We start from the raw sequence: 72,089 nt of genomic DNA, 5'->3' as shown, positions 1-72,089 counted from the left end.
TCAAAACGTCCATAATATTCACCCCCTTTGTCCGACCTCACAATCTTAATCTTTTTCTCAAGCTGCCTTTCTACTTCAATTTGGAAAACCTTAAACATTTCAAAAGCTTGAGACTTTTCTGCTATGAGATACAGATAACCAAAACGAGAGTGATCATCTATAAAGGTGATGAAATAACGATTTCCATCAATTGTTTGATGAGGGAACGGTCCACAAAAAATCTGTGTGAATGATTTCTAAGAGATCATTACTACGAGTTGCACATTTCTTCTTAGTCTTAGTGAGCTTTCCTTTAACACATTCAATACAAATTTCATCATCACCAAAAGTCAATGATGGCAAGATTTGTTCCTTAACCAGAATTTTCATTCTCTCTTTTGAAATGTGCCCTAAACGTCTATGCCATAACCTAGTGGATATTCCTTCACTTCTATTCTTTTCTCACTCGATTTAGCTATTAAAACTTCAACCTCTTTATTGTAATTACGACAATATAATCCTCCTTTATTGTCCTTGAATTCTGAGATGAAACCATTTTTAATTGAATCCAAAATAAAACCAAGTCTTAATAATCTTGAAATAGAAAATAAATTTCTCTTTATTTAGGGTATATAAACTGCATCATTCAACTCTAAAATAAATCTACTACACCTAATCAACTATTCAATTAAAACAACAGGCAGCTATCTAATCCTCCTTGTCACAACGTGCCGCCGCCGCCATGAAAGTGTTGTTCTCCTTAGCAGGGAATGGGTCAAGTATCGCTATCTCCCTATTAGTGGTGGCATCAAAAAACTCAACATATGATTCAGGTTGGGCGCAGGTTTCACTGAATGCACTAGAAGATTCTTGTATCGAAGTAGCTTATTGATATTTCTTCCTCTCCCATAAGCGCATACACCAAGCTTCATAGCGATCCTAAGAATTCTGAGACTGTCCTTTGTAGCTGTGTATATATCCTTATGGGTCCTCCATATGGTCGACGATTTCGCTGCGCCTTAACCCTTTTCCTCTCCAGCTCATCTTCGTGCCGCTTCTTAATTAGCTATACTATATTCTTTACTAGAATACCATTCGTGACAAGTTGACACGAGTGACACCTATCAAAAGCCAAATGTTTCTCCTTTTCCCCAAACTTTTGGAGTTGTTCTACAAGATATATAAACGAACAAAACATGAGTGAAATCATAATTGATCTCCTTCATTCTGAGAATATCCTTAAAATCAAACTTCCATCTTTTGAAGGTTTGACTAGTGAGTGTTTCAATTTCGCGAGAAATTGATCGAGGGAGTGTTCATAACTGTAAGGATTTGCAAACGAAAGCATATTACATATTACTTTCCTAGAAACCGATTCTCAATTTGTTAAGAGAAACAGTTTAACTTCATTCACAAAACTAACAAATAATACATGCAAGCGTCCTTAATTAAGTATCACACCTTTGTGGCAAGAGATTACTTATAGCTTACACAAATTACATGTTATCTTGTGCCATTACAAATAAATTACTAGATAGATTCTATTTGTTGAAGAATCTTACCAAGCAATTCATGTATAATGCAATTTCCGGTTATTTTCTTTAGGGTTTGAGTATTTAGGTTTGGTTTTGTTATGAAAAATTTGTTGATTCTCATAACAAAAAACAAACATATATCTGGCTCAGAAAAATAACCAAACAAAACATAGTTCAACAAAGAAAAACCCTAAAATGGCAGTGAATAGTGTTTCTGCGTGAACAGTATTTTCTGCCGTGAACAGTACTTTAGGGGTTCTTAGTGTCCGTTTTTGACGCAAAATACCTTTCTGAATAGGGAAAGACCTAATTAACACAACTCACAGTATTTCTGTGACATATAGGCATTTTTAGGGTTTTAAGGTGATCTGCTAGGTCAAAAACGTGTTTAAAGTTTTGAAAATATGAAACCCGAATCAAAACATGCTTTTTCCAGATTCTTTAATATTCTCAATATTTCAGAAAACATGTTCAATCAATTTCCAAAAATTAAACATAACCAAAATTCATATAGCATAACCAAATATGTAAACAGATATGTAAACAGATTAGGCATGCTTGAACAACGATTACAGATATGTGTGAACAACCTAAAGCTCTGATACCAACTGTTAGATTTCTTTAATACATAATCTAGATCTTTCACACAAACATGTAATACGTATAAAGACATGGAAGACATACCTGGAGCCATCTTCCTTGAGTACACAGCTTTTGAACTCATCCTATCCGTTGCGCAGCAATCCTAGCAATTTATCAGGGACGGCTCAAGAACTTCTGCTCTCTCTCAGAATTTGTTTCAGCTCTCTCTTTATGATGAGAATAGGTTTTGAGAACGTGTCTGATGAGAGCAGGGCCTTAAGCTTATATAGGGCTAGGTCAAGTCGTCTCTACTCATCACCGAGGGCCGACTTGACTAATCTTCCAAGCCCACTTAATCGGTTCACGCAAAAAGGAAACAAAAATAGGACTCCTTAATAGGCCCTAAAACCTTTCCTTATTTCACAAGGTTTTGGGCCTCAAGGTACAACTTAATTTAAACCCTTATCAAACCTGATGTGACTTAGTATCTAGTGCACCGATCTAATTAGGAAAACATAACAGTTTTAGCATCTGAAAATCCACACGGTCCTTCCCCACAAATCTTTCTCACGCCCAGGCTTGTCTCTACAGCTGGCACATCTCCAGGTACAATTATATGCCCATGCCCAGTGTTTTGCACTTCCATCTGAAAAGCAACAAGAAATTATAAGAGATGAGGTGTTATTCAGATTTTTGAGGCGAATGCTGGCAAATTTTTCTGTCAGATATAACCAAAAAAATCACATCAAAATCAGAAGTTTAAGAAAAACCAAGCTTGAGAGCAATAATAGTGGGAAAAAGACAGCATGAAACAGACTGAATGAATACAAGATGGCAAACAACAAAGATTGAAAGATCACAAGCACATCTACAAGCATTTGATTGGCTGTCATGGAACTCAAAGAGAGCACATGAATAAACGTGTTTTCATGTCACCTCCCTAACTAGATCATTTGTATAACAGCCCAACAGAGTATTCCAATTACAGAAAGAAAAATTATAATGTACTTCTGCTCAATCCTATATTTGTCCAACCATCCTTCAGATACCCAATTTCAACCAAACTCTTGTATATTTGTATCTTCCCAACAATCATAATTACACGTTAGATAAGATTAAGAAGAGCTCCTAGAAACAGAGCACTTCAATCCTAAAACTTTGCCCTGACACCAAAATGCAAAGAGGGCATATCAAAACATATGTAACCCCAAAAGCCAGAGACACAAACAACCAAAGGAATAAAACTACTGGAAATCGTATCTTGCATTTCTTTAACTACTCTTCAGCGTCCTCCTTAGAAGCATTTCGGGCAGTGCCCTCATATCAATCACCATGATCCAATTGATGACAAACATTTATTCTTATAAAATAACTCAAATCTAATTGGCTGAAGGCGGAAAAAAGCCTTGTATAGAGCCGCACCAGTAAAATTCAGAGGAGATACATAATAATAAAAGAAAAATACTGGAGGCATACATGGAAATTGAGAGGATAGGAATGAACAAATCATTATGCATACCTTAATCAAAGAACAAAAGCATACGTTTATAAATCATACAAACAAGGATAACAAATCATAATTTCGGAGTTTCAGTATTTTTGGTTTATTTTCAGTAGTACTGATTGTAAATTAATATAAATTGAACTACAGTTTATGCAACAATAAGATGCAAAACATGAATGTTTGATGAATATCTATTCTAGATTTTTTTTGTATAAAAAATAATATTACTATTACACATTTAAACAAAAAAAATCTCATATGAGAACATTACACACACACTTATACATATCCAAAGGCGGATTCACGCTTGAGCTAGAGTGGGTTTTAGCCCAATGCTTACTTTGGAGAGAGACAAATTAGGCTTAGTTGTGTAAGCTCAATTCAGGAAAATTACATAATAGCCTACTCCTTTTTCTAGAAAGCAGTCCACCTCATATACCATATATACAGCCGAATACTATACTTTCATTACTAAAGTATTTATTTTTTTCACTCTCCCTTCTCTGGTTTATTTAGCCTCTAATTTGGCTCAAATAATGTTTATATCTCTTTGAAAATAATTTACATATTTTTAATGAATTTTGAAAATAGTTTTTAAATATGGCTTATAATTGATCTCAAACAGAAAAAACAGTCCACCTCTATAAATATTCCTAGGTCCGCCATTGTATATATCATGGATTCTCTAGTAAGACAATATTTTCCTATATATATATATGTATATGAAATTTCATAAAACATAGAATTATTATATATGCATTGATTTTTCATTTGGATTGGCTTGACAAAAAAGAAACCTGGCACGAAAAAACAAAAAACTTGACAAGAGGAAAATAATTTTTATTCAAACTTTTTTTTTTGGGGGGCCAAAAATGGGTAGAAACTTTATTAGAAGCTAACAGAAACAACTTTTTTGGGGTATATACAAAAGAAGGCAACTGTGATTTGGGGTTTCCAAAATTCGCTGTAATCTTTTCTCTTTCAAGCGATCGAGTCGAGACCCTACTTTTCTCTTTCAGACAAGATGACGGCTTTGAAGGAAGAGCGATGCGAGCGAGAGCCTCCTGTTGACGATGACGACTTTGGTGGACTCGCTTGCCCTCCGCTGGACGACCTTGAAGCTGTCTTCATCCTTGAAACCATGACTTGCGATCCCTCCAGCTTATTCGACGACATCGAACTAGAAGATGACGACTTTGGTGGACTCCCTTGTGAAGAGCATCCTACCCATCAGCCAATGAATATGCAAGGCACTCCCCACAAGTCACGGCAGTCTGTAGCCATTCAAGTGTGATTGCTTCATTATCTCAATCAATCCCTATAATCTTGGAACTGCCTATTTTATGTTTTACCGTTTGTATAATTTACTCTGTTTATACTCATGTACAAAGTCAACTGTATAGCATATAAAAGAAATCCAATACAACCAGAATACTCATCGTGGGGTGTTCTTTCTATTCTACTTCTTATTCTTCTCTAAACCCTAGTTATTTCTCTACATGGTATCAGAGCCTCGCAGAGGCTAGCAACCCTTTTTCGATCCTAATGACAAACTCTTCCTCTCCTATAAACTCTTCTTCTGTCTCTCAGACTACTTTTCAAAATACCATGACCACCACACCATCTTCTATTCCAACTTCTTTCAATATCGCTCACTTGTTTACAACACCAATGGATCGTAATAATTTTCTCTGTTGGAAATCTCAGTTTGAAGATGTACTAGAATTACATGATCTGGAAGATGTGATTAAGACAGAAACCCATCCTCAGAAGAAACTTCCCGATGGTTCTCTCAATCCAGCCTATTCAAAAGACAAACTAGTCTTAAGTTGGATCAAGGCCACGGCTTCATCTTCTATTAAGACCCTTCTGATTCCATGTTCTACAGCATATGAGGCATGGACGCTGCTTGAGAAACGACTGTCACCCCTGTCCAAAACTTATATTCGTACCCTGCGAGATCAGATACGCACCCTAAAAAAGGATCCAGAAAAGTCAGTTGCTGATTATTTGATCCACGCCAAGTCTCTCTTTGATTCTGTCACTGCGGCTGGCACCTCAATTTCTGATGGCGAACTTATTGATTATATACTCGATGGCCTAGGCCATGAATACAAAGAATTTACTACCTCCCTTCATCTTCGACCCTCTCTAACCTTTGATGAATTTTATGATTTGTTAATACAGGAAGAACAGTTGCTGAAGAGGATGTCTTCCCTCTCCTTATCACAAAGTGTAGCACTCACCTCTGATCGCAGTACCAATGATCAGGCCACTCAGAACCGAGCCCAAGGCACCACTCACCACACCCATTCTCAAACCCGGTCTCAAAACTTTGGAAGAGGACGAGGTCGAGGTCGCGGTTGGCATAATGGAAGAAATTCAGGTCGTTCTCCTAACTGGAATTCCAACTACCATAATGGCGGGACCTTCACTCGCGACAACGGCTGGCAAAATAGTCGTGATCACCGTCGTCCTCAATTTCTAACAGATACTAGATCATCAATGCCTTCACATGATGGACGTCCACCACTGCTCCCAACACCACCATATCAACCTCCTTTTCAGTTTCAAGAAACCTGTCAGATGTGCAACCGGCAAGGCCACACTTCACGTGTATGTCCTGATCGTGGTAATTACGCCTACATGGCAGAGTCCAACACCTCCAATATCCCTTCACCATCTGTTCCTACTAACACAAGTTGGTGTGTTGACTCCGGGGCAACCCATCATATGGTGTCCAGTCCTTCTCAACTCCCCTTTGTGAAGCCATATACAGGTAATGATTCCATTATTGTAGGTAATGGCACTCGTCTCTCAATAAGTCATATTGGTCAAACTAATATTGGTCCTTTGAAACTTACTAATGTTCTATGTGTTCCCGCTATCCGAAAGAATCTATTGTCTATACACCGTTTTTCTAAGGATAATAATTGCTATTTTGAGATGCATGCTAATGGTTTTCATGTAAAGGACAATATGACGGGGAGGACATTACTCACTGGCAGTAGCTCTGGCGACTTGTACCATATTCAAGCAGATCCTACAATCTCAGGGAAGCTAGTCTTTTATGGTGAAAGGACTACCCAAGATATTTGGCATACAAGACTTGGCCATCCGTCTCATGATGTTTTTCGTATTTTACTTAATAAATTTCACTTGCCTGTTAGTGGTAAGGTTGATTCTCATAAGGCTTGTCATATTTGCCCTTTGGGAAAATCATGTAGACTTCCCTTTTCCAATCGTACTTTTTATGCTCATGAACCCCTTGCAGTACTTCATCTAGATTTATGGGGACCAGCCCCAGTCTCCTCAAATTTTGGTTATCGTTATTATTTATCTATTGTTGATGAATACACTCGATTTGTGTGGTTTTATCCTTTAGCAAAGAAATCCGATATGCTTACAACGTTTGTCTTCTTTAAAAGATTGGTGGAAAAACAACACAACCATTCTATTAAAACCATACAAATTGATGGTGGTGGGGAATTCACTAATCGTTTATTCCTTAATTTTCTTCATGAACACGGCATCACACATCACATTTCATGCCCTTACACACCAGAACAAAATGGAATTGTTGAGCGTAAGCATAGACATATTGTTGAAATGGGACTTTGCCTATTGTCCCAATCACACTTACCTTCGAGTTTTTGGCTCGAAGCTTTTTCCACTGCTGTCTTTCTTATCAACAGGTTACCAACTACACAACTTGGTCAAGTTTCACCCTATGAGAAGTTGTTCCAACGCCCACCTGACTACCGGTTTCTCAAGTCTTTTGGTTGTACATGTTTTCCACACTTAGTGCCATACAACAAGCATAAACTTTCCTCCAAGTCTATTAAGTGTATTTTTCTCGGGTATGACAATCACTACAAGGGGTACAAGTGCTTTGAACCAATCTCTAGGCGAGTGTATATTTCAAGGAATGTTACTTTTGATGAATCTGATTTTTCTTACACTAATATTCTATCCAAGTCCTCTCATGATTCCAGGTCAATACCTCTTGCACCCACATTATTGGAGCCTCCTCATGTTCCTTTATCTCCAGCTCCCCCAACTACTCCACCTCCTTCTAACCTTGCTATGGACAACCAGCTCTCACCACCAGCAACACCTCTTCCGCTCTCTACTCTGTCTTCATCTCCATCCGACCATCCTCTTCATCAATCTGCAAGCACTTCCCCTCCTTCAATAGAAATCGAGTCATCTCCGACAACTCCAGCCACTACACCACCACCACGTGGGTTCCGCAGCCTTCATAATCTTGTCTACAACTCCACACGCCATCCTCTTCACCATGCCTTAACTGCAACTCTTACGGATCCTCTCTCAATTGAGCCTACAAGTTATACTCAAGCCTCTAAATTCCCTCACTGGCAGGCAGCGATGCACGAAGAATATACAGCCCTTATGAAGAACCAAACTTGGTCCCTCGTTCCTCCTACACCAACCATGAACGTCGTGGGCTGTAAATGGGTTTTCAAAGTCAAGCGAAAAGCCGATGGCACTATTGAAAGACACAAGGCACGCTTAGTTGCCAAGGGCTTTAATCAAATGGAGGGCCTTGACTATGATGAAACATTTAGTCCTGTTGTCAAGCCAGCTACTATTCGCACTATCTTAACTATTGCTCTTTCCAGGAATTGGCCCTTGCAACAACTTGATGTTCGTAATGCCTTTCTGAATGGCATCTTACAGGAGGAGGTTTATATGAAGCAGCCCCCAGGTTTTGCTGACCCTCTTCGCTCCAAATATGTCTGCAAACTCCACAAGGCACTCTATGGCCTTAAACAGGCCCCCCGTGCATGGTTTCATCGACTTCATTCTTTTTTAATTCATCAAGGATTCTTCCATAGTCAATCTGATGCTTCACTTTTTATTCGTCATACAACCTCTCATACTCTTTATGTCCTTGTGTATGTTGATGACTTAATTGTAACAGGTAGTACTCTTCCTGCAGTTAACAAATTCATTGATGATTTATGTTCAACCTTTGATAGTCGCAGGCTGGGCGAGCTCAATTTTTTTCTTGGCATGGAAGTTTGTCGCACCAATGGCTCTCTATCAATCTCTCAAGCTCGCTATGCATCTGACCTTCTCACCAAATTTAATATGGCAGCATGTAAACCAAGTCCCACACCACTGCTCTCCTCCACCAGACTCTCTGCAAATGATGGTGATCCGATCTCTGACCCCACACTGTATCGTAGCATGGTTGGGGGCCTCCAGTACCTCACTCTATCTCGTCCCGATATCGCTTTTGCCGTGAATCAAGTGTGCCAATTCATGCATCATCCATGTTCCACTCACCTCCAAGCTGTTAAAAGGATCTATCGCTACATTAAGGGCACTCTTGAGCATGGCCTTCTCTTTCGTGCTTCTGCTGACCTCACTTTGCGAGCCTTCTCCGACTCTGATTGGGCCGGCTCCATTGATGACCGCCGCTCTACTACAGGGGCATGTGTTTTCCTTGGTCCTAATCTCCTCACTTGGACCGCTAAGAAACAATCTACCGTATCCCGCTCAAGCTCTGAAGCCGAGTATCGCGCACTTGCTACCACTGCAGCTGAGCTTCGTTGGTTTGGCTACTTGTTTCGTGAGTTGGGTATTCCTCTACGTTCGCCTCCATGTATCTTCGTCGACAACATATCTGCTCTCCACATGGCAGCGAATCCTGTCTTCCATGCTCGTACCCGCCATATTGAAATCGACTATCATTTTGTTCGCGAGTTAATTTCCCAAGGTGTTCTTCAGACGCACTATGTTCCCTCTGCTTCTCAACTTGCCGATCTCTTCACCAAAAGCTTGTCTCGCGAACGGTTTACTCAACTTGCTACCAAGCTCAACCTCCACTTTGTTCCCTTTCGCTTGAGGGAGCGTGAAGAGCATCCTACCCATCAGCCAATGAATATGCAAGGCACTCCCCACAAGTCACGGCAGTCTGTAGCCATTCAAGTGTGATTGCTTCATTATCTCAATCAATCCCTATAATCTTGGAACTGCCTATTTTATGTTTTACCGTTTGTATAATTTACTCTGTTTATACTCATGTACAAAGTCAACTGTATAGCATATAAAAGAAATCCAATACAACCAGAATACTCATCGTGGGGTGTTCTTTCTATTCTACTTCTTATTCTTCTCTAAACCCTAGTTATTTCTCTACACCTTGCCCTCCGCTGGACGACCTTGAAGCCGTCTTCATCCTTGAAACCCTGACTTGTGATCCCTCCAACTTATTCGACGACATCAAACTTGATGAGCGCGACTTGGCAATTCTGGAGAAGCCCAAGAAACCATCTCACGGCAGAGGCAAGGATTTGGAGACCCTCCGCTTGATGCTAAGCGCACCGCCTCCATCTTCTTGTCAACAAAACCCTAAGGGGCCCGAGCAATCTGATCCTCATCATAATCCGCAAGATTGGGATGATGAAGAGAAGTTGGAGACTAGTGTTCGAAAGCTCCACCAAGGCTATCAAGAGTTTCAAAACAAGGGAAATAAAATTGAAGTTATCGACATCAAGAACTTGCCTTTGCCGTCTAACCAGGGCACGTTTCTGACCAGCTCGGGGAAGTGCCGAGCCTTCTGATTTATCGGAGAACACGTTTGTTACCGTCCAGTTTATTCAATTCATTCTTTAATTGATATCAGATGTAAGTACATGGTTTTTGAACCACAAAACGATTATAAGTACATGGTTTTTTAGGAGAGCTAGCACGTTTTTTATTGTCTTGTTTATTCTGTAATTGTGATCAGTTTAAGTAATTGTAATTCGAGTTATAGATGTTCCTAGTGCTAAAGGTACCTATTTTCCATGTTGGGTAGTGTTTAATTTTTGGTTTATGTGGATCTTTGGACTTGGAATTTGTTTTGATGAAATGGGTTCTTTTTGTTTCTGTGTAGGAGGGGGAACTTGTGTCCAAGAGGAACACCCACTTCTCTTTTGGGTGTTCCTCTTGGACATAACTCTTTGGTTCTCAACAAACATTGAATTTTTTAATCTGTAAATACAGTTTCCACTTAGTTACGAAATGAATATTAGTCCAAATTCATGAAAGGAAATGATATCTGTTTTAGTTTCACATAACCTGGCTGTCTATATGTATCATTGCTGATTTTCTCTAAAGTATCTCACAGGATTTTGGCATCACTTTGTCAGAAAATTTGTAAATATTCTTAGCTGATAATATCTGCATATGTGTGTGGTCAGGTTGTTTAGTGGCCACCTTTTACATTCATGATAGATCTGGAATCTACTGAATTGGAGAAATATCATGCTTCTTGTTGTTGATGATGAATTTTTCAGAATTTCATGTGAAGCATGAATTGAAGTCATTGAGACATGGTTCTGGCAATGCAGGGAAAAAAATTCCCATGTGTTCATTTCCACTCAAGAACAAGAATTGGAACACTGTTTCATTGAAGGTAATGGTTTAGCAACTAAAAGATATCGGTCTGTCTAAAAGTTACATCTTATTACTCTTTTAACCAGTTATATGGTTGACGCACAGATTTTGCTGAATCTAGTAGTATATTTGTCATTACCTTCCGAGATTGGCAAATATTTTAATGATGTTTAAGGTTAATCAGAGACCTTTTTATACACACATTTTCCAACATTTTATGACTCTTACATGTTGTTCCGATTCTTTTGGTTGCCAAGCTTTTGGTTATTAGCTTTTCTCAAACAGGGTCATAAAGAATGGCTTGCAGAAGTTCAATTTATTGGCGTCTTAAATCACCCAAACCTAGTAAAACTTTTAGGATATTGTTCTGTAGATGGACAAAGAGGGATACAGCGGCCACTGGTATATGAATATATGCCTAATAAAAGCTTAGAAGATCATCTTTTCAACAGGGCTTTGCCCACAATGCCTTGGATGACAAGACTGCAGGTTATGCTTGGTTCTGCTCAAGGATTGGCTTATCTACACCAGGGACTGGAAGTCCAGGTGCATATAGTTTGATTTGACCATACTATTGTTAGTTAGTTTGTTTTTAACTTGAAACTTCCACATCGTTTGAACATATGGCACCTCTGCGCCGGCTTGCTAGTTTTGGCATAATCGATTAAGGTATTTCTATGATTTCAGAAGATATTGGTATTTATTTACGAATGTGTGAGAATTTTAATAAGCCAATAAGCTAAGGAGGCCAATCAGCCTACACCAAGCCATGTACTATTCTCCTCCAAATCTAATAAAATCACTTTGTTTCAACTATTGTCTATTGTCCTAAACCCTTCACCTCCTATAAATTCCGACATATACATCCATCGTAGTGATAGAATCAATTCAGCCAAAACATTCTCTGTGATTTCCTAGTTTTACATGCTACCAAGAGCCCTCTGTCTAACGACCTAATTCTCAGTTTTTCTTTTCTCATCACGGATGCCCAACAACAATGAAACAACCTCTAACAACGCCTAACCCACCTATTCTCCCATGACTGCTGCTGTCACCATTAAACTTGATCAATCCAACCACTCTCTTTGGTTGGCTCAGTTTGTCCCAATTCAATACTTTAAATCTCTAAATTTGACATTAAGAAAAATATCATTAAAACGTACCATGTATAGTCACATGTGCAACGGGTGTATACAATGTCCTTTTGACAAGAACCTTCATGTGTTGGTTTTAAAACCTATAAAGGATGTTCTATACACTAGTTGTATACTATAATTCTCAATTCGTAGAGAAGACTCACTCATTAATGGATCATGAACAAATAATTGTAATAGCTAATTAATCCATACCAAAATCTTTGATTTGCCAGCTTAATCCATCCATATTCCCCCAAAGAAAACCAAAAGACTGGAAGTAGTGTATTCCGAACTCTTGAAGGCCTAGTGGGAAAGAATCTTCCACTTGAAAATGATCTCTTCATTGCAACAGGACTCATAACACAATGCAGGAGCACCCCTTTTCTATGGCTAGATTTGCCAAGAGGTAGGAAATTTATTCAAATTCGCAAAGAAACATTAACATCTGCATCAAGAATATCCAACAAGGAGCAAGTTTTTTGAGTGGGAAGTTAAACATATCCATAAAGTGCAGTGGAAATTTTACTTTGCGGGAAGCACGATTTGAGTTTCAATAAACAATTATATCAGATGCTCTTAGTAATTATATCAATAAACAATTTGATTTAAATAACACCAATGAGAGGAGAGATGATGTATGGAGACATGGGAGAAGACGGAAATGGTGAAGCTAGAAGAAAGCTATTGTTCTTGGAAGAACTTTCCTTTCTTCTTCCTGTGAAGAAAGTGTTGGCAAGTACACATAATTGATGCCAATATCAAAAGCTCCCTTTTGTTTCGGCTAACTCGATTCCCGCATATTTAATAATATTTATTGTAGTAATATTAATTGTGGGTGTTTCGTGTGTCTAATTTTCCACGCGGTCATAATAGATTTCATTAATTAATTGTGGGTGTTTTGTGTGTCTAATTTTCCACGCGGTTTTATTATCTTACAACCTGACAAAACTTTCCATAATTAATAAGTTTTGTTCACACTCTGAAAGTGGTGGAGGTTAAATTCAAATGTGACAATTTTAGTCATTGCCGACCCTCATTTCTGGGTGGTTCGGGGCCAGAAATTAAATTAGGTCTTTTCTTTTAGGAATTCCACTTTCTCCTCGTATATCGTTTGTATATATAAAAAAATTAATATAAAGACTAAAAAATATAAAATATTAGAATTTCGATAAAACCCTAATACATGCATATAAATATAACTGAGTCAATTCTGAGCAGCTCATAGATAAATATATGCATATAACAGAGTCATCAAAATGTATAAAATTCGATCCCTGCATGAAGTCTGCCAATGCATAGAAGCTGAATACATGGTATTGAAAACAGGATACCTTTTCTGTTAAAGTTGTGATTTGCTCGATCAATGGATTCTTCATAATTTAGTATTGATTTTCAGCTTCCATTAAGACTCGTCACGCCCTAATTTCTTTATTTGTTTTTCGCTTCGAAATCCCAGTATTCATTCATAGAAAGAGAGAAAGACAAGGAAATGAATATACAGCAAATTAGCAACTCAGCAAAACAACCCAGTTTACTCTTTCGTCAAAGATTCTTCAAAACCGTGTGGTGGTGCTTTATTTTATTATTAATGTTTTATAAAAAATAATTTGTAATGCAAAAGTCGGATGTGCAGGTAAGATTTAGGGTATTAATAGCTGCTGCAAAAAGACACAACGTGGAAGAACCAACAAAAATCAACGAATGCTTTCTCTCTCTCTCACACACCTATAAACACCGCCGCCTCTCTTTCCTCTCTCCGCTTCGTGTTTTAAAGTTTTGTTACCGGAAAAAATGGTTGTGGATAGGGTCGGATCGGCGCAGATCGAACAAAATAAAATAGAATCGTACATGAACAGGAACGAATCACGGGCATTTTGGATTAAACGGGAGTTGGAGGAGATGCAATCCAATCCCTCCGACGATTTCAAGTGCCTGGCGCTCAAGGTTACGTTTACTTTTCCAATACCCGTTTCGTCTGTTTTTTAATAAATATTATTGTTCTTTGACTTTGGTTTAATTTCACTTTGAAGGATAAGTTAAGAATTTGGATTGGTGATTCTGAATTCTATTTGAATTTTGGGTATTGGGTTCGACCTCAATTGTTGTTTTTTTGGCCTTTCGGCTATTGAAATTGGGCTTGTTGTTCGGCCGAAATGCTAGTTGGTCACATCATTGATATTTATTTTCAGTCGAACCCGTATGATTGGCAATTTGCAATCAGAGGCCCTAATGGAACTGAATTCGAGGGCGGGATTTATCATGGCCGGATCCAGTTTTCGGAGGAATACCCAGACAAGCTTCCTATATTCACGTTGTTGACGGTAATATCATATGTTGTTGCTTTTTGAGGTTTATGTGGGCTCTTTTGCTACTTGGGTTAGTTTCTTTTTCTTTTTTAAATTATCACAGCACAGTCATGATTGTATACTCTACTTGCAGGAAAATGGTCGCTTCAAAGCCCAAACTGAAATCAGTTCGCTCGATATTTTTTCTAGGGCTAGGGGGAATTTCGGCGGTACATTCCATTCTTTCTAAGCCATTATGCATGCTATTATATAATGTTAGAATACATCTCTTAAAACACTCACTCACCTGCTAAAGAAGAAGACACACATAATCCCACCAAAACACAAGCTATTCTTCTACACTCAGTAAACCAAAATGCTTTTGCTAATGGATTTGGTTTTAGCCTCACTATTATAAGTTGTCTTCAATGCGTACCATCTTGCTAATGTATTGTTGTTGTCGGCAGTGCGCAGAGCTTTACTTAAACTTATTGAGTTATTGCCTACCTACCCAGATGGTGCATTGGGTTCAGTAGAATACGATAAGAAAAAAAGGCGTGCCTTGGCCATCAAATCTCGTGAAGCAGCCCCAATATATGGCACTGCTGAACGTCAGAAGTTAATTGATGAGGTACAATACTTACACAAGGTTTCTTTGCAACCAACATCGACTGACATCTCATCATGAAAACTTGCTAAAGGATAATATTAATTTCACAGATTCATCAATATATGGTAAGCAAGGTACCCCCTGTTCCTTCAAATGGGGGAGGGGATATCCGGGTGAGTTCCCAAAATGATCGAGATAGAAGAAAGCAGGACATGGTGACCAGAAAAAGAAAAAGAAAGCAGGACATCAATATATTTTATAAGAATACAATTAATGCTGACAATTGCGAGCAAGCAGGATTTTTCGATATTGCGAAGAGGGTCAAAAGCCTATGGTGGTGGTAATGGAACAAAATATCGGTGAAATCATCGTATTTTTGGGACAACAATATTTTAGCATGTTTCTATCCATTTATCATTAATTTATTGAAAATTTCCTCGATAATTGTTTGTACCAAAATTTGCATTTTATGGCCAATTCTTTATTCTAGTCAAAATATATGGTTTAGAGGCCAAATCATGAAATATATAGTTTGGCCTAACATTTATACTGAGGTTGGAGATCAATTCTAACAGGAAAAATTAGTGTAAGAGAAAGATACCATGGTGTGCATGGAAATTATTTTATATTCTTTGTGAGAAAGAATATTAAAATGAAAGAAAGATGGTGGTTTAAAGGAAAGCACGTGAATTACTACACATAAGAGAAGACGAAGGAGACAGAATGCACATGCAAATGGTTATTTTTTATACATTCTCTTCACTCATCAAGAAGTTGTGGGTTATCATTCTAGCTTTTTGACAGTCAACATTCACCGTTGATTCATCCAAAAACAGGCTGGACAAGTGCTATTTGATGTCCACGTGACATAGTAACCATGAGGATTAGGAACCAACGGTAAAATGCAATTCTGATTGAGTTCAATGGTTTTCTGCTCATTCCAATCTCAATTCTCAAAAAGAACGCAGTTCTACTTGGGTTCAATGGTTTTGTGCTCATCCCAATCACAATTCTCAAAAGGGACGGTTAAGAGGCATTTAAGGAGATTGATTGACAAAGAACCAAAATTAATCAAATATCTGGCTATTGATTTTTATCAGATTTTGGCATTGAGGAGGAATAATTCAAGCTGAAAGGGGCTTTCTTCATCACCACTTATCTATCATTGGTGAGTGGAGAATGCTTTTTAATTGTATATCAAAGAGTTGAAAAATCAACTTATAAAAACCGAAAATAACTAGAAAATTGAAATAACAATTTGATCAATAATATACATACCTCAACAGTAGAAAAACTAAGCTTCACATCAAAACATGAATACTGCAATAGAAGAAGAAGATTGAAAAATGCACTCCAGTTTCTAGAAAAACAAAAAGTTCTCATATTTAAGTGAGATTTTAAAACAAAAACAATGTAGATATCAGTGATGTAAACAAAAACAAAAACTGCAAACAAAAACAAAAACTAATTTTATTGGAAAAAAAAAACTGCACTGCAAAGTATGGGGGAAAAATAAACATATTAATAAGTGAGGAACCAAAATGCAAAACCATGGTGAAAGTACTAAAATGGAAACTGCAATTGCAATGCAGAAGCACAAACTACAATGCAGCAATCCAAATTTCCTTATGATATTTCATGAGGAATGTGTGAGAATTTTAGTTAGGTTGTCTATTTAAATTGACCGTGGATTTGAACTGGGACTGCTGATATTTCATGTTGTGTTATATATCTTTTTCTTGTTTCCTACTTTCAAACTGCAATCTCTGCTTTTGGAACTTCAAGGGTATGTTCTACTCATGTAATGTAACTGCCATAAGTTAGGTACAGATGAAGATTTTTCGTCTGACAGCTATAAAAATTTGATTACAGAGCAAATACCATTTCCGTTAGATTAAAGCAAAGAACCTTTGCTGCTACATTTGAGTCATTTCAGGAGAAACAAAATTCCCACAACTAGAAAATGTGCAGATAAACTAGAGTGTATTGCTTTAGTGGTGGGGTTACAGTTAAAGAAGCCACAGGCTTGGTTCAACTCTACTTGTGGGCTTGAAAAAACTAAGGGGGCGTTTGGTATCCTATCCAAATAGGGAACTCAAAAACTTTGATTTTTCTTAAAAACAAGGAGTTCTCAAATCCATTTTTTAAGATTCAAAAAGTTGTTTGGTATGCAACTTGAAAACAGTTTTTGAATCTTTAAAATTTGAAAACTTGTTTGGTTGGATTCTTGAAAACAATTTTTTTTCCTTCATTTTTTATAATTAAGATATTTTGATAAACATTATCAAAATTATATTAAACATACTATTTTAATACCATACATGTATGATCAACAAGCTTAATTGGTCTTCAAGTCTTAAATAATACATATTAAATTAAAACATTCTAGACTAAATAAATTATAAGACTAATGATTTTGAACATAATCCATCCACATTGCTCCGGCAATGTGATCTCTAGCATCACTCATTTCATTAGCATTGTCCTCATGCAAATGGATGTGTTCTTGATTCACTTCAGAGCTTTCTTCATCTACCACTTGAAGATCATTGGCTTGATATTGATGAAATATGATGTCATTTCTTGATTGCATTCTAATGAAGTTATGCACGGTACAACAAGCAACAGGAATATGTCTTTGTTTCCTGATTGAATAATTTGGCATTAACTTCAAAATAGGAAAGCGAGCTTTAAGCACTCCGAAGCATCTTTCAATAACGTTACGTAGTGATGAATGCCTATAGTTGAACAATTCCATTGCCCCCCTTGGATGTCTCCCTCTCCCTCTATAATCACGCAAGTGATAACGCTCTCCACGATATGGTGCTAGAAACCCACGCATATTTGCATAATCAGAATCAACAACATAATATTTTCCTATTTAAGAACAATTAATATAAGTATTTTACTCCATTGAAATATCAATGCTCCTCAAATGCTTAAGACTTCTCCCAAATTCAATATCAACTCCTTTCCACACCAGTTGCACGAATATATCAGCGATTGTGAAATCGTACAACTCATAAGACAAAGCTGTTTTTTGGTGCATAGTAAAGTAGTGAGTGTTTGCCCAAGTGGGAGAATTGATGTAAGGTTTTGGGGTTCACACTCATTATCTTGGTTTTATAATTATATAAAATCATGAAGTTTTGAGCGTATGTGGAATTTATTTCTTGTTAAATGGCAAAATGAAGTTCTACACCATCAAGTACTATGTATGGGATTAACACATTGTTGGTTTTGTGCTCTTCTTCTTTTTCCTTGTGCAACTATATTTTTCTGACCAATATTTTGGATGACTAGCTGTTTATTTTCTTGGCTACTAAAGTTCTCACCATACTTACTGTTTTCTACTTGTATTGGTTAAAGGAAATTGAATTGGTGTTTAAAATACAAGTGGAATAAAGTTGAATGCTTCCATTACATTTTTTGTTTTTTCTCATCTACGTGCAACTTACATGTAAAGTGTTGTTTGAGAAAGAATTGAATGAATTAAAGTTGAGTTCTAACTATAAGGATTTTGTAGTAAAGTTTATGATGTATTAATTCATTTTAAATAGTATTGATCCATTTTGTAACATGCAAAATACATGCTTGATGAGTGGGAGCATTTAATGATATTCTTTGTGGATGTATTCAGTATTTTGGATGGTTCTGATTAATCACTTCACAATCTAGTTTTGCATTAAGAATTTTAAGGCTAATAAGAACAAAGATTGTTTTGAGTATGTTATCTGTTCTTATTATTTCATTTAGTTTTGTCAAATCGACAGTGGTTAATCAATAACTTTTACCTTTCAATTGAATTTTGTGATTGCTAATAAGCATTTGATTTTTGTTTCATGCTTGTAAAGGAGAAGGTAAAAGAAAGAATGTTGCATTGGTTCATTGATTCACTGAATAAGGTCATACTTGTTACAATTATGGTTATGTCGTTAAGTTTTGATATGTAGAATTAGTGGGAGCTAAGTTTTTATTCCACTTAAATTCATTAGTTTTCTTGGAGACAGCTCAATTATTTTGTGTATTGCTATTTGGTTTAGTTCTTTTATTAGATTACGTGACTTCAGTTTTATCTTTACTATTCTTTGACAAATGAATCCAGTTACATGTCATCATGCAGTATAGCTAGCTACAGTCACTACATAAGACATGAATTCATGCCAGTGTCATTAAAGAGAGATCTTGGTAATCTCTTAAAGAAGGGCTTATGAATGAAAGTGACCTTTGTAAACACAAATTAAGTTTTCTCATGATCATTCTGCGTCCTAGTCTTGTGGAAGCCTTATGTGATTTTGCACGCTTATATGTGTTGTAAGAACCTTGGATGTTATAAATTCAATGTGATTCGACAGTTTCCATGTAAGTTTACATTTTTGACAGTGGCTTGATTTAGGAATAGAGTGATGTTGAGTTCTACATGGCCATACAGTGATCAACTTTGAAGCCTTGATGATTATTTGACCAAGTGAGAGAATGTAAGATTTTGGATTATTCTAATTACCTACTTAAATTGTCTTTTAATCATCATAGGGTTGTCTTGGGCTCAATATTGATCAAGGACTCAATTACTACTCGGCCCGTAGCCTTTGTATATGTGTTTAAGTCAAATACATGGGCCAAAGGGATTCCTAATTAATATGGACTAGGGTTTTATTTCCTAATGCAATAAGGACTGCTTGAGAGTTTTTCTTGATGGGAGAGACTCCTAGGCAGATGCATATAAAACACTGCCCTTGCTCAACAAATCAAGCCAATCCACACAAAAGAATTCCCCATCTAGAATGAGTGTATAAGGGACTGGATTGAGGAGAAGAGCTCTTGTGTATGTTCTTGATATTTCGACTTGTGTTCTACTTATGTGCAGTCAATAAAGTTGACATTCCCAATATTATTTGAATTCTCTCTATTATAGCATTCCTTTCCATTCTATTTTTTTCTTCTAAAAAAAATTGATAAAATTTAATAATTCGTACAGTTGAGTGCAATTGACTTATGAAAGTCATGGATCAAGGATGAGCATTAATTCCTGAAGCAGCTGCAGGAAGGTGACAAGAACTATCTCTGCACCTTAATTTTTAATTTTAGTTTTATCCTACTCAGAGAAGATTAAGAAAATTTTGTCCAAAAAAGAAATAGAAAAAAAAGAAAAACACACTACTACAAAAATTGAAATAGACGACGGGGAAACGCCGTCGTCTTTTTCTTTTTCAAACCGTCGTTAAATCGACAGTCATCTTTTTGAAAGTCAAACTACGACGGTAATTCACCGTCGTCTATTATATGTAAAAACGACGGTTTTTAAAAGAACCGTCGTCTATTACATGTAAAGACGACACTTTTTCTGAAAAAATCGTCGTTATTGAATGTAAAGACGACACTTTTTTTTATAGAACCGTCGTCTATTAAATATAAAGACGACACTTTTTCTGAAAAAACCGTCGTCTATTTAATGTAAAGACGACACTTTTTCTGAAAAAACCGTCGTCTATTTAAATGTAAAGACGACACTTTTTATGAAAAAACCGTCGTCTATTTAATGTAAAGACGACACTTTTTATGAAAAAACCGTCGTCTATTTAAATGTAAAGACGACACTTTTTCTGAAAAAACCATCGTCTATTTAAATGTAAAGATGACACTTTTTCTGAAAAAACCGTCGTTTATTATATCCAAAGACGTCTATTAAATCTAAAAAAGACGGTTTTGTTCCAAAAAATCGCCGTTTATTATCTGTAAAAATGATGTACTAATTTCATTTTAGATATCCTAAAAAATTATTTCTTTCATAAAACTTGAAGATTCAATTGTAATTACATTGTTTACCAATCTTGATTCCTACTATATCCATACAAAATACCATATTTATAACATTATAACCTATAATTACAAAATACCATATCCAAAGCATTAACCTATGGTTGTTGTATCTTCCACAATTTGTACTTGTTCTCTACATTCAGCTGTCATCTTGGAGTAGTGTTCTAAGTCATCTTGGTCAAATGCATCTTATATTCTTCTAAGTTGTCATCTTGGCCTTTGAGCTACACTTGATATAAGCTGCAGCACCTATTTTCCATGTCATCTTACCTGAGCAATCAAAAACCACAATAAGATTACATTATCTTGCTGTCATTTTAACTAACAAAAAATATGCATAAGCTTATGCAGGAAAAGTTCATTTGTAACACAATACAGAAGAACATTTTGACTAACTTAGAGTTTCTTTTGTGACGTGGATGGCGAGCTCACCAAGAAGGCGCGATGGAGATCTGTCATCGAACCTCAAGCGACATCGAAGACCAAATCTGATGTTCTAGGATTTTCCCATCTCGCAAGGTCTCTAGATCTGTTTTCAAGGTCATCTTAACTAACAAAAAATATGCATCATCTATACAAGCATAAGCTTATGCAGGAAAAGTTCATTTGTAACACAATACAGAAGAACATTTTGACTAACTTAGAGTTGCTTCTGTGACGTGGATGGCGAGAGCTCACCAAGAAGGCGTGATGGAGATCTGTCATCGAACCTCAGGCGACATCGAAGACCAGATCTGATGTTCTAGGATTTTCCCATCTCGCAAGGTCTCTAGATATGTTTTCAAGGACATCGTCGTCGTTGACTGTGAATATGGCGTCGATGGCGGCTAGTGATGACTGATGCGAAGAACGATGGCGTTGATGGCGTCGCTGCGTCGATGGCGTTGACGGCGTCGCTGCGTCGATGGCGTTGACGGCGTCGCTGCTTCGATGGCGTCGATGGCTGGTAGGTACGTATGAGGAGTAGAAAGGTGAGAGATGGAGTGTTTCAGATAGCTCAGGAGGGTTTCAAGAAGAGAGGAGCTCAGGAGGTTTCAAGGAGGGAGAGATAAAGTTTTCAGAGACGGGGGAAAATCTGAAAATTTGTCGAGCGCGAATTCACTTAAGTGGCCTTTTTTTAGCGTGTTTTAAAAGACGACGCTTGTTAATGAGAGATAAGGTTTTCAAAGACAGGGGAAAATTTGAAAATTTGTCGAGCGCGAATTCACTTAAGCGGCCTTTTTTTAGCGTGTTTTAAAAGACGGCGCTTTTTATAAAAAAATCGTCATCTTTACATATAATAGACGACCCTTTTTAAAAAAAAACTGTCATCTTTACATTTAATAGACGACCCTTTTCATAAAAAACCGTCGTCTTTACATAATCCGTCATTCGTTTGTTTTAAAATTAAGTCGTTTATTATGATTTACAACGTCTTTAATTTCTTAATGCCGACGTGGTTTGTGGGTTTTATTAATAATATTTTATTCTATTTAATTCGAAATATTCATAATAAATTTAAAATAAATCCAAAAAATGCAACGTCAACTCCTATGAAGTCATTGAGATATTTTCTTCCCCCTTAAGCTTTAAAAAATTAAGTTTGAGTTATACAAATTTAAAATTACCACCAAAAAGAAAAATGTTTTCATGAGTCACAACATCACTTATACTTTAATGGTTTAGGGTTTAGGGTTTAGGGGGATAAAGGTTTATTTTTGGGGTTTAGGGTTTATGGTTAATATATATTAGGCCGTAAAACCATAATCCCTTTTCTAAAATTATTTAAACATATATATATAATTTAGGGTTTATATTTTATGGTTTAGGGTTTAGGGTTTAGGGTTTAGGGTATAGATGTAATAAGCGTCATGTTTATTTATATTGTTAACGACGGTTTTTTTGTTTTCCGTCGATGATTATCGAAGAGCGCATTTCTAAACCATGATTTCTTTAAAATGACGTTGTACACACATAACAACGTCATAGTTTTTTAAAAAGCGACGTAAAAGGTTTTTCAAACCGTCGTCTTTACATATAATAGACAACCCTTTTTATTAAAAAACCGTCGTCTTTACTTTATAATAGACGACCCTTTTTATAAAAAACCGTCGTCTTTACATATAATAGACGACCCTTTTTTATAAAAAAAACCATCATCTTTACATATAATAGACGACCTTTTTTATAAAAAAACCGTCGTCTTTACATATAATAGACGACCCTTTTTATAAAAAAACCGTCGTCTTTACATATAATAGACGACCCTTTTTATAAAAAACCGTCGTCTTTACTTATAATAGACGACCCTTTTTATAAAAAACCGTCGTCTTTACATATAATAGACGACCATTTTTATAAAAAACCGTCGTCTTTACATATAATAGACGACTCTTTCTATATGAAAACCGTCGTCTTTACATATAATAGACGACCCGTTTTATATGAAAACCGTCGTCTTTACATATAATAGACGACCCTTTTTATAAAAAAACCGTCATCTTTACATATAATAGACGACCCTTTTTATAAAAAACCGTCGTCTTTACATATAATAGACGACCCTTTTTATATGAAAACCGTCGTCTTTACATATAATAGACGACCCTTTTTATATGAAAACCGTCGTCTTTACATATAATAGACGACCCTTTTTATAAAAAAACCGTCATCTTTACATATAATAGACGACAGTTCTTTCAAAACAACCATGTCTTTACCAAAAAAAGGACACTTGATTTTTAAAAGACGACGCTTGTCATACCTACTGTCGTTGTTTTTTGGTCAGATTTTAACTCTAAAGAAAAGCTTTTTAATAAGACGACGCGTTTTTATTTGTGTGCGTCGTTATAAAAAAATTCTCAACAGTATCTCCATTTTTTAGTTGTTTAAGTCACTTATCCACGACGGTTTTTAGTTACCGTCGTCTTTTTAAAAACAACGACGGTTTTTTGTTCTACCGTCGTCTTTTTCTGGTCGTCTTTTGCCCTTTTTGTAGTAGTGACAAGAGGAGTTTAAGACTTGACTTGAGGATGATCATTTAGAAGATAACAATGAAATTGCTTTTCTTGACTCTAGTTTTAAGTCATCTTGCTTAATTCAGAAGATTGTTCATTAACTATTAGCCTATCATTGGCTTTGTTTTTTGATGAGCCATTCAAATCTTTCAACATTTTTAATGTACACCATAACCATACCAAGGTCATAAAAATGATGTTTCCATAAAGGAGCCATTTTTCAGGTACCAATTCATCACATCATGCTCCAAAACTTCCTCTGCATATATAATTGTGTTTTCTTGATCTAGAAAACCTCTTGGGCAGTGCCAATTGGATAAGTGAGATAATAATTATCTAAAATGTCATGAGCATAGAATTAAAGCATAATTATACTAACGTCTCAGCATTTGTTGGCAACCAAACAGCCCAATCAATTTCCAGCATGAAATTAAATATGAAATTTCGCAAGGACTAAAGTCAGAGATACCCCACCTCCAAGAAAAAATAAACCCCACATTTCAGAAATTTTCCAGAGAGAATGAAACCAAAAAGAGAAGAAAAAAAATGGATGTACACACAAAGAAGAAGAGCCTAAGGTCACGTAAGCCACATTTTCCCCATAGACTAATGGGGATGACCCTAACCTTACGTAAGGAGCAACGACGATTACAAATCATGCTGTGGATAGCATAACTCAGCCTTTCACCATCAAGCCACCTTGTATCCTTTTTAATCAAGTCTTCCTTGAATATCATAAAAAACTTTGAACCTTCTCTGCTTTTCTATTATTTCTAGTCCAACATGTATTTTGTTTTATTTTTATATTTTTAACCCAAGCGATAATATACTTTAATCTAATCTAAACTACGAGGGGACTCGAAATCGGTAGCCTTTCCCTTTCAATTTATAAAGCTGCCGACTGCAACTTTGCATGTTTGAGTCAAATATAAAGCTGCCGAGTGCCGACTGCCGACTGCCGATTGTTTAAATAGCATTAAAGAGCGGTCACGCAGGCCACATGCTGACAAACTCCTCCACTGAAAATTATTCCCGTCTCATCTGCTAAATAGTTTATTATTTATAGTTGGTGCTAATTGAATCTCAAGTGTTATCCAAAGTTTTCATGGCAGCCCATCTTTTCTTTCTCTTCCTTTTGTTCCGGCTTCTCCTCCATTTCTTCAATTCTACAAACAATTATATCAAGGCATGAGAATCACAACTTCTTTTGTTCAAATTAATAAACCCGAACAATTTGTACAAATGAATAGAGTTTGAGGGTCCTTCAGTTAATAATTTGTACAGTTGAGTGCAATTGACTTACGAAAGTCATGGATCAAGGACGAGCATTAATTCCTGAAGCAGCTGCAGGAAGGTGACAAGAACTATCTCTGCACTTTAATTTTTTATTTTAGTTTTATCCTACTCAGAGAGGATTAAGGAATTTTGTCCAAAAAAAGAAATAGAAAAAAGGAAAAAGAAGAGGAGTTTAAGACTTGACTTGAGAATGACCATTTCGCAAGGACTAAAGTCAGAGATACCTCACCTCCAAGAAAAAATAAACACCACATTTCAGAAATTTTCCAGAGAGAGCAGAGGCGGACCCAGAGCCGGTCCATTGATTTTGGAGGCCCTGTGCAAATATGGATGTCGAGGCCCTACATATACAAGTAGGAAAAAAAAAATCCATATAGAAACAAAATTTTCTGACACTGGAAGAACACCTTCGGAAAGAGCTTCCCAGAAAATTTTCTTTAGTCACTCTTCCAAATCACAGAGCAGATAAGTTGATTTTCCAATTTCAATGCTCGGTGAATTCTCATGTGAATGAGGGAGAAAAGAACTATGATTTTGGGGAAAGGGCTAAAGCTTGGGGTTTTACAATCCAAAATTTGATGGAAGAGGGTGGTACACTGGTACTGAAGAGAAAATGATTTATTTTGATGGAGGAGAGTGAGAGAGACTTACTGAAAGAGAAGAATATTATAATGAGAATAGGAAAACGAATTAAATTAGGGCCTCTACTCCCTAAGTCGTGGAAGTTGTTGATAATTAATATTCAATTCAATTTTGGTTTTGGTTTTGGGCCCTTGCATGTGGCGTTGTGGAGTGATATTTAATATTTCATTTTTATTTTCTTGTTTTAATTAATTGAATGCGTTGACTTGGAAAAATTTGGGGCCCTTAAATTTTGGGGGCCCTGTGCGGTCGCACAGCTCGCACACCCCATGGGCCGCCTCTGGGCGGACCTACTAAGGCGCAATGCACCTCCCCTTGCCGGAAAAACTATTGTAGGTGCTAAATGTATTTGTCCTTTTACTTTTATTTATTTTTATATTACTCCATTTACTTAAGTTTACAATGTAAATAAGGAAGTACCCCCCATTTGGATTCAAATAAAAATACTAGAAATCAAATTCCCACCAAATCAAAATATGAAAATTCGGTTTTAGTGCAAAATACGATTTAGGCTAAAAATGATGGCTCATTAAGTCAATATATACTTAATACTAAAATCCCATAAAATCAAGTTTTCTTATTTGATGTGTAAGGAACAAAAGCCGCCAAAAATTATCTTGAGAAAATGATTATTCCGAAAAATCATTTTTCATACTTAGTCAATATTGCACCTTCGCTAAAAAAATTCTGGGTCCGCCAGTGAGAGAGAGTGAAACCAAAAAGAAGAAGAGCCTAACGTCACGTAAGCCACATTTTCTCCATAGACTAACGACCCTAACCTCACGTAAGGGGCAACGACGATTACAAAATCATGCTGTGGAAAGCATAACTCAGCCTTTCACCATCAAGCCACCTCGTATTGTCCTTTTTAATCAAGTCTTCCTTGAATATCATAAAAAACTTTGAACCTTCTCTGCTTTTCTTTTATTATTTCTAGTCCAACACACACACACATATATATATATATATATATATATATATATATATATATACAGTCCTGATCTCTTGGACCACATGAGTCCAAGAAATTGTAGTCACCTACCGTTGGTTATTAATCCAATGGTTCAAAAAAGTTTCTTAAAATGAGTGCAAGAGTGAGTGAACCGTTGAATTTACATCCAACGGTGAGTGACCACAAATCTCTTGGACTCCTGTGGTCCAAGAGATCGGGACTGTATATATATATCAGAAATTCTCTTATGCGGACATCCGGATGTTATTATCGTGCGGACGCTGTGTATTTTGTACTACCCCTCTCAGTTTTCCTGCCTATTTACAATAGGATCCGCACGATAATAACGTGCGGACATCCGGATAAGAGAATAACTGATATATATATATATATATATATATATATATATATATATATATATATATATATTACACAAGTGATAATTTAGTTTAATCTAATCTAATCTACACGGAGGGGAATTCGAACTTGATTGGGGAGCAGATCCGCTCTAGCCAACATATATTTTGTTTTCTAAAAGGAATAAGAGGAGTTTTTATCAAAAATAGCCAAAATTACCCCTACTTTCATAAATGTCAATTTTTATAAAATCTTTCTGTTATAGTTAAAAATCCACTTGAATAGACTTAAATACCCTAAAAATAAATACATAATTGCTTTCCCATCGCTTCTCTCTGATAGATGTTGGTTGGCCAAACTAATTAAAGGAGGTTCGTGTGGTGCTTTATCAAGGTGCCATTCATGATGTGTAATGAATTCAGATTTGCGTTGTTGAATCCTCAAGTTCATCTTTGTCATGCAAAGTTTCTCAAAACATGAAAGGATGCTCTAGACGTTTTTTTTTTCGAAGAAGATATATCATTAAATTCGTACACCCTGTGCAAGAACATTAAAGAAGCATGATGGATTATTCTAGCCAAAAAAAACAAAAACAAAACAAAAGAAAAAAGAACTATGCTGCAGACCCACCCCATAAACGCAGAAAAGGAAGAACAACACTCACAAGGAGTTCCACTAGGGCTGTAGACGTAGTAACAAAAAATTCAAATTTTTATCTAATAGGGTTTTTCTTTTTAGGTTTATATGAGTTTTAGTTTTGAGGGCATTTAAGTCTATTCAAGTAGATTTTTGGTTATAATTGAAAGTTTTTATAAAAATTGACATTGACTAGAAGTCTTTTAATTTTTTTATTATTTTTTTGTGAAGATTGACTAGAAGTCTACACACGTATAGCTAGGAATAATTTCCGCGCAAATTCATGTGCACAAATCAACGAAATATGTAACCTACTTAAGTCAATCCATGTTCCATTTTTGGGAGCTATATAAAGTTTGATATACGTACATCAATTTGGACTGCAAAAATCAAACTCTGCAAATCAGTTTGATAAATAATGAATATCATATCCATTGTTCTGTTGTTATGGCACATAATAATACTAAGTTGTTGCTATGGAGCTGCAACAACTAGTGCAGCATCATGGCCAATAGCAAAGCCTAATTGCACAACGCATTGTGGAGATGTTGCCATCCCATACCCTTTCGGGATTGGACCTAGCAAAGATTGTTACTTGGATAAATGGTTTCAAATAGACTGCAGGCACAACAACTCTACAACCTCAGCTAATTACAGCAGGCAAGTGCCTTTCCTCAAGAGCGTCAACCTGGAGCTGCTAAGTATTTTTCCGTTTGAAGATCGCAGAAAATCGGTTCGGGTTAAGAACCCTATTACTTTCTTCAGCTGCGAGGGAAAGGAAACTCGCCAACCCCAGAATTTGAAGGCCAGTCCTTTCTTTTACGCTCGGACATACAACATATTCATTGCAGTGAGTTGTGACCTCTTTGCCACTGTGAACTCCGATAATGCGATTGTCGCTGGTTGCGTGTCGATTTGTCAAAACAATACAAACGGCGACAATGGAAACTGCTATGAAGGTATTGGCTGTTGCATATCTAGTCAGTATGCATATGAACTCATGACCAATTTTAGTATTGAGATATCATCAAATTCATCAAAAATGTCAGATCCAATGGGCGATTGCAAGTACGCATTTTTGGTTGAGGAAGATTGGTTTGCGAATAACTTAACGAATTTTCAAGACCTGAAGGATATGGGCAGCGTTCCTGTGGTGCTAGATTGGATGTTAAACGAACATGACTATGCTGAAAGATTCAGAGAAAAACCAGACCTGACTGGTAACCAATCAACACCCAGTTGCAACAGCAATAGTGATTTGACTTATCGGTACAATCGGGGCTCGATCATTTGTAGATGTCCGCCGGGCACGGAAGGAAATCCTTATCTTCTCCAACCTTGTCAAGGTACGCAAACTGAATCTCTTCTTTCTGGATATAGATTGATCCTTGATTTCTAATCTCAGTGGTCTATTATAAAAATGTAAAAGGTATTTACCCTTGGAAAGAAACTAAGAGAGGGCCCGAATGGAAAAGATTATGTAGAAAGCTTTTATTGAAATCGCTTTTGTTAAGTATTAAAGTGCCCAAAGCCCAAAAGAGATGAGTGGATCAGTTACTTTAATGAATAGATGTGGCCCAAAGCCTCATTAGGTATTTTACACGAGTTGAAATGGCATCTAAAACATGTCATCAGACAAATCCTGTCCTCTTATTAGCTATGTATCACTATTAATTTTCTCCTCACCATCCCCAGGTTTCTATTATATCTGTATCGAAGAAGAACGTAAAATCACACATCGAAAACTTAGAAAAAAGTACAACATATATAACTAGTACTGGAAAGTTTAATTAGTATTAATTATCTTTTCACCTATTAATTATCTTATATGTGTGAGTTTGGACTGAAGCATATCTCGGGTCATCATCATTTCAGATATTGATGAATGCAAAGGCAGTAATGAGTGCGGAGGCGATGTATGTGAGAATTTGGTTGGGGGTTATAGTTGCTACTCAAATATAACTGGCCGTAGATGTACGCAATTAGCTTCGGACCTTGCTGTCGGTAATACATGCCACTTCAGGACCCCATCGGATCGGGCCACTTCAGGACCCCGTGTAATCAAAACTATTATTTTAGGTATATAGTACTCCTATCTTCTTACATCTCTCAAAATAATAATACACCATGGTAATATTATTCAAAAGTTTTTTTTGGCTACAATGTTGTTTAAAATGTTTTTGGCTTGGACAAAGGGTTTATTCAATTATTTTCGTGTTTAGAAATGATAATGGATATAATTCAGTACCTATTGATGCAGGTCTTGGCTCCAGTGTTGGGCTATTGTTACTACTCATTGGTGCATGGTTGGTACACAAAATCGTGAAGATAAAGAAAACCATTGCACGCAAGAATATGTTTTTCAAACGAAATGGTGGTTTATTGTTACAGCAACAGTTATCGTCTGGCGAAGTTAATGTTGACAAAATCAAGTTATTCAATTCAAAGGAATTAGAAAAGGCCACCAACAATTTTAGTATTAATAGAATTCTTGGTCAGGGAGGTCAAGGTACCGTTTACAAAGGCATGTTGGCGGATGGAAAAATTGTTGCGGTAAAGAAGTCCAAAATGGTGGACACAAGCATGCTCTCGGAATTCATTAATGAGGTTGTAATTCTTTCACAACTCAACCACAGAAATGTGGTTCAAATTATGGGTTGTTGTTTAGAGACCCAAGTTCCACTTTTGGTCTACGAATTCATACCGAATGGAACTCTTTCTCAATATATCCAAGGGCAGATTGAGGAATTCCCACTCACATGGGAAATGCGGTTGCAAATTGCCACAGAAGTTGCAGGAGCTCTTTCGTACTTACATGGAGCAGCTTCGGTTCCCATTTATCACAGAGACATCAAGTCTGCCAACATACTTTTGGATAGAAAATACAGAGCAAAAATTGCTGATTTTGGAACTTCAAGATCAATTTCCATTGACCAAACTCATCTAACCACACGTGTACATGGAACATTTGGTTACTTGGACCCAGAGTACTTTCAATCAAGCCAATTTACGGAGAAAAGTGACGTCTATAGCTTTGGAGTGGTCCTAGTTGAGCTCTTGACGGGGCAAAAACCAATTTCTGTAGTAACATGGTCACAAGAAGAAGAATACAGAAGTCTTGCCACATATTTCATCACCTCGATGCAAGAAGATCGTCTGTTTAACATTGTTGATGCTCGAGTTCTGAAGGAGGGCTCTGAAACAGAAATCCAGGTAGTCGCTAACCTTGCAAGGAGATGCTTGAATTTGAACGGAAGAAACCGTCCTACAATGAGAGAGGTTACATCAGAGCTAGAGGCTGTACAAATGTCAAGGAACCCTTCCATTAGTGCTGATCAGCAAAATTCTGAAGGGGTTGATTTTGTGGAAGATGATTCAGTTGGGCATTGGGATGTTGAATCACTTTCAGAAGTGTCGGCTAGCTACTAAAAACATGGGTTTATGCCATTGTTGCCATCTACAAGTTATGGTGAATTCCTTTTAATTGAATAAACTTTGTTTCATTTAATGTTGTCGAACACATATGTTATGTTTTTCTTATGATCTCGTTATTTCAACACTTCCTTGTACTTGGGAAAAAAAAGAGAAGAAGCTTAATTTCGTGTATAAACCAAATTTCCAGCTATTTCCTAATTTAAAGTAAAAACCAATCAAGGATTATAATATTAGCTGAAATTGTATTTATACAAGTCTTATTATTATAAGAAACAGAACTCAAGGGGAGAGGGGAGATGAGAGATAGAGGAGAAGAGTAATTGAATCAACCAAGATGATTTTGGTCTCTGTATTACAGCCGTATATAATATACAGAGAGTAGACTTTCTCAAATCTATTTACAGAAAGAAGCAATACATGGTAAGTACAATAATCTCATATATGTTATGAATCAATTCTAGCTAATATGCTGTTGGTCTTGGGAGGAAGAATATGTCAAGTCTGATTTGGGGGAATCAACTGATTTCCTGGGATTAACTGGAGTGATATTCTCTTTACCCTCCCTCAAGCGTAGTGGAGCAACGCGGAGATTAAGCTTGGATTTAAGAAGTGAAAACCAATCACGACTGAGACCTTTAGTAAATACGTCAGCAAGCTGATGAGAGGAGGGAACATAGGAGGTACGAAGAGCCTTCCGAGCAACTAATTCGCGAACAAAGTGGTAGTCGATCTCGATATGCCGGGTGCGAGCATGGAAAATAGGGTTGGCAGCCATATAGAGAGCAGAGAGATTGTCAACATATATGCAGGGGGCAGAGCGAAGGGAAATGCCCAGTTCACGAAACAAGTAACCAAACCAGCGAAGTTCAGCTGCAGTATGGGCAAGAGCCCTATATTCAGCTTCAGTACTAGAGTGAGAAACAGTAGACTGTTTCTTGGCAGTCCATGTGAGAAGATTAGGGCCAAGGAAAACACAAGCACCAGTAGTAGACCGGCGATCATCAACGGAACAAGCCCAATCAGCGTCAGAAAAACTCCGTAAGGAAAAATCATTGGACTTATGGAAGATAAGACCTTGCTCAAGGGTACCTTTAATGTACCGAAAAATGCGCTTGACAACTTGAAGATGGGAGGTGTGAGGGTTGTGCATAAATTGGCACACCTGGTTGACAGCAAAGGAAATATCAGGTCTGGACAAGGTAAGATACTGGAGGCCACCCACCATACTCGGATAGGTGGACGGATCAGGCAAGGGATCACCATCCAGATAAGAGAGCCGAGTGTCAGAGGGCAAAGGGGTTGGAGATGGTTTGCATTCAGTCAAATGAAACCGGGTCAATAAATCCACTGCATAGCGAGTTTGAGAGAGAAATAAATGGTCAGAAAACTGATTAATTTCCATGCCAAGGAAGAAGTTGAGCTCACCCATACGTCGGCTGTCAAAAGTGGAACATAAATGATCAATGAAGTGGTTTACACTTGGTGAGGGAGAGCCAGTAACAATGATGTCGTCCACATACACTAGAACATACACCGTGCAGGAAGAGGAGCGACGAATAAAGAGCGATGTATCAGAGTGACTGTGAACAAATTGCTGGGCAAGAAGAAAAGCACTAACGCGTTGGAACCAAGCTCGAGGTGCCTGCTGAATGCCATACAGAGCCTTGTGGAGCCGACAAACATACTGAGGGTGAGAGGGATCATGAAAGCCAGGGGGTTGTTTCATGTAGACCTCCTCTTGCAAGTACCCATTCAAGAAGGCATTACGAACATCCAATTGCTAAAGAGGCCAATTGTAGGAAAGTGCCATAGACAATATAGTGCGAATGGTAGCCGGTTTGACCACCGGGCTAAATGTTTCCGCATAATCAAAGCCTTCCTTCTTATTGAATCCCTTGGCAACAAGACGAGCCTTGTATCTGTCAACCGAGCTATCCACCTTCCGTTTAACTTTGAAGACCCACTTGCACCCCACAATATTCATGCGGGAGGTGGCAGGGACTAAGGACCAGGTCTGGTTCTTCATGAGGGCAGCATATTCATCTTGCATAGCATCGCGCCAGTGGCTGTGTTTGGAAGCATGGGTAAAGCTGGTAGGTTCAAGGGACATGGGATCAGAAGCTTCAACAAAAAGGGCAAGGGGTAAAGGATGAGGGCGGGTTTTAGAGTAGAGGGGTTTGGGTTCTGGACCAAATGGGACAATGGTTTGGAGACTCTTGAATTTTTTTGGAGGATTAGGTGTATCTGGAGAGTTGGGAAAAATCGATGGATCAAGAGGTGAAGAAGTGGGAGGTGGGGTAGGGGGTGGGGTTGTTTCGTCAGAGTCGGAAGATAGGTCTGGGGAAATTGAGTGCGGGTCTGTGGAAAGGGGCGGTGAGGTTTCTGCGGAAGGGGGCGACGAAGGGGGGATGCTGGATACCAGAGGAGGATCAGCTGGGTTCGTGGGCAGTAATGTTGGGGATAAAGAAGAGGACATAGGGGAGAACAAGGGGATGCCGAAGGAATTGGGTGAGCTGATAGGGCCAGAAGAAATAGGAGGAAGTGATGGGCCTGCGGGATTAAGAGATGAGGGGTATGTGGGAGATTTGAGGGAGGTAGAGTCTGTAATGAGAGTGGGTGAAGGAGAAGGGCTAACCAGAGAGTCAGAAGGCCCAAGAGATGTGGGCTGGTCGGCATGAGAGAGAGGTTGAAGCCCATTTGAGTGCAAAGGAGATGTAAGCTGGGGCTGCCTATAAGGGAAGGTTGTTTCATCAAAGGTCACATTCCGAGGTGTGTAGATGAGACCTGAAAAAGGATCAAGACAGCGATAACCCTTATAGTGATCATCATAGCCAAGAAATACACATGGAAGATATTTAAAGGATAACTTATGCTTGTTGTATGGCACCAAGTGAGGAAAGCAAGCACATCCAAAACTTTTGAGAAATTTGTAATCTGGTGAACAGTGAAGGAGCTTCTCATAGGGAGACAGGTTATCAAGCTGCGGTGTTGGTAAGCGATTGATCAGAAAAACTGTAGTGGAGAAAGCTTCAACCCAAAAGCTAAGAGGCAATCGGGATTGGGCTAGCAGACAGAGACCCATTGCAACAATATGGTGATGTTTCCTTTCCACCACTCCATTTTGTTGGGGAGTGTAAGGACAAGAAATTTGATGCGATATGCCATGATCACGTAAAAATGTGAGGAATAATTTGTTGATAAATTCACCACCACCATCAACCTGCAACTGCTTGATTTTAGAACTAAACAGATTTTCCACCATCTTTTTGAAGGTAATAAATGTAGGAAAGACATCTGATTTCTTAGCCAAGGGTATAACCAAGTGAACCGAGTGTGATCATCAACAATGGACAAATAATAACGGTATCCAAAATTTGAGGAGACTGGCGCGGGCTCTCATACGTCAAGATGTAAAAGTGCTAATGGGGATTGAGCATGAAGCTGTCTGTATTCAAAAGGCAATCTACAAGATTTTCCGAATGGGCAAATATGGCAATTTTTATTTGATATAATAGTACCATTAACAGGTAAATGGTACTTATTCAACAAGGTTGTAAAAACTGAATGAGATGGGTGTCCAAGGCGTGCATGCCACACGTCATGTGTCGTGCGCTCTCCATAGAATGCAAGTTGACGAGCAAGATGTGGGGTTGCCTGAATGTGATAAAGCCCATCAAAACTACTGCCAGTAAGAAGTACTGTCCCCGTCTTGGTGTCCTTTACATGAAAACCATTAGCATCCAACTCAAAGAAACAATCATTATCACGACAAAAACGACGAATAGATATCAAATTCTTTCGTATTGCAGGTACGCATAGCACTTCATTAAGGTTTAAGGACTTATGTAACCCGGTCACTTTAGTGTTGCAAATATGTGTTATTGCTAACTGATTCCCATTGCCAACAACAATTGTATCAGTACTTGTGTAAGGCTGGGCATGTGGTAGAGAAGCGGTGTGGGCGGTCATGTGATGAGTAGCGCCTGAGTCAAGGCACCAATTGAGGTTTGCTATATCAGGAGTAGAAGGAGACGGGTTGGCAGCATTTTCAGCCACGTAGGCATGAGGCTTACGATCTGGACAGAAGCGGGCTATGTGACCAAGTCTATCGCACCGATAACAAATGACTTCTGAGCGCTGGGTATTTGGAGAATTGCCAGGTGGTGTTGGAAGGAGTGGTGGGCGTCCATCCGTAAGGGTTGCGTGAGAAGGAGCAGATGGTGCAATCTGCTGTTCACGAGGCTGAGTGCTGTGTTCTTGTGGCCAATTTCCTTGGGTTGATCTCCACGGATTTGTTCGCCCACTGTGCCCTTGAATCCAATTTCTGCCGCGTCCACGTCCTCGTCCAGATCCGTGATAGGAGTTGTGATGGCAACTAGCGGAGTTTGAATGGGGTTTTCGCTCATTGGGCATTCGATCAGCAGCCATAGCAAAACCTGAGGCCACGTTAAGCGACATGCATTTCTGTAAGTGTTCTTCTCTGAGAGCGAGATCATAAAATTGGTCAAAACCAATATCTGGGTGCAGGTGGAGTGTGGTGGCTAACTCCTTGTATTTAAGCCCAAGTCCATCTAGAACATAGCTAACGAATTCATCATCATCCATTGTTGCACCAGCTTGTGTGAAGGAATCAAGAAGTGATTTGGCATGGTTGAGGTTGTCAGTCACAGTTGTGGTGTTGTCCTTCCTGAGGGTGCGAATTTGGTCTCGAAGGATCCGCACATGGGTACCTGCAAGGGGTGAGAGACGCTTGCCCAGTAGATTCCAAGCCTAATAGGCGGTGGTACACGTGATGAGAAGAATCTTGATGGAAGAAGAGGAAGTCGCCTTGATCCAACTCAGGACTAGTTTGTCTTTGGCGAACTCAGGATGCACAGAGCCATCTTCTTGCACTTTGGGTGGGTCTGTGGTTTTCTTGATGACCTCTGCAAGGCTATGCATCTCCAATACGTCTTCAAATTGTGATTTCCAACTCAAATAGTAGGTTCTGTCCATGGGAATGGGGAGCAGAGATGAGATGTTGAATGAGGTGGGCAAGGATGGGAATGAGAATGAGGGTGAGGCAAGCTTTGACATTTCAGAAATCAACTTTTTCATATCAATATGACTTGATTCTCCAGACTTGGGTGTGTTTGCCATTTGATTGGGTAGGATCGAAAAACTTGAGCTTTGGCTTCGAAGAGCTCTGATACCATATAAGAAACAGAACTCAAGGGGAGAAGGGAGATGAGAGATAGAGGAGAAGAGTAATTGAATCAACCAAGATGATTTTGGTCTCTGTATTACAGCCGTATATAATATACATAGAGTAGACTTTCTCAAGTCTATTTACAGAAAGAAGCAATACATGGTAAGTACAATAATCTCATATATGTTATGAATCAATTCTAGCTAATATGCCGTTGGTCTTGGGAGGAAGAATCTGTCAAGTCTGATTTGGGGGAATCAACTGATTTCCTGGGATTAACTGGAGTGATATTCTCTTTAATTATTTGTCAATGGGTTCTAGCTAGCATAGTGGAAAATGGCCTTGTGTAAGGTTTTAATATTACTTAGTTTTTTAGGTTTCTTTGACACCATTAACATCTTGTAATAAGCTGCTCAAAGAGGATTAGGATTAGACTAACGTTGTTAGCTTAAAGTGGTCCCCACATAAAGCGATTGTCCGCTCCTCTCACAAAGCGTGTGCCTGCTCCTCAACAATCAGCTTTTGGCATTACTCAACAAAGGTAAAATCATGCATTGCATTTCATTCAGTGATGCTGGTCCATTTTGAATGACCTATCATAAGGATGGTTTGATCTTACAATTTTTTGCTAGCCTTTACACCTCTGTCCAGAAATATTCTCTTTGTCTTATTTGATAGCCATTACACAATTGACATTTGTAGGTCTTGTCCTAGGGCAGGCTTTCTTTCTCCTTACTATAAAGGAGGCATTTATGATATTCAACCGTCACCTTTTAGAAAACATTGACTGACACTTTTTGGAAAGTTTGCTGGCATAATCTTTTTCATTGTGAGGGCTGTGAGGTTGCATTTATGAGATTTTAGAAAAAATTAGTTTTTCATAAAATCTGCTCTTGCTCACTAAATCTGCATCTAGAAGTTCTAAATCATACACATCATTTAGATTTAGTGTTCAAATTTTCAGATTGATTTTCTCCAAGAATGATTTCTTGAGAAAATTGATCCTTTCTTAAATCTACATTATCATCCTTGCATTTGGTTGAGTAGTGATGTGTTGCTAGTGCCATGAGATGTCTGAGCTGAAGGATGAAGCTGCCATTGTCATGATAGACTAGCTGCAAGCAACGTCGCTGAGAAGAAGAAGATAGCTTGGAGAGGTATAGCTACTCATTTATAGAACTAGGAAACTTGAGTTGTATATGTTGACTTCTGTAACTATTTCTTCTTGTTAGTAGATTACTTGGTCGGATCGATGGCCTCATCATTTGGCCCACGGGCTCATGGGCCGATGGGGGCCTGCTCGGCCCGACCCATTATGGGCTTTGAGATGGCCCGACTCGCCTTGGGCCGGGCTAGGCTTGGGCTTGGGTGTCTGAAGCCCAGCCCGATATTTTCTCTCTTCTCTTTAAAGCCCGGCCCATTGACGAGCCCTAGATGACCCCATCAAATTTAATAATTTGTACAGTTGAGTGCAATTGACTTACGAAAGTCATGGATCGAGGACGAGCATTAATTCCTGAAGCAGCTGCAGGAAGGTGACAAGAACTATCTCTGCACCTTAATTTTTTATTATAGTTTTATCCTACTCAGAGAAGATTAAGAATTATCATTTAGGGTTGCAGTTAACCCTTAAGTAGTCGGTGTATGATTATGAATATGTCACAATATTTCCTTGAATTCTTTTTTCCAACCAGAGATAATAGTGAAATTGCTTCTCTTGACTCTAGTTTCAAGTCATCTATTAACTAATCATTTGGCTAATAGATTGTTCATTAACTATTCATTTGGCTTTGTTAGAGCATCCACAATGGGGGGGTGTACATAGGGGTGTATGTTAAATATACACCCCGAGTCATCGGAATTGTCTCCAATGGTGAGATGTAAATGGATGTAAATATACATCACCACCATGGGGATGTAAAATAAAATGTATATTTACATCCATTTTTACATCCCTTGCAGGCGGGACCCACCCGAGAAAAGAGAAGAAAAATGAAGAAAAGTCAACATAAAAGGCTGGGACCCACGGCTACACCCTCGAATTTACACCCCCCCACTGGAGCAAAAAACATATTTACACCCCCCGGAGGTGTAAAGGGGATGTAAAAGTGGCTTTACACCCCCAAATTTACACTCCCCCACTGTGGATGCTCTTACTATTTGAATTCTTTTTTCCAACCAGAGATAGTAGGGGCAACTTATTTTTCAAATTCTGATGAATTGTTTTTCTTTTGAATATTTCGCTGATATTTTTGTAGCTTTGATTTGAACTTATGGCTATGAACAGAACGACGATTACAAAATCATGCTGTGGATAGCATAACTCAGCCTTTCACCATCAAGACACCTTGTATTGTCCATTTTAATCAAGGATTCCTTGAATATCATAAAAAACTTTGAACCTTCTCTGCTTTTCTTTTATTATTTCTAGTCCAACATATATTTTTGTTTTCTAAAAGGAAGAGGAAAAGTTTTTATGAAAAATAGCCAATTACCCATACTTCCATAAATGTCAATTTTTATAAAATCTTTCCGTTATAATTAAAAATCCACTTGAATAGACTTAAATGCCCTAAAAATACATACATAATTGCTTTCCCATCGCTTCACTCTGGTAGATGTTGGTTTGCGTGGTGCTTTATCAAGGTGCCATTCATGACGTGTTATGAATTCAGATTTGCGTTGTTGAATCCTCAAGTTCATCTTTGTCATGCAAAGTTTCTCAAAACATGAAAGGATGCTCTAGATGTTTTTTTAAAAGTTGTTTTCAAAGAAGATATATCATTAAATTCGTACACCAAGTGCAAGAACATTAAAGAAGCACGATGGATTCTAGCCAAAAAATAATAATAATAAAAGAAAAAAAAACTATGCTGCAGACAGTGGCGGATCCAGGAATTTTCATTCTAGGGGTCAACGTGTAAAAGGTTAAAAAAATTTCTATACAAAATAGACCCATCAAAATGAAATGATAATATTCTAATTCATAGTTAATGGATAAAACTATACAAAATACTTATTTTCATTATCAAAGAGAATTGCATCAACTTCAAAAAATACACACACTGCAATACACCAGAAATATCTCTAAGAATGTGATAATAAACCAAAAAATTAGCACAATCCTCTTCGCTTCCCAAGGCGTCTCATCCTATTCGACGTAAGAATTGACATGTATTAGCCCAATCCTGCTCATTTTAAGGCATTTACGTCATTTTTGAGGTCCGTCGTCGTTTTGATTTTGGGCTTTATCTGCATTTCTTTTGGGTTCTAGCTCTCAAACTTTGGACCCTTATGAGTATTGTCTTAGGGGGAGCTTATTCAAGCAAATATTTCTTCAATATGTAAGAGTTAGGTTATTTTTGTAAAACTCTTTGTGGATTAGACATCTAACGCTTTTTACCTAGATTGACCTTAGGTCCCTTCATGCATTCATATCATACATGAAAAATTATTTTATGTAAAAATATTGGCTAAGTATGAAAAATGGTTTTTCAAAATAATCATTTTCTCAAGATAATTTTTGGCGGCTTTTATTCCTTACACATCAAAGAAGAAAACTTGATTTTATGGGATTTTAGTATGAAGTATATATTGACTTAATGAGCCATCATTTTTAGCTTAAATCGTATTTTGCACTAAAACCGATTTTTCATATTTTGATTTGGTGGGAATTTGATTTTCTAGTATTTTTATTTGAATCCAAATGGGGGTTACTTCCTTATTTACATTGTAAACTTAAGTAAATGGAGTAATATAAAAATAAATGAAAGTAAAATGACAAAGTCATTTACTTAAATGTTGAAAATGGAAATAAGGTAATCTGTCTGCTGTGCTGCGCTCTCTGGAGTATTTGATCAAGTAGTTTGTGGGCAATTTGTAGGGGTCAACATCTTCACCTCCAATGGTGGATTTCGGGCTTGCAGGGGTCAATTGACCCCTCTTGCCCCTATGTGGATCCGCCCTGGCTGCAGACCCACCCCATAAACGCAGAAAAGGAAGAACAACACTCACAAGGAGTTCGACTAGTGTTGTAGACGTGCCTACCAAAAATTCAAATTTTTATCTAATAGGGTTTTTCTTTTTAGGTTTATATGAGTTTTTGTTTTGAGGGCATTTAAGTCTATTCAAGTGGGTTTTTGGTTATAATTGAAAGTTTTTATAAAAATTGACATTGATAAATAATGAATATCATATCCATTATTCTGTTGTTATGGCGCATAATAATACTAAGTTGTTGCTATGGAGCTGCAACAACTAGTGCAGCGTCATGGCCTATAGCAAAGCCTAATTGCACAACGCATTGTGGAGATGTTGCCATCCCATACCCTTTCGGGATTGGACCTAACAAAGATTGTTACTTGGATAAATGGTTTCAAATAGACTGCAGGCACACCAACTCTACAACCTCAGCTAATTACAGCAGGCAAGTGCCTTTCCTCAAGAGCGTCAACCTGGAGCTGCTAAGTATTTCTCCGTTGGAAGATGGCAGGTTTAAAGATGGCAGGCAATCGGTTCGGGTTAAGAACCCTATTACTTTCTTCAGCTGCGAGGGAAAGGAAACTCGCCAACCCCAGAATTTGAAGGGCAGTCCTTTCATCTACTCTCAGAGAGACAACTCATTCATTGCAGTGGGTTGTGACTTCTTGGCCAGTATGAGCTCAGATTATGGGACTCTCACTGTATGCGGGGCGATTTGTCGAAACACTACATACGGCGACAATGGCGACTGCGATAAAGGTTTTGGCTGTTGCCGAGGTATTCTTCCAACAGATGAACTCACCTATTTTAGTATTGATGAGATACCAACAAATTCATCAACATCAGATGCAAAGGACGATTGCAAGTATGCATTTTTGGTTGATCAATTTTCGTTTGCGGAAAACTTAACGAATTTTCGAGACGTGAAGGATATGGACAGCGTTCCTGTGGTGCTAGACTGGAGGTTAAACGTACACGACTATGGTGAAAGATTCGGAGCAAAACCAGACCTGACTGCTGCTACTAACCAATCAATATCCTTTTGCACCAGTGGTTTGACTCCTGGGTACAATGTGATCCCGGTGATTTGTAACTGTCCGTGGGGCACGGAAGGAAATCCTTATCTTCTCCAACCTTGTCAAGGTACATTCTGGTTCAAAACCTTTTTGCAATTTATTTTCTTTTGTTATGTATAAATATATGTTTATCTTAATAATCTAAATTACTGATCTGTTATATCTCTATCAAAGAACGTAAAGTCACACATTGAAAACTTAAAAAAAATAAGTACAACACTAGTATTGGAAGTTTATTCTAGTACCAGAAAGTTTAATTAGTATTAATTATCTTTTCACCTTTTGATGAAATTTGAACATATGCGATTCTTATATGTGTGAGTTTGGACTGAAGCATATCTCGGGTCATCATCATTTCAGATATTGATGAATGCAAAGGCAGTAATGAGTGTGAAGTAGGCGATGTGTGTGAGAATTTTGTTGTGGGTTATAGCTGCTACTCAAATATAAGTGGCCGTAGATGTGCGCATTTTGCTTCGGGCCTTGTATGCCACTTCAGAACCACATCGGGTCGGGCCTCTAAAACTGTAATCCTAGCTATTATTTCAGGTATATAGTACTCCTAACTTCTTACATCTCTCAAAATAATAATATAAGTATCTTCCACCATGGTAATATTATTCAAAAGTTTTTTTTTGGTTACAGTGTTGTTCTAAATGTTTTCGTGTTTAGAAATGATAATCTATATAGCAAAAGGCAGAGAATGGTGAAACATTCAAAATACCAAAAAATGCCCTTGGTTAATGCAAACATTAAGAATTGAAATTATTAATGAAATGAGGATAATATGGTAAATTCACACTTTTTCTTATTTAAAAAAATTAAAATTAAAAGAAAATTCGGATAATAGATCCTATTTTTATGGAAAACAACTACCCATTATCTTTTTTAATTCTAAAATAATTTTTTTTTTTTTTTAAAAAAAAGCCTTTCGCAGACGCGAAAGCGCGTGTGAAAAGGCTAGTGGATATAATTCAATACCTATTGATGCAGGTCTTGGCTCCGGTGTTGGGGTATGGTTACTACTCATTGGTGCATGGTTGGTACACAAAATCGTGAAGATAAAGAAAACCATTGCAAGCAAGAAAATATTTTTCAAACGAAATGGTGGTTTATTGTTAGAGCAACAGTTATCGTCTGGCGAAGTTAATGTTGACAAAATCAAGTTATTCAATTCAAAGGAATTAGAAAAGGCCACCAACAATTTTAGTATTGATAGAATTCTTGGTCAGGGAGGTCAAGGTACCGTTTACAAAGGCATGTTGGCGGATGGAAGAATTGTTGCGGTAAAGAAGTCCAAAATGGTGGACACAAGCATGCTCTCGGATTTCATCAATGAGATTGTAATTCTTTCACAAATCAACCACAGAAATGTGGTTCAAATTATGGGTTGTTGTTTAGAGACTGAAGTTCCAGTTTTGGTCTACGAATTCATATTCAAGGGCAGATTGAGGAATTCCCACTCACATGGGAAATGCGGTTGCAAATTGCCACAGAAGTTGCAGGAGCTCTTTCGTACTTACATGGTGCAGCTTCCGTTCCCATATATCACAGAGACATCAAGTCTGCCAACATACTTTTAGATAGAAAATACAGAGCAAAAATTGCTGATTTTGGAACTTCAAGATCAATTTCCATTGACCAAACTCATCTAACCACATGTGTACATGGAACATTTGGTTATTTGGACCCAGAGTACTTTCAATCAAGCCAATTTACGGAGAAAAGTGACGTCTATAGCTTTGGAGTGGTCCTAGTTGAGCTCTTGACGGGGCAAAAACCAATTTCTGCAGTAACATGGTCACAAGAAAAAGAATACAGAAGTCTTGCCACATATTTCATTACCGCGATGCAAGAAGATCGTCTGTTTAACATTGTTGATGCTCGAGTTCTGAAGGAGGGATCTGAAACAGAAATCCAGGTAGTCTCTAACCTTGCAAGGAGATGCTTGAATTTGAACGGAAGAAACCGTCCTGCAATGAGAGAGGTTACATCAGAGCTAGAGGCTGTACAAATGTCAAGGAAACCTTCCATTAGTGATGATCAGCAAAATTCTGAAGGGGTTGATTTTGTGGAAGATGATTCAGTTGGGCATTGGGATATTGATATTGAATCACTTTCAGAAGTGTCGGCTAGCTACTAATAAAAACATGGGTTTATGCCATTGTTGCCATCTACGAGTTATAGTGAATTCCTTTTAATTGAATAAACTTTGTTTCATTTAATGTTGTTGAACACATATGTTATGTTTTTCTTATGATCTCGTTACTTCAACACTTGTACTTGGGAAAAAGAAAAAGAAAAAAAAGAAGCTTAATTTCGCGTATAAACCAAATTTCCAGCTATTTCCTAATTTAAAGTTGAAGCCCAAAAATAAAACTCAACTCCCTCCCATCCACTAATCCAACATTTCCAAATTTCCAAATTTCCAACATTTTCTTGTTTGGCTTGTCTTATCATCACTGGAAGCCCAAAAATAAAACTCAACTCCCTCCCATCCATTAATCCATCAATGAATTCAAAGAGATTCAACTAAAAAGATAATGGATGACGGTGTTGGAGACGTGGATGGAGGGTATGAGACTGTGAGGAAAAAGAGGGGGCTTGACACCGTAATGAAGATGAGGGAGAAGCCTTTCTAACAACTTTTCTGGCAAACGTTGCTAGAAGCGCTTTTAGCTCTTTAAGAAAGATTCGACTTTGGGTGCCATGAGGGGAGGGGGAATCCACCACCACCGTGGTCGGAACCCATTGGCAGGAAGTTTGAATTTTAAATTCATAATAAAATGGCTTATATATCACATATAGGCCATCGTTATATACTCGGTTTGGTTATCGAACTAGTTGAAGCCAAAATCAAAATTTTCGGTTTTTTTTCTATTCATTTTGGTTCGGCTCACTGATTTACCGATTCAAATTCCACCCCTATATATGCAATCGAATCCCTGAGTTTAACATTATCATTATCCATCTTTAGGTAGAAAATTAAAACCTCAAAAGTCTTTGTAAAAACATCAAAAACTCCGCCCAAAAAAAACATAAAAAATTCAAGGAGTTCCACAAATTTATTATTATTATTATTATTATTTTGCTTTTTCCGTCAAAACCCTTTAAAACCCCAAAAGCTCAAATGCATCTCACTCTCGCGAATATTACTAGTTCTGTCTTTTGTTTACCAGACCCCAATTCATGAAAATGGAGAAGTCCTTCACTCTGGTTCAGACAGTTGTCACTGCAACGGTCTTCTCTGCGGTTTCCGGCTGGTACTTTCCAGTTTTCTTTTTTCCCTTACTCTGTGTCACATTCTCGGGAGTCAGGTTCCCCAAATTCCTTTCTTTCAGTACCTGCAATCCGTTCAACCATTGCCCAATTTCTTTTTCGCAGGTACGGGTTCATGTTCGGGAGAGAATCTGCTCGCAAAGAGCTCGGCAGCTTGATCGACGATCTTCGCCGTCAAAATCCCAACTCCGACCCTCCACCACCACCTCATGCTTGAATTCACTGGGTTACTTTTACTCTCTCACTCCCAAAAATTCTATTTTTTTGTTTGTTTTGGTATTAACAATTTTAATTGGGTATGCTGAGTTGGGTTTGATTTGTATGTCCTTTAGTTTTGAAGTAATGAGTGATGATTACTAGTAACTGATGTTGGAAAATGTCATGAATTTTTCAGTGTTCTGATTTGGTGCCTTAAAATTGTAATTGATTTTGGAGTGAGGGAGAGAATGGAATGCCAAATTAAGAAAAAAACAAAACAAAAGAAGCTAAAGTATATGATACGAAAAACCTAATTGACCAATGGGTTTATAGGTTCTCTGTTTTTGTTTTGCCTGTTTTGCACTTTTTACGAACCAAACGTTTGTGATGACTGAAACCCAAAAGAAAGGATGTTTATAATATTCCTGTCAAGATAGAATGCCAACAGTTTGGTTAGTAGCAATGCTGATGGAATGCCAACACAAAAGGACTTCAGTATAATCTTTACAAAAAAATAAAGGACTTTAGTATAATTCCAGTGCTGCAACACAAATTTAAATCAGCTATAGGTTACTCATCAAGATTGTTACCTGCTGTAAACCCATCAACATGCCTCATCTACTTGCCTTATTGGTGAAATTTGATGATTTACATGACGATCGTGAATTGGAACCATATATTTGTGTAGCTGATAAAGATCGGTTTGCAGTTTGAACTGGTTCTTTAGTTTAGTTCGTTACTGCAATCATGATTCAGGGGATGATGTATCCGTACCTTCTCTTTGACAACCGTGCTTAATTAGAATAGTATTTGAACCTAGATGGTAGATGCTCTTCATGTCCCCATTTTATGGTAGATGTTCTTCCTGTGCCCCCTTTTTTGGAATGTAAGCTCATATTTTATTGTTCTAATATCATTTTCTCACGGTATCTTCAGGACATGAATGCATTGTTGTCTGAAGCTCAAATTTAAATCTTGATTCATGTACTTGTGGAAGTTTTATTTAGATTGTGACATATTCAGGTGCTTGGGTCAAGGTTGATGGCATCAAGTGGGCAGTGAGGAAGTCACTTTGATCCTTAAAGCTTGGAACTGAGAAAAGCAATGTCTGACGCCTTCATTAAATGCATTCCATTGCACCATATTTGGCGGTGTTTTCCATTCTTCTAACATTATCCTTGAGGGCGGAATGTGCCGTCCTGTATAGTTCAGATGATACTTCGAAACCTTTTGTATGCTGTCTGACCTCTAAGATACTGATTTCTATCGTGAGATAGTCGTTAAATTATGAATGAACTTAGATTCTTCTGTTTTGAGTGCCGTTTCTTGTTCCTTTTAGTCTTTAGATGGGTTCTTCATAGATTTTCTTGTAAGGGACTTGTCTCTTGTGTTGTAATCTTCTTTCTTTTATTAATGAAAGCTGTTTTTCTTATTAAAAAAGATCTGAATGAATTTATATAAGGGAGTTTCACTAAAACACCCAAGATAGGGGCTGAAATTATAAAAAAACCCAACACCCAAAACACTTTATAAACACACCCAAAACCCATCATTACACACACTCAAAACCCATTTATAAACACACCCAAAAAATATACAATTGTTGATTTTGGGGTTGATTTTGGGTGTGTTTCTATGTTTAAATAGTGTGTGGGTTTTTTTATAAATACATGTCTAGGATTGGGTTTATTTATAATAATCTATTTATATAATGTAGTTGGTATTGGTCATGGATTTTCTCTGAATTAATGAGGCAGGGTTACTTTTTCGATCTGGCTTTGGTCCACCATCATGATGATTAACTAATGAAGATTGTTCTTTGCATTTTCCATGCAGTGTTTTCTTTAGTTTCCTGAAAAGCTAAAATCATCTTACAGCATCTCAGAAGAGAAATCGGCTACCCCATACTGGTGTGGTGTCTCTGCAAACTTAGTGGCTAAGTGGTGTGGTGTCTCTGCAAACCTAGTGACTAAGTGGTTGGGGTACGCGATTTAGATTCAGCTGTGTTATCAATAGTTGAAAGCTAATATTGAAAACTGCTGGAAAAGAATTACAAATAATTTAAATTTATGCTACATTTTCATTTGGGTAAAAAACAGTAGAACCTAGTAACCGGATAAAAATTTGGAAAAAGAAGAAACATTTGGAAAAATGATTATCCGTTGTCTAAAACAGACAAAAAAGAATCGACAAAAAAAAACAGATAAAAATATGCATGGAAAAAATTATCCTCTCCACTTAGAAGAAATATTGTTCTATTGCTAAAGAGGCATATATGATAGGAATACAAATATATAATTCAGTAAGATAACAATATCTGATAAAAATTAAATAAATAGAAAAACCTTCATGTAGTGGCAAGAACCTGAGTTTACCATATAGACTGCGCCAGCCAGATACCCTTAAAAAACTCAGAAAAGACTGGGCTCAAGCAGCTGATCTAGAATTGTAGGAGGAATTCAGCTTTGGGTTGAGAAGTTGAGAATTTTCTATAACGATGCTCCTAATTTCAATTCTAGAACTAGAAAAAACAAAGAAAAATAAACATGATTTTCTCTTAGTTAATTTCTAAAAGTAAAGATGCTCCTAATTGCTCCTATTATGTCTATTTTTCTTTAATTATGTTGATCCGAATGATGGTTTTTTTCTAAATCAAATCCTCTTAGCCTACAGAAATCTTAGATCAAGGCAATAATAAATGGAAAGTTGTGAAGAGCAGAGGGAGCAGTGATATCTGTGTTAAGTATGCTTCTAGCCAAGATAGTTGAGAAGGTTTCTAGCTAGTTAAAACCAAATGGAACTATCTAGGTGAAGCATAATACACAGCCACAATAATTCTTTTCAGGGTAGATGGGGGTAAAGGTCCAAAAAAATAGTAGCATACTAATCTCGGTTAGGTAAGGCAGCTTAGTCCTTAAATAGATATAACAGAGACTGAGGAAGGTGAAAATCTTAGGTACAAATTTTCATGTATGTTTGAAAAAAAAAAAGGAAAAACAGAATCGGGGTTGAGAGTGCAACTTACTCGAACCCAAATCCAGACCACAGCCGAAATTTGCTAATCCTAGGAGCTGTACTTGCTTTATACTCCAAAAGCCATGTGTGCATCCATTTTCTCACATAAACTTTTATTGTTGAGTTTATGTGTTCCTTTGTTTCCAACATTCTGTGAATCAGAACATTTTAGTTTGAGTCTTCCATTTCCAATAATATAGGTATATTGAGGCTATAAGAAAAGAACAGAGAAACTGATGAGAATATTCAAAGTTCTTGGATGTTTTTATGCAGAAGCAAAAGGGCTTTAGCTGCATATTATTATTTAACACACTGGACTTACAACCATTTAAAAGAGTCATCCAAACATCCCCTAAACTAAATTAATAATACTTGGGTTGAATGAACAATTACTGGCCATTCATGTATGGAGACATATGCAAGGAATTTTTTTTAAACCATCTTACATAATCAGCATCTGATGCCGATAATGGTGTTTGCATATAATTATACTTCTCTCTCTCTCCCACTCTATTTTACTTCTCTTTTCTCCTCCTATATCACAGTAATTAAGCTATACTTTGTTTGTACATGAAGATGCACATAAATAATTTCTAAAATATCTACACAAGAACAGTTTCCTTTGTTTTCTTGACTTTCTTCTCTTTGATGAAACGAACGAAGAGGTTGCTCCCGGTAGTGTCACATTCTGACAGACTTCTGTTCCGGCCACCTTCTGCCATGCCTCTCACAAATTCAACCATGTTCCTCCAGTTGTCCCCTTCGAACAATCTCTTGTTCATTCGGAGATATGTAAATGCACTTAGGGCATTGCCGGAATCTGATCTACTTGTTGCCAAAACTTGTTCAAATGCACCAGTATCATACCTCTCCAATGCATTCTCTCCTGCAAGGTCAATTCCAGCACTCTTGGTTGCCATTTTTACCTGCCGGACTAGCCCTTCTGGTGAGCAATTTGCATGTGCAGGCTGTTCTCTGTCTTTCATTTCCATGCAGGTAAAGTTTAATACAACCCCGTTTTTGCTGAACATTCTGGCTGTTGGTAGGTAACCGTCTCTATGTCTAGTGTTGTAGTAGCCAGCAGTTAATTCAGCCGCATGTGATCTTGATCCATAGTGCCAGTGAATCCCAGCAATTTTTCCAGATAGTTTAGCTCCAGATCCTTGGAATACTCCTTTCGCAGCTGTCAGTATTCTATCGCCGTGTCTGAGTAGCTTTCCGGAGTACCATTCCAGGAAAAACTGTCCATACTCAGTGTTCCAAGTTCCATCTCTTTTGAAAAATCCGGTGTCTTCAGGAAACTGATTGTACTGGCCGGCATCGTTGGGTCCACTTCTTCCCCAATCTCTCTTTCCCAGTGCCTCTGCTGATGCTTCCAGGGAAGCTCTCATGTACTGTACCACATAAAAGCTTGTTCAGGAATGAAAAATATACCAAACATTTTATCAAATTATGATGTGGTTCTATTTAGGGTCATTTTACTGGGTCAACAGAAATGGATAAATGCCTTTTGTTCCCAAGAATTACCTTGTCATAACATTGGAATTCTCCTATTCCAGGAAACCTCCAAGTTCCATTGCTTTCTGGATAAGCTGGATATCTGAGCTCCCCACAAGGACCCATCCCCACTTGAATTTCCTGCAGAAGTAGTTGAAATTGAGTTTCTAATTTTGAAACAAGTTTCTGGAAAAAATGACTTTAAATGGAGAGAAAATATTGATTGAATTAGTAAGTTCCTCTTATCCAAATTGGTTTTGTTCTGTTTGATGATTTTTTTCTCTCTTTTTTGGTGGAACACAAACAGAGATCTGTTTATGTCTAGCTTTCTGAATTGTTGATTGCCTAGTACCAAAATAATAGCATCAAATGGACTTTAACTTGTTTATTGCAGATGCTTACCACAATAACATTGCCCAAGTAATCTCTGAATCTGTCATGGAAGCTTCTCATGTAGTCGGTGTAAACCTGGATCGGTGTTCTTCCTCCGAGAACAGGCAATGAATCACATCCCAAGGATATGTACTCAGGATTCCTCCTGCCTGATTTGTCTGTGTAAACAAGGTCAGGGTTCTTGCTGACTTCTTCTAGCACCCATGGAGGTAGAGGAATGCTGAAAATTCATAAAATTGATGGTTTAGTAAAATGAGAGCATAAATCCACACCAACTGGAGATAGATAACTGTTGCAGAAACATAAGTATGTACAGAGTTTCTTGAGTCCTAGGTAATTAATGACTTAGAGAGAGTCTAATTCCAAAACACTATGCAGGTAATAGACTATTAGTTAGGGATGTTTTGGAGTGCATCAGTAGGAAGCAACTTTGCTTATAAGCGCTTTTATGAGAAGCACGAAAAAGCACTTCAGGAATTTCAGAAGAAAAAAAAAACTAAAAAGTGCTTTTCTAAATTCTAATCCAAAAGCACTTATAACTTTTATTCTGTCAAAAGTGATTTTGGTTATTCTGAAGCGCTTTTAGCCATCCTAAAACCACCTTCAAACATCTTTTCACCTTTTACTAAATCTCATAGAGAACAATAAACATGAAATAGTGCAATTAGAGCCATAAACATACCTGCATGAGTCTCCAACATTTCCTCCACACTGATGAAAAGACATGACAACTTGGATCTTCAAGCCATGCTTCTGCACCATCTGCACAAGCTCAGCATACCCTTCCCAGTTGTACTTGGAAGGCCCATCTTTCTCCACCAATCCCCACCAGGCATCCACCATAACTCCTTCAACTCCTGCATTCTTCAAGGCCATCAAACTAGCATTCATTGCTCTTGGCTTGTTCAAATGCCCTCCATGGCCCACTGTGTCAAGTGGAAGCATCACGTACACAGGCACCTTGGAACCATTGCTGCTGTGAGCAATATTGGGGAGTGCATGAAGCATCTCTCTCCTTCCATCGGCGCCGGCGGTCAATAAGGTCTTTTCGAGCAAGAGCTGCGTCTCTTGCATCGAACTCTTTGCCCGGAGACGGCATGTTGGCTTGATTTGCGCATAGCAAATTGTCCCAGAAGACTCATCAGAGGCTTTTAGGCTTTTGTGGTCATTAAGATTGATGAAAGAAGTTGAAGAACGCAGAGTTAACGTCATTTGATTTCTGTAAAAGTGTTTTGAAGGGAAGAGAGCGAAAAAAGTGATGAGATTGGATGAAGGGGTTGTTTGTCTATTTATAAAAACACATTCCCTCTTGATGTTCTTTGAAGGAGATAATGCTGGTGGGCTCTCTCTCTTTTTTTTGTTTTTTTTTTCTTAGGCCGGTCTGGTGGGCTCTAGTTGAAAAGTGAAAAAGTGCAAAAGATCAAACTAGGTCAGCTCATTTTGTCTTTTTATTTTATTTTATATTTGTTGGTCTGAGTCAGCAAACTTTTCAAAGTCATTTTCTCTATATACGTGGTTACACCTCTTCCATGCTTATTAATTGCAAAACATTTGAATCTCTATCAAATTTTGAGTGCAGTACAGGTGGCCCCGGATTAACAAAAAAAGATTAAATCTTAAACAACTTTTAGTGGTTTTGTTTCTCCTATATTTTGGGATTCAAATCCTGCTTTGAACATTAGAAATTATTGCATAGTATTGGAATATGATCACGTGATATAATATGTTCATATGTTATAATTATAACACAACGGACGAGTTATACCACGTGGCCATACTCCCGTAATACACTATATTTACTCTAGAACTGAGCTGTTTGTCTCGAATTAGAAGTGAATTTGGATAACTTATCATAGATCTTTTGGAGTGCTCAACACACTTGAAGTTTCAAGCATATGCATGCAGGCATCTTGGTTGGATATTCGGAATCGGATGTGATAAAATATCTTCAGCTGATACATACCCTTCTGATATTTTAAAGGAAAGTCCATGTTAATTTCATCTGTCACACTTCTTTTTAAATTAAGTCTGTTCATTTATCCTTAAAACCGTGTCAAGAGACTGAAATTGAAGCTGTGGTTTGGATGGCTACTGTAATGTTCATAATTTTTAATTGGATTCTCTATTTTCTTGACCTCTGTAATTGCAAGCATATACAAATATCTACAATGTAATTGCAAGCATATACAAATATCTTTTATTCATATTTTTTTATTTCTTTTTTGTAACTTTTTTTCCACAATGCAGCAAAACCCTACAAATAAGCTAGGTTCTCTTTGGTCTATGTTCTCTCTCATAGACCCTGCATTTTCGTGGATCACAAAAGATCTCGGAATTAGGAAATTTTATTGGTTTTGATTCATTTAGGATAAGAAAGAGGAGAGGCTCTTGTCATTTAGGCGGAATGGTGGCATGGGGTTGTAACAAAGTCTTTGCTTTCATTTCTCTTGGATTTTGTCTCTCCAATATACTTGCTTTCATGACTTGGCATGTGTTTTCATATTTCCTTTAATTGACTGATTCCTCATAAATTGACATTCTTTTTTTGTTTTGAGAAAAGTTTAGTATAGTCGACGTTGATACACACGTGATTAGTAGATGTGAGAAGGGGGCGTATACGACCATTGCACCGTCAGCAAGTATCGTGACCGGGCGAGCAAATGTTAGAGGGTGACATATACGACCGCGCCATCCTAGAACTTTTGGCATTTTTGACCAATTAATGCCGCATTGTTTAATTGGAAGTCATCTTTACATCTATGTCTACCTATATTTTCTTATTCCCACCTATTTTATTTCAAATTTAGCATATGACAAAACGCCCGGGCCAAAGCCTTGAGTTCTTGGAGTCATCAAGGGCACAATTTGCGCGGAGTTGCTTTGTATATATATTATAAATCTCCAAATATTTGCATTACTATTTTTATTTTATTTTATGTTCTTCTGTTATTTTATTCTGTTGTAATTAATCAGAAATAACATGTTATGAGATTTGTGTGATGTCAATCAATAGAGAAATAGTTCGAAGCAGGCACGCACATACACCATGTGTTTTGGACCTTTTCAAGTCTAATTAGGTGTGATGATTCAAAAAAAGAAAATAGTGTTTTAGAATCTTCCTTTTCCCTGTAATCACTCTTAATTGTGGAAAAAAAGAGATTAAGCAACAAAGACGTGGATTACACGAAGCAAAGACGGTGAAATGCAATGCTGAGGACAGAATTTGAAAGAGAGTTTACGAAAGTGGGTCCTTAATGATTGGCCTAGGACCAAGATGAATTCGAATATCCGGGAGCTTGATGTGGATACTTTGGTCTTTTACTCAAGTGATGATGAAATTGGTTTGAGCTTAGCCGTTGCCACGTACTTGTAAGGTATACCATAAATATTTTTGTGGAGGCCATGAAACCTTATCTCTTCAACTTTCCTCAGTCTCTCAATCTGAGTCACCCTTCTGTCTCAATTCATAAGGAGGTTGAGGAAGAAACCCCACAGAAATTGCAAGGAAATCCCAAAGGGACTTGTTAGGTGAGAGAGAGAGAGAGAGAGTTGGTTCAAATTTTAGAACCAAGTGAAAAGAATAAACGAGAGGAAAAAATAAAGTATTGTAAATATAATAGTATGTATTATTTCCCCCCAAAATAATTTTGAAGCAAAGTACAAATGTTGCATTTTTCGCTCGTAATTTATTCAAATGTTGGAAAGTAGAAACATGTGAAATTACTAAATGTTTTTTTCATTAAGAAAGTTGATTGGGCCCCAACTTCCCTCATGTTTTTCAACAAAGTATAGTTCCGTTGTGTGAGGGATGATGCAAGATTTACCTTGTTAATGGAGGAGGGATTTTGATTAATGGGGAGCCTCTGTCAAATTAGGAAGAAAGATGCCACTAGAACAAGATTTAGTTGATAGGTACCTAATTTTTGGGAAATAAAAAATGTTAATGTGACACGTTTTACTTTGTGGGATACCTAGTCCATTGGAGATGCTCTTATTACAGTTTCATTTCTTAGTCTCTCTATGGTCAGATTTATTGGAAAATCCTTAATATCCCGAGTACAAAACATGTTATGGGACTTTTCTTTGGAGGGCTAACCCCGCATTCCTATATTAGTGTCGTGTGCAATTGGTCGACTGGAACTTTCAGTTTTGTTGTCATGAAAAATATGATGATGCATCCTCCTATATTTTCAATGAAATTAGGTGGTGTATGTTTTTACACTATATATGCAACATAATGTACGTACTATATATTTACCGGTTGTAATTGTCTCCATGACCATGTGACATTGCTTCATGATTTCCTTTATCTTGCTTGTGGATCTCCAATATTGAGCTTCACATTTCAAATCCCCTCACATAAACGCACCCTGCCCTTTTCTTTGTGTGTCACATTGGCCCGGGAATTTATTTAAGAAATTCCTCATTATTTTTAACTGTTATTATCACTTTGGTTTAAAAATAAATATTTAACTGCAATGGTCCCGACTTTATACCCAAATTTTTATATGTATAATAGAACATACCTAGACCTTGTTTGTAATTTACGTAATTTTTTTTAGCAACTCTCTTTTCCCTTAATTTTTTATTTTTATGTCATCAATTTTGGTGGAAAATCTCGGGCCAACAGTAGCTTTGGTAGCGGACAACATACGAATATTAAAACTTGTCTGGCTGACGTGTAGCCGACATGGCAAAAGATAGTAACTTTCTTGAACACGCGAACCAAAACAACTCCCATCCAAAAAAAACAAAAACAAAAAAACGAAACAAACCGAAACAGCAGCACTTTTTTTTTTTTTGGGTCTGAAAACAACAGAACTTGAATAATTAAGGTGCCGACCTTTAAAAGAAACAAAAAATAACAAATAAAAGACCTTTGATGCCTAAGTCAGAGATTATATAAAATGCCTAAACCTCAACTGTAGACGACTGTAATTTGCACTTCAAATTAGCTTTTACGTACTCCTCAAACATCAAACAAAAATGCATTTTTTACTAGGAACGTTTTTGGAATTCCTTTATGATTTCCTTGTGCTTATGGTATACCTCTTATATGTTTAAATTTTTTTGGGTTTCTAATTTAAAGTAGTTTTTTTCCTTCTAGCAATGAGAGAAAAAATTTGGAGCTATTCTTGTTACGTGACAACGCAAAATGACAGTGTAGTCCAGTTCAATCCACTTAATGAATACAAGTGCTTAAGAAATAATTGGAATACGCATGTCATTTTATAATTAGATACCTACATTCCAATGTGGTAAGAACATCCCCATATAAGTATTTTTTTGCCGTATAACAACCATATTCAACTTCACCAAAACAGATTCAGCAAAATTAAAATGTTGCATCATTTTAAGAGTGGTGAGTAAAATTGTTGTTCAAAACGAATAACTGAGAGTTCAACAACAATGGTCCACTCCCAAAATGGCTCCTTTCAAGTTGCACATGATTAAAACTCAAGAACTGAAGCACAGTAACTGTGTCAGACTGGACTAAGATATTTTTCCAAAGATGTTTTGGCAAAAGATCTTCTTCTCCCAGAACTATAAGATATTTTCATTTTGTGACGGTAGCTCTACTATATAGAGAGCTTTCATGATCGCCAAGGAACGGTTGCCTTGGAGTAAATATTTGCAAAATAAACTTGCATTTTGACAACCCTAGATTCCAAAACAATTTTGAAGTAAAGTAGTACTTTGACAAATGTTGCATTTTTCGGCTTGTAATTTATTCAAATGCTGGAAAGTATAAACTTGTGAAATTACTAAGGGCCCGTTTGGTATCCTATTTAAAAAATTAAACTTTTAAACTTGATTCTTTTTAAAACATGAGTTTTCAAATACAAATTTTAAGATCTTAAAACTTGTTTGGTATTCAACTTCAAACCTATTTTTAAGATCTTAAAACTTATTCCAATTAATTATTATTTTTAATTGAAAAAAAAGGAAAAGCACAAAAGAAGCCAGGACCTCTCTTTCTACTCGTTTGGGAGTGCTTCTTCCCGAAGTGCTTATGCCAATAGCGCTTATACCAGTAGCGCTTATGACATAAGCGCTTCTACAAAGAAGCAGTTTGTCGTTTGGATGTCGCATTTAAAAGTGCTTTTACACTACATAAAAGCGCTTTTGATATTTTGTTGAGTGTTTGGCTGACACAGTAAAAGCGCTTTTAAAAGTACTTTAAAAAAATTTAAAGAATCGTAGGAAGATAGCATAAGGGAAATCGTGTTACAGAAAAAGCTAGGTGAAAAGATTATAGAAGATGATGGTGATGAGTTGCATTTCATTGCGTTTGAAAAGTCTCCATTTTGTGAGTAAGAAGAAAGTCTCCATTTTGGTGACGATGTGGTTAATTTGGGGTTGTTACTTCAATATCCATCTTTACAAAATAACAGTAGGGATATGAAGAATTTTTACAAGGAAAATGGTGTAGAAAAAGGAGAAAGCAAATTTAGAGGAGACTTGCTAATGTGATAGAGAAACAACTACGGGAAGATTAAAGGGTAGTGTTTTGGGTTTAATAGGAGAGAAAAAGAGATAGAAAAAAAAATATGGGTATTTTGGCATTTTAAAAAATTAAATATGGGTATTTTTGGCATTTTAAAAGTTTCATTAAAGGGAGCCAAGTGCTTCCCTTGTTTTTGTCCTGCAGCGCTTTTAACAAGAAGCACCTCTCAAGTGCTTCTTCCAAAACCACTCCAAGTACTTTTGGATCTCACCCAAAGCGCTTTTGCAATTTTTGCCAAACACCATTTTTAAAAGACAGAAGCGCTTTCACCCATTTAGAAGCGCTTTTCGCTGCTCCAAAAGCACTCCCAAACGAGCCCTACCTCTCTTTATCTAATGAACCAACGAATCCCAACAGTGAAGAATCATGAACTCAGGTTTAACAACAACAAAAAACAGGGTTGCAGGCGGCGCAGTCGCTGACGAGATCTGAGTCGAAGCTGCCGTCACCGACGACGAGATCTGGGTCGCTGACATCGTCGTCTTACATCAGAATGGTCTCGATCTCGTCGATCCAATCTAGGGATGAGTTCGATGGAGCCTCCCCCACCGTTGATGACTCTGTCGATGGTTAAGGGGAGAGAGAGGCTAGAGACGTGAAAGAAGAGGATAAAAAAAATGGAAAAACTCACTTTTATTGTGTTCAATAATTGGGGTGTTTTTGAGTTTTTTTGGGGTTTAGGTTTTTAAAAATGGGCCTATCAAACGGGTTTTTGGAGTTTTGGACTTAAAATCTGCTTTTGAGTTTATAAAATTGGATCCAAATAAGATACCAAACGGGCCCTAAATGTTTTTTTCATTAACAAAGTTGATTGGGCCCAACTATCCTCACGTTTTTCAACGAAGTATAGTTGCCTTGTGTGAGGGATGATGCAGCTTTACCTTGTTAATGGAGGAGGGGGAATTTGATCAATGGGGAGCCTCTGTCAAATTAGGAAGAAGGATAGTGACTAGACCAAGAGTTTGTTGATAGGTGCCTAGTTTTTGGAAAATTAAAAATGTTAATGTGACACGTTTTATCTTGTGAGATACCTAGCTCATTGGAGATGCTCTTATTACAGTTTCATTTCTTAGTCTCTTTATGGTCAGATTTATTGGAAAATTCTTAATATCCTGAGTACAAAACATATTATGGGACTTTTCTTTGTAGGGCTAACCCCATATTTCTATATTAGTGTCGTGTGCAATTGATCGACTAGAACTTTCTTCCGGCTCCTTCAAACATACCGTTCCGTTTCCAATTTTGTTAACATGGGAAATATGATGATGCATTCTCCTATATTTTCAATTAAATTAGGTGGTGTATGTTTTTACACTATATATGCAACATAATGTACTATATATATACCAGTTGAAATTGTCTCCATGACCATGTGACATTGCTTCATGTTTTCCTTTATCTTGCTTGTGGTTCTCCAATGTTGAGCTTTACATTTTAAATCCCCTCACATAAACACACCCTCCCCATTTCTTAGTGTGTCACAAAAGCAAATTCTGGTGATCCATCCCTTTATTGGTCTTCCAAAGATATTCGTTTCATTTTTTAAATTCCCTCATTGTTTTTTCAAAGAATTTTTAACTGTAATATTCCTCGAATTTATTTAAGAAATTCCTCATTATTTTTAACTGTCATTATCACTTTGGTTAAAAAATAAATTAATTAATTAAACCAAGGTGGTTGGTGTGAGTGGTTCGGCACTCTCATTCCTTAAGAGAGGTCAGGGGTTCAATCCCTACTCTCGTACGGAGTCACCACTTTGGCCAACACTTTATCCCTTACGGGCCGACCCGGTGTGAGTGGGGATTAGTCTGGGTTGTGGTTAAGGCTTAAAGGTGTCACCCATAATTGGGGCCCATCCAGGACCACCTCATGGTTCAGACCAAAAAAATAAATTAAATAAATAAATTTTTTTAATTGCAATGATCCCGACTTTATACCCGAATTTATATATGTATAATGGAACATACCTAGTCCTTGTTTGTAATTTACCTATCTTTTTTTGAAACTCTCTTGTCCGTTAATTTTTTTATTTTTATGTCATCAATTTTGGTGGAAAATCTCCGGCGAACAGGAGCTATGGCAGACGTGTAGCCGACATGGCAGAAGGATAGTAATTTTCTTCAACACGTGAACCAAAACAACTCCCACCCAAAAAAACAAAACAAACCGAAACAACATAGCTTTTTTGCTTTTGGTCTGAAAACAACAGAACTTGAATAATTAAGGTGCCGACCTTAAAAGAAACCCAAAAAATAAAAAAAAATAAAAAAAAACCTCAAGAAGACTGTAATTTGCACTTCAAATTAGGTTTTACGCACTCCTCAAATATAAACAAAAATGCATTTTTTACTAGGAAATCTTTTGGAATTCCAAAAAAATTTGGGTTTCTAATTTAAAGTAGTTTTTAACCCGTCTAGCAATGAGAAAAAAAAAAATTGGGGCTATTCTTGTTACGTAACAATGCAAAAAAACAATGTAATCCAATGCGATCCACTTAATCAATACAAGTCATCCAAACCTGGTAGGAACATTCTTGTGTAAGTTTTCCTGCCATCCAACAACCATATTCATCTTCACCAAAACAGATTCAGCAAAATTAAAATGTTGCATCATTTTGAAGGGTGGTGAGTAAAATTATTCTCCAAAACGAATGGAGGAGAGTTGAACCACAATTGTCCAACCCCAAAATGGCTCCTTTCGAGTTGCACATGATTAAAACTCGAGACCTGAAGCACTGTATCTGCATAAGACAGAAGTAAGATATTTTTTCCAAAGATGTTTGGGGAAAAGATCTTCTTCTCCTAGAACTATAAGATATTTTCATTTTGTGACTGTAGCTCTATTATAGAGTAGATATTTGCATTGCATTTTGACAGCACTAAATTCTAAATTATTGTAATTTACAAGAAAGAAAAATAAGGTACAAGAAAGACCTGCCTTGCATATATTCTGTTCACATTTCCTACTTGTATTCTCCGTAACCCCTCGAATTACTCCAAGTAATTAAAACTATTGCTTGCAAATAATAATAATAATAATAATTAAAATTGTTGGGTGATGATTCTCCAAAACGCACGACGAGTAATGTAAAAGTTAAAAGAACAAAGCTCTATGATTTATTTATTTATTGTTAAATAAGAGCTCTATTCTTTATTAAGAGCATCAAACGTGAGACATTTAATTCAAATAGTTTTATCTAGTCCAAACTATCAACCGAGGCCTAAAGACTTAAAGATATGTGGCCGACTATCAATATGGACCGTACATTAAAGAATGACTCGCCTACTCGATGATTTGGAATGACTATCTAGGAATATAAAATACTAGACTCTATGACAATATAACATTTCTATGTATACATATATCACATACGCATGGAAAAACATACACACACATTTACATGTCTAATTCCCTAGACTCTATGACAATATAACGTTTGACCTCTCATTATGGGTAAACATCATCTTAGGTTTTTTTTCTTTTTTTTTGGCGAAAAAGATGAAATTTCATTGATAAACAAATTCAATTAAAAAGAGTTCAAAGCATCCAAGTCCTCTAAATAAGGAGAGTTCTAGCCTGAACTAGTATTATAATTCAAGCACAAAGCCGGAAATAATGAACCAAATAAAATACAGAGCATCAACTAGATAAAATTAGCTCATTAGAAGCCAACCAAATAAAACATACATAACAACAACATTATGGAAAATCAATGCCAAATCGGACCCAACAACCAATAGAACCGCCTCCTATTAGAGAGGCAACAATATCATCAAGAGAAAGAGCACAACCATTAGCTTCCTTCGGAACTCTGACAAGACCTGTCTCGGATTCCCCTCGGATTCAGTGACAAATCTTGTGCAAAACCGACATCCTTGGATGTTGTTTAATTGCTCTTAACCTTATTGAAATAATGACTTAATGATTTAGACTTACGCCGAAAATCTGACAGTCTTCCTTGTAACTGAAGCATTTCCCAAATTTCCACCTGTAGAAAACAATGTGATAAAAAATCCCAATCTTTCAGCACGAACAATATATAAGACACACACAAAACTAACAACAATAATGGCCTCATGCCCCTTTACAAAACATAAATCCAATTTTGTTAAATTAAACTAGACATAAAGGAAAAATACATCGCATTTGACATTGCGGGTGCACCTAGGTTATATCGTAGGTTGCCAACGTACCATATTTGAGGAATCAAGCCACACATAATTCTTAATACGAGAAATCACAACCCAGTGATTATAGTACAATCCAGAATGAAGTCACCAAAGCTAAAATCATCATTTGCTTTTGATACCACCAAGATATATAATTAAACGTACAACACAAACTATTCAATTAAGTTATAATTGTAAATCTAACCATATGTAAAAGGCTTAATTATCAATATGCCCCCTGTACTTCACCAAAAATCTCACTTTGCCCCCTACATTTCAAACTTAGTCAATATGCCCCATGTGCTTTATTTTTGCGTCCCCCGCCGTTACATCATTCCGTTAGTTTGGTTAGTAAAACCGTTAACTTGCTAACATGAAATGGGTATTTTAGTAATTTTAGCTATTAAAAATTCACAAAATTTAAAAACGGTTTTAAAACATTTTAATAATAAAATAAATTAGAAAAGAGAGAAAAAAATAAATCCCCCAACACCAGAATAGCCCCCTACCACCACAATCCAACCCTTCCCCATCGCCAACAACCAACCCCAACCCATGCTTACCATTCCCTCTCCATCTTGCCACCCTGATTTCTCCTCCACCATGGTAAAAAAAATCAATAACAAAATAAGTTCTTCAATATGAGTTTACTGTTTAGAAACTCCAATCGCATAACTCTCATGGCTGCAAAGAGAATATGTGAAAATGACAAGCATGAAATCAAATCAAACCCAGTTGGAGAAGATAAGAGAAGTTGCTCCTTGGGGTTTTGGCATTTGGGTAATTTGTTGGGATGGCTACAGCTTTGGTCAGATTGGATTTGTGAGGTTGGGTGTGGATTTGGGGTGTCAGCTTGGGGTGAGTATGGCTAGGGGTTGAAAGTGGCTAGGTGGGTTAGGATTGATTGTTATCAATGGTTTGGGGTGGATGCATCACCTCGGTGGTGGGGATGTCATATTTGAACAATGGCGGAGCGGTGGCCATAGGTTGGGGGCGGCGAGTGGCGGTGGGGAAGGGTTGGGTTGTTGTGGTGGTGGGGCTATTCGGGTGCTAGGGGCTTTAAATTTTGTTTTTTTAAAAAGAACTTTCTATTTATTAAAATTTTTTAAACAGTTTTTTTAAATTTTAATTTAAAATTTGAAAATTTTTAATAGCTAAAATATCTAAAATACTCATGCCACGTAAGCAAGTTAACAGTTTTATTGACCAAACTAATAGAAGGGGGTAATGGGGGATGCAAAAATAAAGCACAAAGGGCATATTGACTCAGTTTGAAGTGTAAGGCCATCTCCAACCATGGGCTATATCCCAAATATAGCCCTAAATTAATGCAAAACTCAAAAATTTGGCCAAATTTGGAGGGCCACATTTGGCCCTTTAGCCCTCCAACCGGGGCACATGTAGCCCAGCTTTGGCCTAGGCCAAAATTTTTTGTGGGCCCCATGCATTTGCTTTTCAAGAAGATAAATTATCAAGTGTGGTCACATCTTTAAATGTTTTCAAGTGTTGTTTAAAAAAAAATTATAAAAAATTCTTTGTCATGACCATTGAAGGTCAGACCATTGAAACCCATCCATTTTTTATTTTATTTTTTTAATGTGGTCACGTTTTTAAATGTTTCCAATTCGTGTTGTTTAAAAAAAATTATAAAAAATTATTGTTCTTATCAACGTATACGTGTCATATATGGAATATTGTCTCTAAATAGTAGTTTAATTAAATTAAACAATACATAGTTGTGGAATGTATGAATGTTGTAACATAGGTAGGGTCTCCCAACCACAAAGGTTGGGTAGCAACCAAACCAGGAATGTTGTAACATAGTTTTTCTCAAAATAATAAAATATAAATGACTCTAAAATATAGCCATGCATGGCTGAAGATGGAAAAATTTAGCCCTGCACTATTCTTTAAAAAACTAATATTTTGGAGGGCTAAATTTTTAGCCATGGACTACATTTAAGCCCTATGACTGGAGATGGCCTACGGGGCAAAGTGAGATTTTCGGTGAAGCACAAGAGACACATCGATAATTAAGCCTATGTAAAACCAAAATTCTTATTTGAAACCATACACGCAACATCGGCATCCCACATAGGGCATATGGTATAATATCATCGTATCGAAGGCTGTCCCACACAGGTCATAGGGTAATATCACCATTAATCTCTGTGAATGGATAAAAATAGGAAATTCGCAATCTACAAATTAGGAGACAAATAAAAATCAGTATATAGTGATTTTTTTAGTACTTATAAGTCAGCTAACCTCATTAATATTATATATAATTGGAATGACATCATCCTCATTTATTGAGAATGAATTTTTATAGAAATTGGCCAATGGAGTCTAGTCCAGCGGAAAAGGGCCTTGACTTATAGATCAGTGATCTCAGGTTTGAACCCCAATGATACCTTGGCTGTGTGTATGAAAAAAAACCCCTCCCCTTCCTAACTTTAGTAGATATAAATAGACGTTGTGGGTGTTGGAAATTTGTTTCTTAAAGGATCAATGAAAAATAAAAGAATTTGTCACATGATCAAATTTGACATTATGGATTGTTTCCCTTAGACTTATTGGATGATAAGTTAATATAGAGTTTTTCTATTTAAACCCTGCACTTCTCTTTGTTCACCTCACATTCTAAGTTCACCCCAACTTTTAATTCAAATTTTCACAATTTCTAATAAAACCCCATTATCTTCCTAAACTACCCCTAATACACACCCAGCAGAAATAAAATTAAAAATTAAAAAAATTAAAAAAACTCATCAACCTCACACCCCATGTAATAACCTGATCCTAAATTAATATTTAATTATTAATTTAATCGAATAAAGACTATTTTACTCCGGGAATATTTTAATGGTTTAAAAGTTTACTTTTTTGTTCATGAAGGAATTTGGGGATTTCAGTTATACCGTTGCATAGAGTACATCGAGACGAGTCCGTAGACACATAGTGAGCTCAAATCGGAGTTGTAACAAAGAAGTTACGATCAAAAGAAGTTTAGTGGCACAATCGTAATTTTTTCGAAGTTCAGTTTTAAACCCAGAATTTTTTTCTTCTTCCTCGCGATCTTCACTTCAAGCCAACTTCAGATAGACATTTCTCCTCTGTCCAGCCACCAAATCGGGTGCCACAACTTGAAAAATCTTCCTCTCTCTCTCCTCTTTCCATACATACCCATATCCAGCATTGATTCCAAGCGAATCAACCAGAAAATCGAAGCAAAGTTGAGCCCAAAAATGGGCAGTTTCCAAACCAGAATTTCAGTGGCTGTTCGTGGTCTTTTCCGGCCAATTCCGGCCGCCACAGCTCAGGTTTTCAAGAGACAGAAAGCTTCGTTCGAGGGCTTTAAAGGTGGAATTGATCGTCGAGCCAAGGTACTCGGGCACCGTCAGACCCGCAGGAGGGACCCTTAAAGGGTTAAGCTAGCTCGGACACCCAGTCCAAAATGAATTTTCTGCAATTAAACTTTCGGGCTTGTTTGGTACACTGTGCAAGCTTGGACTGCATTGGCTAAAGTTTTATCCCATGTTTGTTTCACCCGGTTCTAATTTTAAGTGGGATTAACTAATACTGGGCCCACCAAAAACACCTTCTTAGGTGTTCTTAGCTAAACCCGTCTGGAGAGGAGGGACTAACAGTCCCGACCAAGCAACCAACCAGCAACCACACCCAATCGCCCCACAACCAACGACCCACCAAGCGGCAGCCACAACCACAATCCCCAACCACCAAACACGACCACCCGCCACCCACAGCCACCCAAGAAGGAGAAGACAGAATAGAAGAGGAAGAGGAGAGAATAGAAAATTTTCGAAAACACAAAACAGAGAAGAGGAGAGAAAATGGAGAAGAAGAGATGAGAGAAATTTTTCGCAAAAAACAGAGAAGAAGAAAGAAAATGGAGAAGAAGAGGAAAGAAATTGGAGAAGAAGAGGAGAGAAAATTTTTGAAAAAAAAAGAAAAGAAAAGAGAAGTAGACAGAAGAAGAGGAGAGAAAATGAAGAAGAAGAAGATGAAAGAGATGTAGAAGGGAAGAAGAAGAAAGAGATGCAGAGAGGTTCGTCCCAAAAAGAAAAAAAGAGATGCAGAGAGGAAGAAAGAGATGGAGAGAGAAGAAAAGTAAAAAAAAAATATAAAAAAATCTTACTTTTCAAAAAAAAAAAAAAATAGTCCTAGTCCAATCAAACATACACCAAACGCTGTACAAGTGTTATCTAGCTTATGCCAGGCCAAGCCAATACAAGATAGTACCAATATTTAATCCAGTTCATGACAGTCCCCCGTACCAAACGAGCCCTTCATGAATTGATTTTAATGAATTGTTTACTATTGTTACTTTCTGAGCATGAATAATTGAATTTAGATATTTCATAATTATATGTTTTCATGTTTAAATGTGAATGGCTTGGAAAGTAGGAATTGAGGTGATAACCAGATTTAGTGGTTTGATGAGAAATAAAATGGTAATTTTCCAATAAAGACATGTATTCTTTTTAAACCACCACAAGTACCCATGTTGCCTTGGTTATCATGTTGCCTTCGGATTATTGTTGCCTTCGGTTATGTCAGCACTTTTGACAGTTGCCCCACGAGTATTAGGGATATCCAGACCGTGCGGAGCAAGGAATGTAGATCAGGTGGACTAAATGTCCCCTGAATCCTACGAGGATTGCGGCTCGGATCAACTTTGTGTTACCGATGCCTGCAAGGATGTGACACAAGGAATTGACGGTTTAAATGTGGGAATTAAGTAGATGATCATGAAATTGACGGATATATAATGGGTACAACTAGGTGGAAAAGATTTATTTTTATAATTTTTTCAAAATGTCTCGTTGTTTTGACTGAATGCATGATTAATAATATGTATATAAATATGTATGCCTTAGCAAATTCTTGTACGAATATATGAAAGGAATATAATTGAAGTTTTCTAAATGTTTTAACAGTGAGGTTAGTATGTTAATATTCTATTTTATAAAACTTTATTTTTGTCCACTCATACTTTTGAATGTTTTGCGCCCCCAAGCAGTAGTCGTGTACCAGAGCGTCACCACAGGGCAGATACCACATTCCGCTCCATCCTTCCTTTATGTAGGATTTCTTTTGTAATTGAATTGTTTTCATTGTAAATTTCTGAATTAGTTGCTCTGATATTGCCCAAGGATTCTTGTAAGGCATGAGGTCATATAGTCCTGAAATTGGATTGTCGGGATATAACTTGATGCATGCTGAACAGTTGGAATTATAAACTGCTTTTTTTACAAGTGAAAATGTTGGGAAATGACCAATTTACATGGGAGACTCTGCCGAATTTTCTGCATAAGTCAAACTTGAAGTAAATTGGTTTTCAGTTAGATGGGCAATTTGGTCATTTGTGCCCGGCACCCACCAGGTGTCGAACACGCACAGGATTCGGCTCAGATTCCAAAGTAGAATTTGGGTCGGATCCTGTCAACCCACACCCTGCTATCTTAACCTTCATTTATTTGTGTATGGTGTGGGTTCATCTATTTGGTCGTTCCATAAATAGAACTTGTTTTTGTTATCACTCACTTTGCCCAAATAAGGGCAGCACTGATCAAGCTCTTTGCTTGCATCAACAACACACGTCTTACAATTGGTGCTCCAGTCTTTTGGCTTTGGCCTTAAACAGTTGAAACAAAGGTCAAATTCAGCGAGAGAAACTTCAAACTCTAGTGTAGAAAATTATTGAACTCTTTCAAGTCGTTGAAAAGTTAACACACTCCCAACCCAACCTAGAACATATTTCACTCTATATTGATGATACTTTTTCATTTGTTTTGGTCTTTTATTAACTTGTGAACTAAATTTAAAATAGTTGTATTGATAACGATGTATTGATAATAAACAGAATTAGAACAAGTTTTTGATCACAGCATCCTCAATAATTCTGGGAAGAGTCCCAAACTAAGAAATAATCTCATATTACATACCTCAATTGACGACCCACAAGGCATTGCATACTATTAAAATTAGTAAAAGAGAAGAACTTGCAAAGATTGCATAAGAGCAGATCCTACAATTATGGCTTGACTTAAACGTGACTAAAGAGATTTGTTGATTCTCAATACATATCGTATTTAGGGTTTGTGAAGAGAAGATGAGAGTGTAGTAGGTTTCTTGGATTGAAAGAGAAAAGTAATCTGGCAGTAGGCAGTAAAGGAGTTTGTGTTTTTCTAAAACTTAATATGAAGAGTGGTGGGGTGGGTGTGTGTATAGATGTACAAGGGTTACGTATTAAGTTGGATGACCTTTTTTGTGTTAAATAATAAAACTTAAGAGCTTAATGATTTAAGTATTGGGGTGAACAATGAAAAGTGTGAGGTTTAAATAGAAAACTCTTTGTATAAGGTGAAAAGCACGCACCTTATTAACATATGGTCACTCATGAGAACCTCCAAAACCCAATCACATTACCCTTCTTTATGGAATACAAATTTCGTCTAAAGATAAGTTTAAAAAAAAATATATTTGTACATATGCTCGACCTCAGATTCATCTATGAATGGACAAATTAAAGTAAGCTTGATATGGTCAAGCGTGATAACTTTACATATTGATTATATTATTTATTTTAAGGTTGTCATAATTTACTATACTGGATTTCAAGATTACTGGCCTTTTCAACTTTTTCATCGAAGAATCTTAACTAAGGCACTCCACAGTGTCAACATTTTTCTGGAAACGATCTCTTTCTATATGTATAAATATGTATTATGCGTTATGCATAGCATTAAAGAGATTGACTTAATTAGTAGATTCCCATTAAATTGCGTGTTTTTATCGAGTGGTCAATGTTCATTGAGGAGTCCCTGAGACCCCTATATGTTGATGTTGTACAAAAAAAAATTGTTTTATAGTTTGCTTCTCAAATTAGCTTTCTGGTAAATCATCGATTCGATTAGAATTTAATTCCATTGAAAATATTGATGTTGAAGTTCACGTTGCTTGTTACTGAAAATGAATTCTAGTCGGTTGGTGATGCACTAGAAAATCATAGTGGAAGATTTCCACATTTAGTTTTCTGGTGAATCAACATTTATGCCACCCACTTGAGTTAGAATAAAGACTAGATTATGGTTTGTGAAGCATTCGTCTTGAACATTTCTGCCACCCACTTGGGACGGGTCTTTACCCTCAGGGAAGAAGGGAGTTAAAAAGACAAGCTTTTTCTTTTAAAAAATAATAAATAGTTTTTAACCACTTAAGATGCAGGGGGGCTAGGATCTAGGATGCAAATGTCAATGCTCTTAACCACTTAAGTTTAAAACAAATTTCATTAAGATGGGTGTTTTATTGCCTATTGAATAATCCATGCGCAACCATGTTAATTAGATGATTTTTATATTATCTATTCTTGTGATTAATCTAAGAATTCGAAGACAAACAATTTATTTTTGTCAAACTTCCTATTGTGACAATATTTTCATCAATTTTTAGTAAACATATTTCCATAACAACGTTCACAATTACTTGATTTTTAAAAATTAAAATAGTGTAATCAAGGTCTAAAACAACGTTTACAATTTCGATGGAAATATTAGGAAACAATCAATATTGGTAAATATTGAATAAAAACTTGGAAATTTTTATTGAAACTTTGGAGTATGTTTATTTAGTCAATTATCTATTAGTTTATCACAAAAAATTGGCGAAATGCATTGCATGATGAGTTTAACTAATTTAAGTTTATTAATAGTGAGCTGACAAACACTGTGAGTGTATAAAATATGTAGTAATTAATGAAAGAAGATTAAATATGTCACAATCATTTACTTATAATGATTTACTATAACATTTTACACTTTATACATTGCATGGTAAGATACATGAGTGACCTAGTAGCACATAGAGTTCCTATGATGTTCAAATTTTTCACTGTCTTCAACATTTCTATGTGTAGAGAAAGTGTACTGTGAAGAGTAAGAGTACTTTGTGGAAAGGTAATGAGCAGTTGAAAAGAAAAGGTCACATGCTCAATCTGAAGATCTAATTCTTTTAAAACCAGCTCGAAAAAAGGCTATAAATATAAATAGTTTAGCTTATTAACACAAAAACATCAGCAACATGGTGATTAAGGCGTTGGAGGAGTGTAATGGCAGGGATCTGAATCCCCCTTTGCGCGTGTGCTACAGGTTCTTTTTTCCTTTTTTCCATTGCATGCGCATATCGCGATATTTTCTCCAAATTTTGTTGAAGCGTGTGAGAAATTGCCGACATAAATATTTTCCCAATATTATCATCGATATTCTCAATAATTATATGATATGTGTATGGATATGTCCCAAAATATCCTAGTCCTGAAAAAACGATAATATCGGCAATATTTGACAAAAACCTCAACTCACGTAACCCACCTATTCTACCGTTTGACAAAAAGAAAAAGAAAAATAGAAGTGGTTCTATATATGTGCTTCATTTTTCAGTCCATTGTTTGATTTTATTCCATGTTCAGTAGTTCAATTATTTTCGTTCTTTTTTGTGTATGCAAGTTGTTGTTTCTATTCTTTTCACTTGTCTCTTTTTACGCCCAGATGGAACACAATAGAAAATTGCCCTTTAAATGTACACTTTTCCGGTCCATGAAACACAACTTGATCCTCTCCATATATCAACTACTATTGATTAGCGAGTTTTTATCAATAATAGCCAAAATTTACACCTCAATTTCATAAATGTCAATTTTTATAAAAAATTTCAAATATAGCCAAAAATTCACTTAAATTGACACAAATACCCTCAAAATTAAAACATAAAATAACGGTGGGTGGAAAGATAGGATTCTATTTTTTCAAATTTACATGGTGAGTGGAACGATAAGGTGAGTGAGAAAATAAAATAGAGGTAAAAATAGCAGCACTCTTCCAAATATACATAGCATTAATGACATTGCTTACCATTAACGTTTCTATTTTACATATTGGCCAATATTCACTAATGAGCCGCTAGCACACCCTATATATGCTAGTGCATATAGAGCAGAGTATGCGTGAATGATATTGCTTTTCATCAAATTGGTAAAGCAAGACGTGGGCTCTAGTCGGTCGATGATGTACCAAAAAACTAGTTAGAGTTATTAGTTTCTCATCTTAGTTTTCTGGTAAATCATCGATACGATTTGAGCTTGAATTCACTGAAAAGATTGATTGACTACCAAAATAGCTAGAACTGAAGATGAATTCTAGTCGATTAGTGATGCATCAGAAAATTATAGTGCACATTTACCACCTTTAGTTTTCTGGTGAATCTCTAATTCGATTAGATTTCAGGTTTTCAAGAAGCTACCATGACCACATATATTTTGCATTGCAGACTTCACCATTTACCCTCGTGTTTCTATTTTATTTTATTTTTGGCTTGATAGGCATTTCCAAATATTTGTTCTACCCATCTTCCTCTATTTCTGCACAGATCTGACTATCAACTCTAGCTAGATATGACTAGATCTGGCCAGATTTGGCTATAGCTCTGCCCAATTCTGGCCGGATTGGCTATGTTTGGCTAGTTATTTCTAGGTTCGGCTAGACTTTCTCAAATTTGGTTAGGATTTTACTAATTCAACTATGTATGTCTAGATCTGGCTAGATTTGGTTTAGATATGGCTAGATCTGGTCAAGTCCAGCTAGATTTGTCGACATGTAGCTACATATGCAGACTATTTATCATTTGTCGTCATGGTCATATTAGGTTAAATTGCCCATACTCGTCTACATTTGCATAAATTTCTCTTGATCTGTACGGATCATACTAAGTCTGCACCGATTTAGCTAGATCTCCACAACTCCAGCTAGATTTGTACAGTTTCGTCCAGAGCTGTTCAGGTGTAGCTAGCTAGATCTGCCCGAGTACGACTAGATATACCCATGTCTTGCTAAACTTAAGTTGGTTCCCTATATCTGCACTAATCGTTTTGGATATACCAATTAGCCATGGAGGACACAACTTTTACCCCACCCCATCCTTGGGCATAGGCGCAAAGCTATGCTAAGGCCTTAGAGAATCTCTAGCAGAGTTGCTATACTCTGATTTTTAGCCATTTTGGCTAGAATGAGGGCAAAATGCAACTCCAACAGACTTGCTATCTGGCTCTCTATTTTGGAGAACTCCCTATTTGAGTTTGGTGGCTCTCTAAGGGTTTTCCATTTCTTCCTCTTCTCTCTCCCTAGGTCCACAACCCTCTCTTCCCTCTTACTTTTTGACTTCTTAATAAACTTTTAATTTAGAGAGGATGGGAGAGAAATAATAAAATATTATAGATCAGCCAAAATAGAGATCATTTTAAGTAGTTTGCTATAATAGCTTTCTAGTCATTTCAACTAAAATTTAGAGACTATCCTGGGGATGCTCTTAGCCCTCCAATTTATTTAACCCCTTTCAATGTATATATTGGGTGTGGTAACAACTAAAAATAAAAATTGATATAAGTAAGCCCATGGCCCCCACCCTTATTAAAGTTGTATTCAAATATAAATATAGTAGTAAAATCATACTACATTTATGAAAGAAAACCACTCATTACAATTTAGTACTCTTGTAGATAGAAACATTTTTTTAATAAGTATTTAAGTTAGGGATTGGTTACATACTTCTAATCTCAGCTATTGGATTACATCTAAGATATTACCAACACATTTAATGAATGCAATCCAACGGCCAAGATTAGAAGTATGTAACTAATTCTTAACATAAAATATTTATTGAAGAATGTCCCTATCTACAAGAGTATTAAATTGAAATGAGTGGTTTTTTTTCTTTCATAAATGTAGATTCATATTGGAATACAACTTTGAGAAGTGTGCGGGCCTAGGCTTATTTATGCCCCAGTTGACGTATTCACTAGTTCTTTAATAGTTTACTCAATAGCCAAAAAACAATATATAACTCAACCTTGTGTTTGACATTTTTGCCCCCCGAATATAAAATCCTAGCTATGTTGCCTATGCTTGGGCAAGCCACCATATTTGCCTAGATTTGGCCATATAAGCATGACAAGATCTACGCACGAAATCCACAATATCTACTTTGTTTTTTTTTTTTTCTGTTTTTTTTTCTTGACAAAATGTTGCCCTTGAATGCAATTTTATATCAGAGTACATTTTTTATAATAATTTTTTTTTTTTTTAATCAAAGAGAAACTTCATTCAATAAACTTTAACTATATAATCAACGACATCAACATGTATCTAAAGCACTAATCCCAAGGGGGCAAGAAACTAACATGCTAAAAACAAAACTAGAGGGGACAAAAGCTGCACTAAAACTATTAGCCAACATCACCACAATTAAGCATAATCCTAAACAAAGCTCACAAACCCACCATAGCCAAAACCCTAAAGCAACCCAGGAGCCTAAATGAACCTACCACCACCACATGAAGAACCACCGTCGCGGCCAAACCCACCATAGCATAAAATCTTGAAGCGAGAACAAAATCTGTAGCAAATCTGGAGAAAGCATGGTTTCCAGTGATTTACCTGTGCATAAGAACGTATAAATATACCAAAACAATAACTTGACAAAGAACAATTGGATGATTATTGTGGTGCAAGGTTTGCTACATGGGACTCGTGAATA

General features: G+C 36.9%; 4 protein-coding genes and 1 pseudogene across 8 annotated transcripts; 4 read left to right on the top strand and 1 right to left on the bottom strand.

Moving 5' to 3' along the window:
- The first annotated feature begins 13,588 nt into the window (after window positions 1–13,588).
- On the top strand, window positions 13,589–15,735 carry LOC110745937 (ubiquitin-conjugating enzyme E2 32-like). Of its 2 annotated transcripts, none has more exons than XM_021946101.2 (5): window positions 13,589–14,090; window positions 14,336–14,467; window positions 14,586–14,661; window positions 14,947–15,062; window positions 15,152–15,735. In XM_021946101.2, exons 1-5 carry the CDS (start codon window positions 13,938–13,940, stop codon window positions 15,383–15,385), a joined length of 711 nt encoding a protein of 236 aa, XP_021801793.1. In that variant the 5' UTR covers window positions 13,589–13,937; the 3' UTR covers window positions 15,386–15,735. The 2 variants fall into 2 exon arrangements, with proteins under 2 accessions (XP_021801793.1, XP_021801792.1); XM_021946100.2 differs by having other exon boundaries at window positions 13,615–14,090; window positions 14,899–15,062; window positions 15,152–15,728.
- A 12,367-nt stretch (window positions 15,736–28,102) lies between these two features.
- On the top strand, window positions 28,103–31,356 carry LOC110745936 (putative wall-associated receptor kinase-like 16). 3 transcript variants are annotated; one of them, XM_088252951.1, is made up of 4 exons: window positions 28,104–28,699; window positions 28,790–29,086; window positions 29,616–29,819; window positions 30,001–31,356. In XM_088252951.1, the coding sequence occupies exons 1-4, from the start codon at window positions 28,159–28,161 to the stop codon at window positions 31,167–31,169; spliced, it is 2,211 nt and encodes a 736-aa protein (XP_088109077.1). In that variant the 5' UTR covers window positions 28,104–28,158; the 3' UTR covers window positions 31,170–31,356. The 3 variants fall into 3 exon arrangements, with proteins under 3 accessions (XP_088109078.1, XP_088109077.1, XP_021801791.2); XM_021946099.2 differs by having other exon boundaries at window positions 28,104–29,086; XM_088252952.1 differs by lacking the exon at window positions 29,616–29,819 and having other exon boundaries at window positions 28,103–29,086.
- A 9,191-nt stretch (window positions 31,357–40,547) lies between these two features.
- On the top strand, window positions 40,548–43,736 carry LOC110745938 (wall-associated receptor kinase-like 6 pseudogene; annotated as a pseudogene). The gene is made up of 3 exons (XR_015836078.1): window positions 40,548–41,487; window positions 41,781–41,969; window positions 42,414–43,736. The product of XR_015836078.1 is annotated as a wall-associated receptor kinase-like 6 pseudogene (transcript).
- A 681-nt stretch (window positions 43,737–44,417) lies between these two features.
- Window positions 44,418–49,138, top strand: LOC110745934 (Putative membrane lipoprotein). Its single transcript, XM_021946095.2, has 3 exons — window positions 44,418–44,683; window positions 44,805–44,925; window positions 45,921–49,138. The coding sequence occupies exons 1-2, from the start codon at window positions 44,610–44,612 to the stop codon at window positions 44,914–44,916; spliced, it is 186 nt and encodes a 61-aa protein (XP_021801787.1). The 5' UTR covers window positions 44,418–44,609; the 3' UTR covers window positions 44,917–44,925; window positions 45,921–49,138.
- On the bottom strand, window positions 48,330–51,079 carry CT-BMY (chloroplast beta-amylase). The gene is made up of 4 exons (XM_021946098.2): window positions 50,485–51,079; window positions 49,812–50,022; window positions 49,440–49,550; window positions 48,330–49,306 (listed from the first exon to the last, which is right to left on the bottom strand). Exons 1-4 carry the CDS (start codon window positions 51,012–51,014, stop codon window positions 48,515–48,517), a joined length of 1,644 nt encoding a protein of 547 aa, XP_021801790.2. The 5' UTR covers window positions 51,015–51,079; the 3' UTR covers window positions 48,330–48,514.
- Between the last annotated feature and the right edge of the window lie 21,010 nt (window positions 51,080–72,089).

Source organism: Prunus avium, chromosome 5, assembly GCF_965620075.1.
Source record: "Prunus avium chromosome 5, drPruAviu1.hap1.1, whole genome shotgun sequence".
In the NCBI taxonomy this organism is placed as follows: Eukaryota; Viridiplantae; Streptophyta; class Magnoliopsida; order Rosales; family Rosaceae; genus Prunus; species Prunus avium.
Note: the sequence above shows the minus strand (reverse complement) of the source record. Positions and strands in the feature narration are given on the sequence as shown.

Excerpts from the sequence above, each read along its gene's own strand:
- LOC110745937 (XM_021946100.2), top strand. The coding sequence starts at position 13,938 with ATGGTTGTGGATAGGGTCGGATCGGCGCAGATCGAACAAAATAAAATA. Across the intron at positions 14,091-14,335 it reads TCAAGTGCCTGGCGCTCAAG|TCGAACCCGTATGATTGGCA; the intron begins GTTACGTTTACT and ends ATTTATTTTCAG. Across the intron at positions 14,468-14,585 it reads CTATATTCACGTTGTTGACG|GAAAATGGTCGCTTCAAAGC; the intron begins GTAATATCATAT and ends CTCTACTTGCAG.
- LOC110745936 (XM_021946099.2), top strand. The coding sequence starts at position 28,159 with ATGAATATCATATCCATTGTTCTGTTGTTATGGCACATAATAATACTA. Across the intron at positions 29,087-29,615 it reads TCTTCTCCAACCTTGTCAAG|ATATTGATGAATGCAAAGGC; the intron begins GTACGCAAACTG and ends TCATCATTTCAG. Across the intron at positions 29,820-30,000 it reads AATCAAAACTATTATTTTAG|GTCTTGGCTCCAGTGTTGGG; the intron begins GTATATAGTACT and ends CTATTGATGCAG.
- LOC110745934 (XM_021946095.2), top strand. The coding sequence starts at position 44,610 with ATGAAAATGGAGAAGTCCTTCACTCTGGTTCAGACAGTTGTCACTGCA. Across the intron at positions 44,684-44,804 it reads TTCTCTGCGGTTTCCGGCTG|GTACGGGTTCATGTTCGGGA; the intron begins GTACTTTCCAGT and ends TCTTTTTCGCAG.
- CT-BMY (XM_021946098.2), bottom strand. The coding sequence starts at position 51,014 with ATGACGTTAACTCTGCGTTCTTCAACTTCTTTCATCAATCTTAATGAC. Across the intron at positions 50,023-50,484 it reads AATGTTGGAGACTCATGCAG|CATTCCTCTACCTCCATGGG; the intron begins GTATGTTTATGG and ends ATGAATTTTCAG. Across the intron at positions 49,307-49,439 it reads AATTCCAATGTTATGACAAG|TACATGAGAGCTTCCCTGGA; the intron begins GTAATTCTTGGG and ends TATGTGGTACAG.